Source organism: Amblyomma maculatum, chromosome 7, assembly GCF_055883805.1.
Source record: "Amblyomma maculatum isolate TAMU_Amacu chromosome 7, ASM5588380v1, whole genome shotgun sequence".
In the NCBI taxonomy this organism is placed as follows: Eukaryota; Metazoa; Arthropoda; class Arachnida; order Ixodida; family Ixodidae; genus Amblyomma; species Amblyomma maculatum.
Window position 1 is genome coordinate 52,455,107 of NC_139350.1, and position 72,089 is coordinate 52,527,195.

The 72,089-nt window shown below is 45.9% G+C and overlaps 1 long non-coding RNA gene across 7 annotated transcripts; it reads left to right on the forward strand.

The window, feature by feature from the left end:
- Positions 1 to 13,077: 13,077 nt before the first annotated feature.
- Positions 13,078 to 53,468, forward strand: LOC146183192 (uncharacterized). Of its 7 annotated transcripts, XR_014708752.1 has the most exons (5): positions 13,078 to 13,175; positions 13,527 to 13,632; positions 15,509 to 15,620; positions 51,674 to 51,876; positions 53,130 to 53,468. It is a non-coding gene; the product is annotated as an uncharacterized LOC146183192 (long non-coding RNA). The 7 variants fall into 7 exon arrangements; XR_014708753.1 differs by lacking the exon at positions 13,527 to 13,632 and having other exon boundaries at positions 13,141 to 13,175; XR_014708750.1 differs by lacking the exons at positions 13,078 to 13,175; positions 13,527 to 13,632; positions 15,509 to 15,620 and adding an exon at positions 44,116 to 44,600.
- Positions 53,469 to 72,089: the final 18,621 nt, after the last annotated feature.

Consider the following 72,089-nt stretch of genomic DNA (forward strand, 5'->3'; position numbering starts at 1 on the left):
CTAGTCACCATGCAGCCACCACACGACACACTATTTGAAGGTTAGCAAAAGTAAGGAACTTCCCTTTATCTTGCGCGCGACAATATGCACAAAAGGCCAGAAGGGCTATGTAATATATGCAAAAGACTAGCTCATTCCTACCAAATGCCTATACCTGAATTGAGCAACACTTTACATAACCAACTACTGTTCTGAAGCACCCGGGTTCGAACCAAAGAAACATAATGCAACTTGTAGCGTAGACAAGACAGCAATGCAGCAATTGACTACTCTCCAGCCATTCTGTATTTCACTTCCTAGTTTTCTTGTGTACACATGTGCAACAACACCGTCTCCATCACATTTCCACCGCACTTAAAAAAAACAAAAACCTTGCTGGCAAATGGCTAAATATCCTCTAATACATCACAGCCTTTTAAACCTTGCGGGAAGCTTCTTTTCACATTTACTTCTGCGGGGAGAAGGAAGAGGAGTAGTATTTGCTGCTGTTGAGGCACACTTTGGTTGAGGGGTGTCTGTCGGTTCTGTGTCGGGCAAAGCCAGGAATGAGGAAGTTCCCGGGCTAACATCTGCGTTATTGGGGTTATGCGAGGTTGGACTCTGGTCTGCGTTTCTGGTAGTGGACTGGTCGACACTCCGGTGCAGTCAGTGGGCAACAAAATGTTAGCGGGGAGAGCCATCAGAGCTGAGGGCGGAAGTTGGCGCTGAACAACTGCTTTTCTAACAGCTCATAATTTGGACGAGTGCCACACTCGCCCATCATCCAGCAGGTGTGAGACTGGTCCAATTCGCTCAACAACTCTTCGAGGCTCTGAAACCGAGCAGCCAGCTTGCCTCACACAATCGGCTTGCAAACTCACACATAGTCGCCAATCTGAAAGTCATAGTGCTTGGTTCCACTTCGCTGGTCTGCATAAAGCTTATATTTGGCTTGCTTCTGCTCTAGCCACTGGCAATAGAGCTTCAGCGCTCTTGTACGATCAGTCGAGAAGCACTGATCCGGGCAGGCACACAACGTTGTCTTATGCGAGGCATCTGGCCATGAACTAGGATGGCTAGTGCGATTCCTGTCGTGGAATGTGGCGCACAGTTGTAGACACAGTTATAATAGCGGTACGTAGGTCACGTCGCTCGCAAAGAGCCATCTGAGCATATGCCCTGAAAACCCTATTAAACTGTCCTACAAGTCCATTGGCTTAAGGGTCATAAACTGAGGAGTAGCAGTTACGTATACTCCGAGGATGAAAATTGTGGTCCGTGATCCGACACTATTTCTTCAGGGTAATCCTCGTGAACAAATTTACCTAGAAGCAATTCTTGAACTGTGGCAGTTGTGAAAGAAGCCTCCGGCCATTTACTGTAATAGTCAATGAGTGTTATTGCAAAGCGACAGTTACTAGGAGCTTGGTCGAAACGGCCCACGATGTCAATAGCAGGCTTATCCCAAAGCTTGCCTGGCAAAGCAACAGGTTGCAGAGGAACAGTAGAGACCTGAACAATAGCAGCACTGCTGGAAGAATCATCTTCGACTTTCTGCACTTCACTAGAACGATCAGACGACTTGCAGACAGATTCCAAATAGCCCACTTGGCCGCACCGACGACACTTTCGTTTGCGAGCTTGCCATGTGGAGTCGTTCGCCAAGTGGGCAGGAGTGGGCATGATAGACGGCCAGCAGTCCACGCCGAGGTCCTGGTTTAAGCTAACATCCTCGTCGCCAAAATATGTAGTATCTTACACGAGACAGGAACGCAGCAATTGACTTGTTCTCGCTGCGCGCGTGCAACACTTCGCCTTTACCGCACAACTCGCAACACAAAATAGCTCATGCGTACCAATAGCAATAATTAACACCGCCGCAACAAAATTAACACCTTTAAAGCTATGACGAGCAAATATCACACAGATGAAACGCTACTCGGCTGAACACTTGCAGAGCGCCATTTTAAACGGAAGCGCGCATCCACTGACGTCATCATGCGCGGGTCACGTGAGTGTGACGTATTTCCGTGCGTGGCAGCAGGAGAAACGTGTGTGGTGTCGGCTGCTGCCACGGGCGTGTCTCCAGCCTCGGCCTTCCAATAAGTGGCCGAGAGAGGCCGTTAGAAACAAGTTAAAATATTATTAAAAATGTGACACGTTTTTTTCTTACGCAAGAAACAAAAACTGCATTCATTCTTGAGCGAGAATATTATGTTTACTTTCTAGTTCTTTGGAGTTCTGGCAGATCTTATTTTCTGTGCGCCAGTAATTTGCCTCACAGTTCGCAGGAGCCCTCATCATCGAGTTGATGCCGCTGGCAGTAGGCAGCTGCACGCGTTTTCTTCCAAGTTGCGCGACCAGTTGTACATTGACCTTGTCCGAGATCCCCAGATGTGGTTGTAGCAACAACACGGTAGCCATATGTAGCCAAATCGAAGTTGGTATGAGGTGTACGTGCGAGGTGCAGGAAGTATGTACTACTGCATGCGAGAAATGTGAAATAGTACAGTGGAAAGAATAGTGCCTAGAATGGGTGATATACTACTTGATGGCATGATGATAGGTTTACGTGAGTTGGACCGCGGCAGGGTCGCAAGCACGACCAGCGCAAGCGCATGTAATCGCGGTGTTGACAGCCAGCCCGCGGCCCGCACGTCCGCTCATTTGGTCCTCGTTATCATGTGGATTAACGTCTACGACGGTCGTTATGTAGTTATGTAGTTTTGATTCTTCAAAGTTTCCTCACTTCTGTCTGTGATGAGATGCGTCACGTAACGCATCGCTTTCTGCTCGCATTGAGGTTTGGTGCTGCAAGTTCTACGTAGTCGCTAAAAAAGCTGGGTGCCGCCGGCGTGTCTCTAGCCCAAGCATCGCGTCATTCGTGTTTGTTGGAGGTGTGGTTTGTGCTTACCGTGAGATGCTGTGATGTACGGATTGCGTCCTACTAGAGTGCTGTGTGAGACTACGAAGAGTGCTGTGATGAGTGCGCCGATGTCCGGACGGACATCAGTGTGACCGTTTATGATCGGCGATGTTGCACGTGCATGTCAGTGTTTATTAGGTGCAATGATAATTTATTTACACGCGCTGTGCAACAATCAGACGAAAATAAGTCATCGGCAATTTGTTAGCCTGCACTACAGAGCTCAAAACTCGGAAAATGGGAATGCACATGATGCAGTTTTCGCATGTTGGAGCTAGTGGACCGAAAAATAAGTGCCCAGCCCACACCGCCGGGATGCGCATTACTACAGGTGAAATGGTTCAGGTTTCTGTAAAATAGCTGCCTGGCACAGCACCTTCCTAAATGTTCAGGCTTTGTACTATTGTTGAAGGCCACTTTATCATTAATAAAAGAACGAATATGCTTTATGTGTTAATAGCTAGTGCTTTTTCAACATATGTTCATTTTTTTTTCGTTTTTTCTTAGTTTCCTTTGTTTTTCATGCTAGAAAAACACAAATAGTACACTTTTGAACTTGTCAGTCCAAAGCTGAACATGAATATCTGCCATGCATGTGACAGCTTTAATGCTAGAAAGGTTGACGTGTATAGCATGTACGTAGACGCTGCGACATCTCAGTGGCACGTTCGGCTACTTGCCCCAAGGTCGTGATGTTTAATGCCAGTGATGGCAGTCGCACTTTGGTGCAGGCGAAATGCAAATGCTTCTGTTTTCTGCAAGATGTCAACGCAAAGTACAAAGCCCGGGCAGTCAAATTAGTCTGGAGCTCTCCACTACTGTATTTTTCATAGCTACATAGGTCACTTTATAATGTGAAACCCTACATGCCACAGGTAGGCTGCATTGTTTTTTAGATTTTGTAACCTCTCATCTATGTTTTGCAACATTTGGCTAATTTTAGTTCTCAAACAGTTGTTAAAGATGAAACCAAAGCAGTTCTTGGCATGGTTTCCTGCTTGGATTAATTTGCTAATTGCAGTTCTTTGAAACTTGCATCAATGCTGGACAGTTCAAATAGCAGGCAGTTGAATTACAGAAATGATGTGGATCGTGCATATCAGTTCGGACAAATGGAAAGTAATGGTCCCCTCCTTGCATGCATAGGTGCCCTTAGACAAATACATACTCGGGTGTGTGATTGTGACGCATATCAAGGGTCAACAGAAGGCCATGTGGAGCCAGTGTGATATTCTTCATGAAGGCTAAAGTAGAATTGTACAACAGCTGCTGTACCATGCAGAAAAAAATTGATCGTTTAGTGTATGATTAACTGACCATGAATAGCATCTTACTCAGAGTATGATGTGATATATATCTGGTTTAGCATCCCAAAATAACTACGGCTATGAGGAACACGATAGTTGAGGGCTCCGGTATAATTTCGACCACCTGGGGTTCATTTACATGCACTGACACCGCACGGTGCATGACGGCCTATTGTTTCGCCTCTATTGAAATGCTCCTGCTCTGGCTGGAACCAAATCTGCATCTTTGGGTTCAGCAGCCAAGCACTAACTACTGAGCCAGCACAACGGGGCCAAGTATCAAAATGCATGCCATTACATTTCCTTCTAGCCTGTGGTTTTCTTCACAGAACTAATGTATGCAAGGAAAAGTAAATAGCAAGAAAACACTAGTTTTATTGCACATTATATTCACATTTCAGCAAACACTCTCGAGGAAAAAAATTCTCGTAATGTTTGCATGAAAACCATGAACATCTTACAAAAACAAAACAATGCACTTACTCCACTCCAATTATTAATGGGCAAGGTTGCATCTATGCTACTACACTGCACTTATCACAAAACCACAAGCCCCATCTGCTTTGGCCAATCACTTGATGAAACTAACGGAGACAGATGTCGCACACCACAGACTGGTCGTCTCGCAACATATCTCTGCATATGTTGCATTTCAATTTCATGCCTTTCCACTTGGCTTCAACTGTTGCCAGCATTACTAGTCACCCATCTTTTCTGAAATTCCTTTTTACGCTGTTGGGATCAGCATCCTTGTTAGCGATGGTCTCTGGAATTTTCGATGCTATCATTTTCACATCTTCCTCATCTGGAAGAATGAAGGAAAGACAAGCTTTGAGCAGAAAAAAAAATTAGGGAGACTCCTAATCTCCACCTGTAAAGGGTATGGTGTGCCAGCGTTAATGGTTCTTGTCTGCAGATCCCACTGTGGATTCCTGTTAATTTACATGCCCTTTGCTACAAACATAATTACTAATTCCTTAATTCATGTCTCTGTTATCTCAGATATACTCATTAGCATACGGTCGTAGGCTGCCCTGTTAGGTGATAGACAACCTGGCATAGACCTCTGTAAGCCTCAACCTTTCTTAATTGGAGCTGAAACGTCCCAGAACATATTTCAAATACAACTTTGTAAGGTTGACTTAACAGCTCCTGCCATGTCGTGTGGCCTCGTGACATTTGGCTCGTGGCACTTTTGGCTTGTGCACAGGGGTCATCTGTTAAATACTGGTTAACATTCATGAAAAATACATTTTCACAGAAACTGGTGGTAAATGGTCAAGTGGTGCACTGCAGATTCTGAAATGTATACCTATATGCATGCAAGGATTGCATCATCACATAACATGATCAAGAGTTCTATCAGTACCTGTAGTTACATAGCATTTCAATGCCCATTAAAGGACCACCTCAGACAATGGTTGTTGTTACCACAAGACCTGTTCTAACAGCGTACTGACACCATTCCACTGAGCGATGGACATGTATATGCATACCCTAGATAGCTCATGATTGTGGATCTCATTTATTTCTATGACTTCCAAGGAGTTCCTGTCGTCAGAAACCCTACACTTATTGAAATCGGGACAGTTGTCTTGAAAGGTGATGAAAAGAAATAACCAGGTTACCTTGACGCAATGCTAAATTACAGAGGGTGAATATGCTGCATGAAGATACCAAGAAGCTTGTACAAAGAAAAGTGAGAGTGAAATGGCAGGATTTTTGAAACATTGAAATAAACTACAAACTATTCTTGTCAAACCTGTCATTAAGGAATGGAAACCATGCAGTAATCAAAAACACAACATGGAGGCCATTTTAGGTCATCTTCACAAAACACATACCCACACCTCACACACAGCTTCATACTCATGAAATAGGACAAACCAATATGCAAGGAGTGTGGAGATGAACTAACAATGAACCATATCTTACACTTGCGCCAGAGTTGAGAAAATAAGAGGAAACATTTTGTACAATTTTGCAACAGATCCCTTTCCATCCCAGCATGATCCTAGGAGAGACGTGCAAATTTCCTGCATTTTTGGTTTCCTAAAATGTTCCTGAACAAGCTACATCCTAAAGAACATTTTAGTCATTACACACAAAATAAATACATTAAACCTTGTTCTTGGTGCATGGCAGCATTAGTCGCTTATGCACCATAAAAAAATCAACACAATGCTGTAAGGTATACCTTGGTTAGCTATGCTATATGAGACAAGCTTTCGGTCTGGTGTGGTCCTTATTCACGTGAAAGCGCTATCATGAGGGTCTATGTCCCAGCGATCGGAAAGTGGCCTATTCCAATAATTTTACAAACTGAAGGCGATTCTACAGATTTCTAAAGGCTGGAGTGCTCAACTGTTTTATCAATGTCCGCCTGCTTTGACAGCCTGGAGTGAAACTGTTGAAGAGAATACATTTTTGAACATTTAACGCATTTCTGAAGGCGTTGCTTTCAATTACGGGGCCCACAAAAAGCAGCTGAATGTCAAACGCCGCCTAGGTAGGCTTTCTAGCAAGACAGCGGTGTAGCGTGGAAAATCGCTCCGTCGGTCCATCGCTGGCGCCGCTGACTTGACAGGCGAACTGTTCAAACTTATAGCTACTGACCACACCTGAAACACTGAATTGCGCATGATCAAGGCAGAATTTCTCTAACACTGAGCACTGGTAACTATCGATTTCGCGCCCAATATTGTGAAAATCTGTCATCTCTTCGATCGTTGATACGTCCACGGTTGAATATTTATGCGCCTCGGGGTAGGCCAGCCGTTGGAACATGGATGCGTGGTTGTAGCAGCGATCACTTGCATGGCGCACTCTGCAAAATTCCAAGAGTCAGCTTCTGCAACGAAATGTGCAGCGCACATTTTCTACCGCGTACCTAAGTCCGGCGATGCATGCATATCGATCCCGATCGTTTCAAAGCTGCGCGGCCGTTCAGTCGGATCACGCTAACCTCGAGCATGCGGGGGTTTAAACTACATGTACGCAAAATTAAACGTCAAGAAAAAGATGCAGGCTAAGCACTTTAGTCTAGTCTTCCCCTAAATACCAAAGAACATTGCTGTTCACAGGGAATTCGGATCATTCGCGCTTCCGGCTTTCCGGTTGTGCACTCTAGCTCTAGCGGTGCGGTGCAGTCGGTCTTTGCCTCGACGAGTCGATGTGCAGCTCGCCGCAGTAGCAGTGGTAGCAGCGCAGGCCTCTAGTAGATTCGGCATGTCTTCTGCCACGGCTTTGAGGTAGAACTTAAACGAAGAATTTAGCTAGAAACATCCTGTTTCCTCGGTCTGCATGTGAGGAACGAGCATAATGCCATTTCACATACATACTTTGGACTGCCGAATGTTCTGCACGGGGAGGTGTGTGTGCGTGTTGTGCCGGCGCTAGAACTTCGGAGGTCGATGCAGGACCTAAGACAGCGTAAATGCTAGGAATAGCTCGCTCGCATTACGGGCAGATCGAGGTGATAGTTTAGTGCGAAGCGAAAGCTGCTCGTGAATGTGCGTATCTCGATGCCAGCTGGTGGAGCTGGCGCAGTACGTAGCATCGCCTGCAGCTATGTGCGTGACAGCGATGCTTGCCGTACACAACCCTAAGTGAAGACCGTGATCTATGTTAGAACGGATGCATTCTTCGTAGCACCTCATCGAGAGTCGCGGCTAGCTGATATCATAGAGGATCATTCACGCGTAGCAAGCGGAATGTGGCCGCGTTCGACGTCCATATAGCCATGAGCCTGTATATCGACGTCCGCCGTATCTTTACGAGAATCGAATGGATACGTCAGACGTACCTAAAACACTTCGAATAAAAAAAGCGAAAGGTGCATTTAGTTTTCTGAAATCGTTCATTGGACCATACAAAGGAGACAAGCTATACTATCAGACAAGCTGACAAAGCACGCAGGTATGGAATGCGTTGAGAAATAACGCCATATGCGCAGCCTCCGCAGGCCAAACTCGATCTTCTGACGCTGCGGCGTCTTCTCTCTTTCGGGCGTCTTTTTCGCACTGAATCTTGGTGTTTTTAGCCGCTATGTATGTTGCGGTAGAAAGTCTGTCGAAGTGGTCTCCTGAGAGTCCTCGTCTGTTCGTAACACTTCAATTTATTAGATTGCAGATGCTACGTAATATAATCAAAGTTATAAGCACAATGGAGAGAGTGCAGGCAACAATTTCATCTGCGGATCCGTATTCGAACCAATGTTAATTGTATGGCTGGAAAACTGGCTGTGATAAATTTTCAGTTCTGCATTTGCTAAATTAAACAAATTATTTTCGTCTAAAACAATACGTGCGCAGGATATACTCAATGGAACGAAAGCCCGGGCGGTACTATATTCTTCCGTGCATGCAATCTTTGCACCACGGCAGGTAAATTTATGGCGCAGTTGAGAGGCGACAGGTTGGTGATAGGTGTCTCGATACGGAGGAGGTTGAGCAGCAACGTCAGCCCCCCTCGAAAAAAATTTCTGGGTATACGCTACTGGTATACACCGCACAAACAAAACCAAACTTTAATTAGACAAGTACTGCTGAAATACGTGTAATAACTGCTGCTTTTATGAAACTAATGCACGGGCCAATGATGAAATTTACCATGATAAGATTTTTTTATATCCCCGCTTGCTTGGGCTGCGTACTGTGCGTTATAATTCCGGTGCAGTTTCCAGTCACCTTCGCCCGAGCGCAGGTGAACGCCGCTGAGCGCCTGATGCGGCCTTCAAGCAGCGTAATAGTCTTTTGAAGCCAGGACGTTTACAGGAGATAAAATTATATATTATCAATTGCCGCGGGGATTACACGCGCGACGTCCATATTGAGCAGTAAGTATTGTGCACAATGTTAAATGAACATTCATAATGCGTCTCAGCCAGCATAGAATATGCGTTCGCCCTTTGCTCAAGAAAATTATTAAAAAAAAAAATAAGTTTGAGGGAATAATCAGTTTGTAATCTATTCAGTTTTACAGAAAGTCACGTTTTCCACAAAGAGCACTAGAGTCTAGTGATATAAAAAAAAAAAAAAAAAAAAAAAAAAAAAAAAACAGAGTCGACGGCTGATGGGTTTGTAGAAACGTTCTAGCCAATGCAGACATTTAGGAGGACGCAATAAATGAACTACGTGGTTAAATTAAACATTTTTTAGCACCTACACATACTATAGGCATTCACATGAAGTTTATTGCCTGTCTACAAGCTCGTTGTACCCAGCGAAAGCTGGTACGCCGCACCGTGCAGCCCAGTTGCACGGTGCAGCGTAACATCTTTCGCTGGGGACAACGAGCTTGTAGACAGGCAATGAACTTCATAAAACGTTGACTTCATAGCGCCGCCGCTACAGTGAACTACCGCCGCTACTCGCAGACGGCGCGAGATGGTCGCCCAGGGTAAAACCCCTTGATACTTTGAAAATTACGCCAACGATTGAACTTTGCCGCCGCCGCGCTACCTCCTCGCCTCCTCCTCGCCCCTTGCGCGCCCCTTCACTGAAGGCCGGCTCTCCGCCCGATTTCCTGAGCGACGATTGGTCTCCCTGCCGTTGCCCTTGGAAACCGACGCGCGTCCGGCGTTTTCCTTGTGTTTTCTTTTTTCTTCGGGCCATTTTGCTCCTTTCCTCGGCGAGCGAATATTGTACGCTGTGCTTTTATTGCAGCGTGCAAGCTCTATGCCGTGCTGTTGCGCGTACAACTGCAGCAAGCGGCCTGAAGATGGTTATGCGGTATGCATGATACCTCAAGGCAAGCGTGACGGCTTGCGCACGAGTCAATTGATTCACAGGATTAGTCGAAAGACGTTTATTCCTAGAAAGAACAGAGTTGTTTGCGACGAAAGGTGCCTTTCTCACTCCCCGTAATAACACGTCACCTGACGCTGCGTTTTTTATTCCTGCTTGCTCCTCAATATTTTTGCGCCGGCAACACGTTCATTGTATAAAAATAAAATTGTCCTCTGCAGCATGCTGAATATTCTATGTTCTAGCTACATTTCACTGAAGACCAGTTTGAGCCGCCAATATTACACGAACTCGAAAAAAAACAGGCCCAACGCAGTTCCATCAATTTTCTCTCACCGACCTGTCCTGAAGTAAAGGAAGCCTCCTCGACAGAGACATGAACCTCGCGCTGATAGTAGTCAGTTATTTCTATGGCTTGCTCTTTTCCCACCTCCATTTATCCTCCTGAGACCGGGAATGCATTGGGTGCACAGATTTTTCTTTAACTTTCAGAATAAGTCAGTATGGTTATGAAGGTGAAAAGTGTTAAACGTTTTTTGAATAGCCCTGATAGTATCGGCTCAGTGCGATGTCCAATATATTGGACACTAGGATTCTACCCGTTCTTTTTTCACCAAACGCGTATGTATTTACATGCCGCTGGTAATGCTCTCAAACTCGTGTGCAATTTTTTTTATTAACTTCTAAGGTAAAATGGTGAAAAAGAACGTAAAAGCGAGCCTTCGTCTGCTCAAAAAAAAAAAAAAAAAAAAAACTTTCGCTTGCTTCTTCACTTTTTGTGGGCAATTTCAAAACATCTTCTGTCCTTTGTGATGCAGAAGAAGAGCGGGCATTTGGTGCAAAAGAACATTGTTTTATATTACAAAATTATAAAATTTTAAATTTATAATTTATGATGCTATAATTTATAAATGTTAATTAAAATTATAAAATTATAAACTTGCGTCAGCTGTCTCATCAGACATGCGAGGCCGGTCTGCTACACAACACATAGAGGTTATTTTGTCCGCAAGCCGCTAAATAGCAACAATACTCGTCTGCTATTCATAACAAGGCCGTGGCAAAAGCGCGGTCAAAATGACCGGGTTGAGTCCCAGTGTCCAACACAGTGGACACGCGAAATCAAAGGACGCATGAATAACAGTAAGCGCTTGAACAGTTTAAATTTCTTATTCTGCACATTCGCTGCTGTATTACCTTTAATATAAAATCAAATATATGCTTTGAAAGCAGGTAGAAATACGAGAAAAAGGACTTACTTCGCCGACAGGTGCCATCAAACGCCGCGCCGCTGAATGTCGCCCTTTTGAAAAGTTTTGGCGGGAATTTGAACAATGCGTTTTCATCTATGTTGCATAGATGGCGCTAGCAGGTGTCCAATATATTGGACTGCAGGGTTTTATGAGGATGAATGCCTTGGCATAGGAGTACTGTCTGATTACTTGGTGTCCAATATATTGGACAAATCCCCATAGCCGGGTCTCAGGAGGTTATGAGAAAATAAGAATTAAAAGTCAATGTATAGTTGTCTCGTCAGATATTATAATAGAGATATGACAGACAACGTAAGTCAATGAATATGAATGGCGGGAGGTTCGTTTGCATCGCATTGTTTCAGATCGACCGGACTGAAATGGATTCTGGGCCATGGGACGGCATCAGATTAAATAGTGATGGTTATAGTTATAGGTAATGATGGTGACTGTTACGGATAATAATAGTAAATGATAGTAATAGGCCCGGATAGTGAGGTGTTAGTGTTCGTTGCGGATAGTGACAGTTACGATAGGTCTCTGGCATTAGTAGATGTAGTGATAGATAGGATAGCGATAGTTAATGAATTGGCAGTTATATGCTTTCTCATTTCCGCACGTTGAAGACCTATGTGCACCCTGTAATGTTTTTATTTGATTGTTGCGTTCAATGAAATCCAGCTCTTTTACATAGCGCATGAGGCCACAGCATGCTTGCCCCAGAACTTCAGTGTGTCGGCAATAGGGTCCACCACTTCTCCCAGTGTACCCTGCTGTCTTTTAACCACACGTGAAGTCAGTGAGTGGCCGCGTACTCACTGCCGTGGCAAACCGGTTCCTTGCCTCGAAGCGGCAAGGAACAGCTCAAAATTTGGTTTATACAAAATTAACTAATTAACGCAGATTATCGCGGATCGCTAACTAGCACAGTGCCATTACACTTGGCCTAAGCTTTCCAACGGTATACGGTTCGATGTTCCTGCTAAAATTTAGATTTTAATTGCAATTTACTAAATATCAATTAATTTGGCCCAGTAATTGATCAAAATACATGTACAATTAACCAATAATCCAATCTCATGGTTGATCGCGTGACATATACTATGCTTAGATCGAGAGATAGCTTGACTAGCGAAATAGACTAGGTCCTGCTTTGGCCTTCTCTGATCTTGAAGTTCAAAGCACCAGCCTGGATCGTTTTCCGACGTTTTACCGCGGTGACAGATTTCACGCTCTAAAAAAAACAAACACAAAGTCAGAGGCAGTACTAGATTAGGTGCACAAAGTAAAACCTTAATATGTGACTTAAAAAGTGTCTGTAGCACAGAACTCGCCTGAAAGCTTTGTTTATCAGTATTCCCCATTCAAACAGTTCTAAGAAGAAACCAATCAATTCATGAACTTTACTTTCGGCATTCTGAATGCTTTTCTCGCAATTTTTCAAAAATTGTGTGCACTCCTGGAGCGCTGACCTGGCGCAAAAGCTCGCACTTCACTCACTGCTGCGGCCGGCCGGCGGGCGTCAAGGAGAAAAAGCGTGTCGTGCACAGCGCTCGCCGCCGCCGCGCGAGGAGAATCGAGGAGGAAAGCGCGGCGCGGAGGAGAGTGTCGCTACTTTCAAATTATCAAGGGATTTTTCTTTGGCGTGACGTCACACAGAGGTCACGCGAAAGGTGCACATGCGAGGAGGAATCGTTTGTAATTTGGCGGATGTGCCGTAATACACTGTTCATTTTTGTGTTTTGTTTGCGCTTACTCTTGGACCCAGGAGCTTTTCTTTCGTCGACTCCGAAGCCGCAGGTGCTTTTTTTGTTGTTGTTGTTTTGTTTTGTTTTCAACTTTGGCGCGCATGGCGACGGCGGGAGGTTCGTTTGCATCGCATTGTTTCAGATCGACCGGACTGAAATGGATTCTGCAAAATAGATTTGGTGGCACGCATCCCTGCAGCTTTCTCCAAACTTTCGTGAGTACTGCGAAATACAGCGCAAAGCACATGTTGCATTCCGTACTTGCCTCGCCAACTCATTGCACCGCTGCCCCCTCGTTACAGATTGTTTGGAATTTTTTTTTTCTGCATCGACGCGCTATTGTTCAGCGATATCAATTATTTTTTCGTAATCTTGCTGTGAGTCTATTTGTCAGTGACTTCAAGTGAGGTGTAGAGGAACTAGGGAGCCCTTTTTTGCGCGCTTAAAAGCAGTCCCGGCGGCTCGCACGAAAGGGCTTTCCTTTTGTAGTTCACTTTCGAATACGCCTCCGTTTGGCCCCGGCTAGCCATGTCCCAGCAAGAGCAACCATTTCGGTTTCTTTTCAGTGTGTACCGAAATAATCTTGATGCACGGCTTATTGTGAGATCTTGGCTTCGTCGCAGCTTCTGCTCATGGCCTCTCCCGATGGTATGCCTTGTGCCTCATGAAAAAGTGAGTAGCACTATTACTTGAGTGCACCCGCTTGTAAAAATATGTGCTGGCAAAAACCGGTTGCTCCACAAGGGTGCTGATATATGGAATCAAACTGACTTTATTTATGAAGATAGTCCACAGCATGACTTTGATGTGGCCAGGGCATGAATTTCGATCAGCACCGCCACAGCAAAAGCAATAAAAAGCGGGGGAGAATCGAAATTAATGGTGGCCCAACAGCGCAAAACATACGCAGACCAAGAAAGAAACGAAACGAGACACACGAACAGCGTTGAACTTACAGCTGATTTCTTTATTGGGAAGAATCACATCATATACATGTACAAAGAAACAACCTCAAGTTTTGGTAAAAAGGAAAAAAAGCATTTAAAAGCACGAGTGCATCGGCAGAACTGCTGCCCACTGTGCAGCATATTCATTTCACGAGGAGATAATGTGACAAAAGGCGTACTCATGCACCCTTTACTTTTTCTGATGTGAAAAGCTTTGGCTACTTCTCTAGTGCACTGATAAGAATGAACGAACAAAACATCACTGTCATAAAAAAAATGACGTGCATTCGCATGTGGATCAATGCTTCGCTAGGTTAGTTTCTTTCTTTTTCAGCGGATTAGCGTGCTCCATGAGCCGCACTTTAATGCATTGCACAGTCTGGCCTATGTAGGTAAGGGGCCACAGGACAGAGGGATTTGATATACTATGCCAGTCTTACAAGGAACATATCTATTTTCATGATTTATGTTGCACATATTTCTTCTGCGCCCCTCGTGCATTCTTTGAACCGCGGCTCCCACTCTTTCTAGTTTCTTAGGAGAAGGAAACAGAACTTTTACCCTATGCTTGCTTCCTACTCTTTTAATTCAGTGCAACAGCGTGTGTACATATGGCATGACTACTACCTTTCTTCTTCCTTCCTCCAAACCCCTTTCCCGCCCTCACATGCTTCAAGACGATTTTAACGCGCGGAGGACTTTGTCTGCACTCCAGACGAGAACTGCGTTCAGGAAACCAGCTTCCCTACATTTGTCCGCCTGAGTTAAGAGACTGGACATCATTTTATGATGACAAGATTTCTTCACTGCCATGCCTAAGCATCCTGTAATTCAGAAGGGGCTTTTCACTCCTAGGTGAATACTGCCAACAGACATGGTGGAATTGGAAAGACAATTTTAAATTGAGAAATTGTAAGGCTGTTTCTTGGGGGACTTCATGCGTGAGCCTTAGTCCCGACCCATTACATGCAAAAACATCAAGAACATTTGACACAAATTCAGGATTCACAGAGCTAGCTAGCGCTAGAAAATTTTCCAGGGAACGGAAAATGTGCATGCAACAACTGGCTAAATCATTCTCAACTTTCATATCAACCCTGCTTAGATAAATGTCGCTGAGGATGGGAGCTACCTTGGCACATATGCACACACCAGATTTTTGCGTATAAAGTCGACCATCGCACTCAACAAAGGTGTTACTCAGGTAGTAAGGTAACATTTTCAAAAAGGATTCGGTTAAGATTCCACACTCATTTTAGAACCAGCATTCATCATTGTCCTCTGTAAAACATTGCTGAACATACTGGATGAGTTGAGAGTGTGGAAGAGATCATACAAATCAACCACATCTATGCTAAAACCAGCACTGTATACCAAGCTTTCATTCTGGAGCAAATCAGCAACTGCCTCAGAATTAAGAACGAGAAATGGATCCTTTACGCGAAGTGACGACAAATGTTTGCAAATATAGTAGACACAACCAACTGCCATGAATTGCAGAATTCATACTTTCATTCATTATACTTTCTGTGTTGTAACAAAATCCTTCACGTCTTACCTTTCCCAGGAGTGGGCATTTATTGCATTGTTCTCATTTCCAGGTCCTTCCCTGTCTTTGGTGCGAGTGCTGAAACGGGGATCCTTTGGAGGCAACCTGCAGCTTTCTTCTGTGCTTTTGATTCTGCCTTAGTTTCCATCGGATAGCTGTGACTGGTACGTGTGGGCAAAGGCGTTTCATATTTGCAGACCAGCTTATATATGGTCCAGTGCTTGTCAAGCCAACAATTTTTTTCGTTACAAAGTATGATGCTGCTGCAGTTCCACAAAAAAAAAATGTTTTTACAATTTTTAGACAGCTTACCTTCAAGTTCTTCGATTTTGTGATGGTGTATATATGTTATGCTACCACTGTTTGTTTTTTTTTTCCTGTCATGCTGATGCATCAAGGATAATGCTAGGCTGTTATGGCTAGCATGATCTGCTAAGGTAAAGGTGCCGGTTTCATTCTACACCAACTGATACAGGTTGTGGGCTCGACCATCCTCAATTTCATTTTAAAAAATTATAGCAAATTGTATTACTATGAAGAATATTATCCCAGCTTATTTTTGGCGAAAAAATATTTTCCGCCCGTGACCACCATCTTAAAGGAGTATAGACACCAAATTTTGGTGGCATTTTTGTAAGACATTCCTGTATACGGATCGCCACGTGGTTTTCGCCTACGACCGGTAAATAATTCTCAGTTTAATTTTTTTTTTTCTCTCCAGTTTCGGTTTCAGCAGCTGAGAAATGGCTGTAACATCACAATCAAGTCCAAGCCATGCACGGCATGAAAAAGCTGCAGTATAATCGCCAGCTCTTCACTTGTGATTCCGGTTCTTGAGGCAGGATGGCTTCAGCGTTGTAGTGAATTTAAACATCACAGGATTTCACAATTTTTTTTTCACCCGTCACGTGACCTAGACTTAACTTTGGCGTCACAGCCATCACACGGCTTTTGAAACCGAAACAGGTGAGGAAAGAAATTCAATGATAAATTGTTTAGCGGTCATAGGTGGATATCACCTGGTGCTTTCTGTACAGTAATACCTTGCGCATCATTACAGCTAATAAAACACGAACCCAAAAATTAGGTGTCTATAGGTCTCCCTATCAAAGCAATCAAGGTGGCACGGCAGTCGTCTATGGCCCGAGAGCAGGCGGAAAGCACAGGAGCGGCACTGTGGTGCCACCCCACTGCTGTGGCCATGCTTGCCAAGAGCATTTTATTGTGATATGCAGGCACCTTTTTGGCAGATAAAATACCCTCGCGCTGTGCGAGTACTTCGTGAACCTCGGTAGTGAGTACAAAAGGAATAATTGGAAAAACTTCATGTACACAGCATGCATCGCCTTGTCCTGCACACCGTACCAGACCAAAAGCGGGTTCAAAGTACACAAGCGAAGTTGTTGCTGCCTTGAAAATGAGCAGCGTTGATTGATATCTATTTGCTATTTGCCCAGCACATTAGCCGCAGAATGCATCGAGGATTGCAAAGCTTTGGGTGCGTACAACAACTTTCAGTCTGGTAAGTAGAATGCGATTTTTCTCGCTCGTAAACAGCGCACGCAAACCAGGTAGGAAGTACTCCACTCAAAACATCATTGCATTCTCGGATGATTCTTCATACCGAGCACCAAATGAGCGTTGTTGGTAAGCATGGCAACAGTAGCAAGGGCATTGTGCCTTGGCACCGTACAGGTTTGATTATCCTTGCATTATTCCTTTAAATCACCACGCTGCACGCCTATCTGTTCTGTTCGTGTGAGGTTATTGGTGTCAGCGTTTATAATTTCTTCATGGGTATTCAAGCTTTTAGCTTGCATTACAAGCTGGAGCATCCACATGCTGGTTCCGTAGTTAGGGCTACCCAGTTCAGTCCCGGCCGCCGTGACCACTTTTCTATGTAGGATAAACTCGTAATGCGACAGTGTGCCATGCAGTACGTAGTTGATGTAAAGATTAAAGATCCTCAAAATCTGAAACGGGCCCATATGTCACTCGGGACGCTCAACCCCACAACTCGCATTCAAAATTAGCTGCAGTGAATACCACTCAAACCCCTCGGTATAATAAAATTCAGCTCCAATTGAGCAAATCAGTGGCTGTCAGCGCACGCACATTTCATCACAAAATTTAAAATAATTTTAGGTGAACAAAGCTAATGTTAGCCATACAATATAACCGCGGAGGAGTGCAATGCAGATCGCTTGCGCAGCAGCTCATTATGCACATAATACGTACAATTAGAAAGTGAAAAACAAAAATTTTCTTGAGGAATTGTTTACATTATAAACAGATCTACGCATAAATATACTGGCTGCCTCGTCAACATTTTACGTGCACTCACAAAATACCATTACGCGTCATAAAGAAGGCCAAACTCGAGTTATTTATGACCTTCGAGCCCATAACCGCTCTGGCGTAAAGGTGTCGGTATCCAGCCTTGGCGCCTCGCTGCGATGGCCCACTGTTTACGACGACCGTCGTCCGTACGAAGCTTGTGCAAGCTTATTAAACTTTGCGTTCTTTACCTTCCAGTACATGCCACGGTGATGCAACTAGTCAGCATGGTGCTTTGCTTTTTATTTTTTCGGCTGCAGCAAACCATCGCACAATCACAGTAGGCGAAAGCAACTGAAGCATTGTTTTTCCTACCACGCGAAAGTCTGTAATTACGACAGCGCCACCGCATCTTCATGACGTAGCCAGAGTGAAGGTGGTCTATACTCTTTTAAGTTTGCAAGCGATAGCAAAACCTAGTCACGCAGATAAATTTGTAAAAAAATTAACTTTTTCATGCATCACTATAAACAAAAATTTTCATATTAATAAAATGCATTGTTCTTTTGATGTGCAGGAAATAAACAAACTCGACCTTATATTTGTTCAAATATAAATCGTAAAATATGGTACAAAAAGCTGAAATTTTGAAATGTTTATCAAATTTTATATTCTTATGGTACTAGGCACTAGACTAGAGTTCCAAAGTGCCTGGGTTCGAATCCGACTGCCGGCAGCTGCGTTTCGATGGATGCAAAGCGGAGAGGCATCCATCTGTGCGATGTCAATACATGTTAAAGATCCCCAGGTGGTCAAAATTACTCCGTAGCCCTCCACTATGGGGCCTCTCTTCTTCCACTTTCGCTCCCATCTTCCTTCCCTTGCAGCGCGATTCACGTGTCCACGGAAAAAGTTTTCCTTTCCTGTAAACCAATTATTACTGTGATAGTACTCAATCTATTTCTCCAACTTTTTTAGAAGACAAAAAGCCTATAAAAGAGATCAACCAACTTCAGGTGCACTTGCAAAAACATTATAAAAGAGATCAACCAACTTCAGGTGCACTTGCAAAAACATTATAAAAGAGATCAAACAATGTAAGGTGCACCTGCAAAACTATTCTAAACCCGAGAAAATTACCTTATTGAGGTTTATTTCTCCGTCAGTTATGTGATGAAGTGGCCCTATTAAAAATATGAAAAATACTAGTTTGCACAGAGCCGTTCATTGCCGTTTAATTCTGAACATTTAATCAGGGTGCTTTTAAGTGGGAAAATAATTTCTCAAGTTGAGCCTTTGCTGGCAACCACGGTGTTGCTCTGTGCCCACTTATCGCAGCAGCCCACTTTTTGCTGGCTACGAACTAGCAGTCCACTGCTTGAGTGCAATGGTGCTTTAGGCCTGGGCACTGTCAGCTTTAAATGTGCAAATTTTTTGCAGTTATATATGTATATATATATATATGTATATATTACATGACACAGTACCATTCAATGGCATTTATTTTTTAGAGCTTAATCTAATTTGTGCTTTAGATGAATAAAAAAAAAACATTTCCATTCAGCAATCGCTTTGAACCCTGGCGTTGCTCTGTGCTTGCTCTTCACTGCAATGGATGCCGGAGCTGACGTCAAGGAGACATGTAACAACACCTTGTGGGGGTTCTCACGGGACTCGGGCTCTGTGCTCAGAACCGAACGCCCCGCCGCTAGCTCTGACCACATCCGTGGCAGGGAAGAACGAAACACTGAGGCAGAGCCACCGGGTTGGGATGTTTATTGGGAGTGCCCAATTTTTATCCTTGGTCATAGCAGCATCCGCGCGCTCTGGCATCGCGGCGTCGTCTCCCCCGGATGAGATGCTGTGCATCGATATGAGAGGGTAGGGGGAAGGAGGGGCTGCCCGGCATGCTACGCCAGTTCTCACGCCCCTGCCCTCTCTGCCACTGCTTCAGGGGAAGGAGAGAGATGAGGTATCCCCGTGAGGCAGACAGAGGGGGTGTTCGTCATGTCGTGCAAGCGCGAAGAATCTTAAATTCCCACACCCTCCTCCCCTAATCGTGACCTCCACCTGGGTGCCGTTTTCCCCTTTGGAGTCACACGGCTGGTCTTTCAGCAGGCCCATGTAATACAGGAATCAGGGCAGGGTTCGGGACTTGGGTTGTTGGGCTCTGGTCCTGGTGCTGCTGCCAAAGCAAGGAAGGCCACCCCCTAAGCCGAGCGGGCCCCGCATGCAGCCCGTACATCCGACTCGTTCTGTTGAAATCCTCGTCGCCGCAGTCACGAGGAAACACAAGGGGGCGAATTATCATGGCTCGCCTCCCGGTCATGGGCCGCCAGTACGCCCGTGGTGCACTGCTTTCTCACGGCTGCGCCGACTTCCCGCAGGTCATAAATCAGCATCAGACTCCATCCCGATAGGAGCTCCATACTGTTTTTGTTGAATGCCAGTCTCTGTGCTCGACCTCAAACCGAATATGGCACCTGCATTTGATAGCCCTCCTCGCAGCTGCGAGCAAAGAACAGTCTTCTCTGCAGCTTTTTGATCCACACCTCAAATTACTTTGCGGGGAATTCTGATCCTTGTGCCGTACTAAAGCTTCATTTAAATTTTTTTTTGTGTCCGTGGCCTTCAGCAGATTCCTTTATTGTCGAAGCTGGCAGTGCCCAAGCCTAAAGCAGCATTGTATTGGAGCAGTAGAGTGCTGGTTCTGTGTATATTTGCAGCCGGCAAGAAGTGTCCTGCAGTGAAGAGCATGTAAAGAATTTACGGCGTTGCAGTGGAGCACCAGAACAAGAGTACCAGCGTGGCAGGCTTCTCGAACCGAACAGCCCGTGCCGTGCTTGCTCACTGAGCACACGCTGTTCAACCTTATTTTCTTTTGCTGGCTGTGAACGACGATCTTAGCGCCTCCGCTTTACAGCGGCGCTGTGCGCTACAGGGCTCCCCAACCAAACGGAGCGGCGAAATGTACGAGCTAACAGGGCAGGGATGAGGGTTCCTCAGCGGCAGGCATGTCGACAGATAAGCGAGCAACATCCGAGGGGAGCTCCTGGGGAGGCATTTCCATGTATTTGGGTTTAAGGCGATCCAGGGAGACTACCTCTTCACGACTATCCAGCAGGATAGTCGCCGACTTTGTGGTCTTGTTGAAGACGCGGTACGGGCCATCATAGGGGGGGCTAAGAGGCGCCTTTACAGTGTCTCGCCTTAGAAAAACATGCGTCGAGGAGGCAAGATCTGGGTGCACAAAGGTCTGACGGTCAGGTGATCGAGGTGGGACTGGATTTAGGTGTTGAATGCAGTCCCAAAGGCGTTAAATATACTGGAGGGGCTGGGACGAGGAAGCCGAAGGAACGAACAAGTCTCCGAGATGACTTCGCCCACCGAACAGCCAAGGTCACGACGAACAACGGTGCGTAGGCCAAGAAACACCATAGGAAGGTGACCAGCCCAGTGCTCGCGATCTAGGCGAGCAATGAGGGCAGTCTTGAGCTGACGATGGAGCCGCTCAACCATGCCGTTGGCACAAGGATGGTATGTTGTGGTGCGGCAGTGTTTAGTGCCGAGCAGGCTGGTAAGGGAAGTGAAGAGGATGCATTCAAACTGGCGGCCACGATCCGTGGTAACAGCCAAAGTGGGAAATCCATGCTGAAACGAAGGCTTTGGCAACTGTTTGCGCAGTGATGTCCAGAATGGGCACTGCTTCGAGCCAACAAGTGAAGCGGTCAATCATCATCAGAATGTGCCGGCAGCCATTAGACGGAGGTGGTGGTCCAACCAAGTCAAGGTGAACGTGGTCAAAGCAACAACCAGGTGGCAGGAAAGACTGGGGCGGAGTCTTTGTATAGTGAGTCATTTTGACGGACTGGCAAGCAAGACACGAGCGAGGTAGAGCCGATGACAAATCGCACCAGAGAAATCCGGTCATAAGCGGATGAGGCACGAGCTGCAGACGCAGGGCACGGGGGTGGTCACGCAGGGCTTGAAGCACAGGGTCTTTGTTATGTTGTTAAAAATTAAGAAATTTCATCTTTTTGTACCTTTCTTCTTTGACTTATACATAAAAAAACGCTAAGTTGATTTAATTTACTGCATTCAAAAGTGCAATGTATTTTATATGTAGAAAAAATTTTGATAATTATGCATCAAAAAAATTGTGCTACCTCCTGCGAATTCAAAATGGTGGCCACAGGTGGAAAAATATTTTTTCTCGAAAGCAAGGGATAAAGTTTGTCAGTAGCACAATGTGCTATGATTTATTTAAATTGAAATTGAAATTACACAGCCTGGATCTGTTGACAAGAATGATCTGGGAAGGTATTCAAGTGCAGCAAGCTTTTAAGTGATAGCTTATAAAGCTCGTTTGGTTGAAACGCCATCGGCGTCATGATAGTAGTTGTCGACACCAGGTGTCTGGAAGAACTGGGGCTAGGCAAAAAAAAAATTGTATCATGGTAATTTTGGTTCTGTTGAATGATTGGAGTGTGATAGGCAATCACGAGTTAATGAAATCACTGTATTTAATTGATGATTTTAAGAAATAAGATATGAAAACGTTGAGAAAAGAAGGTTCAAAGGTGTCAAAATGCTCAGTATTAAAAGCAACTGCTTCATGATGCTAATTACAAATATTTAGTGCGTAACTGATCATTATTTATCTGAAATAATTGAAAAAAGGAGTATTAATGCGGCAAAATGCTCATAATAAGTGCCTGTTAATTAATCAATTGACATAACTAAAATGAAAAATTGGAAAAGCGAGATCAAAGGTGTCAAATACTCAAAATGAAAAACTATTGCTTGATGAGGCAAATTAAGTTCAGATTGTAATTCATCAAATAATTGAGAAAATGAGAAATCCACTCAAAGGTGTCAGACTGCTCAGAATGGGAAGTGTATGTGTGCTGACTCTAAGTATTGGTGTATAAAAAAAATAAAAAGCAAGATTTAAAAGTTGAGAAACATTGTCCGTGAGTGTGAAACGTGATCGCACCGTAACCCTTAACTGCAAAGCTGAGGTGTCCCACAAATTTTTTTTTTCCAGCTATGCAGGCCCATAATCAAATTTAAGTTTCATATGTCTCTTTTGAGTGGATCTGATTGGCTGAAATGGCAAAAATGCATGCAGCAGGTAATCCATTTCTGGTGCTTCGGCCAGTCAGGTGTTACCAAAATGGACATTTTCAACAGGGATGCAAGTGAGCATATGATGCTTGGTGCGTCCTTGTCTCATTTAGTATCATGCTACACTGTCATTCGAATATATTTGAACTGATTTGAATATGTAGTTGTGAAATGTGGACTAGTATTGATGCTTGTTGGTTTGAAGTTACAGACAGGCTGTACAACTAAGCTTTGCAAATATATAAAAGCAGCCTTTTCAGATCCACAAAATACGCCTGGAAGCTTTTGAGAAAGACTGGGTACCCAATTTGCATTGCAAAGGCATCAGTAACAGTTTTCTTGCAGTGGCGTATGTTGCATTGGCAGAACACATGAAGCCTGTACATGCAGGTACAGTCGTGCCCGTTAATATGACCCCCGTTAATATGGACGACCCGAATTATGGACAGTTTTTCTGGGGACGAAACCTTTTCAATGTATTTATGCCTCGTTAATATGGAAACTCGCTGTCAGGACAATGGACAGGGGAAGAATGCACACGGCCCACGTGGGCCCATGTATTTTTGTCTCGTTAATATGGACAGTGCTTGAAAAAAGCACAGGAGTACAAAAGCAAGTTAAAGAAGGGCGCGCCGCCTGCAAACCTACGCGACAGCCGATACGGCGGGATGCCTGAACGAGTCCCGTGGGGTTGGAACGAACCGAAGCGGCCGTGTCGACGTTTTAGGAAGGGGGGGGGGCAAGAGCGGAGAGGAACGTACACAGCAAACCGAGGGTCAGCGTAAGAACGACCCCGAAAGGGGGGAACCAGGAGATTTCTGGGTGCAGCGGAAGTGCCGCCGCAGTCGGGAAAACGGCAACATGTGGTTGCAATAAATTCTGCTGAACGTGTACAGAGAGGCCGGTAAAAGTGTAAGAAAGAAATGACAGGAAGAAAGACCAAGTGCCTACAGTGGCGATGGGAACTGAAGTTTTCTTTCCCAAAGCACAGTGTGTGTTCCATGAAGCCGTTAGCACTTTTAGGTGAGAGTTAAGACACTCACAAAATAGAGCAACAAAAGAAAGGCGACGTACGAACATGCAACCGGGATCGGGCGTCCCTTCCTGGACACGCTTCCCTCTCATGCTCCTGGTTTTCGTCCCTGTTGCACTGCCGAACTGCCACAGTTTGCACAACAGGCGGTCTGCATGTCGGCTTCGCTTTGAGTCAACGTTGCGGCATTGACAAGGTTTGAGCTCTTCGTAGTCGGCTAGCCGTCGTTCTAAACTGTACTTCAGCTTGCAGTGTTTGTTTTATAGGAACACATAGAAACGGCGCCAAGAAAATGGGATGTTCGATAGCCCTCTGCATAGCAGCATGCCAACTTGACTCCCTTGCTTCCTTACGGAAACAGTACAAGGCAAAAAAAAAAAGAATCAGAAGAACGGAAAGGCAGAAAGGTTAACTAGGCAAAAAAGTGCAAAGCATCAGGAGCCTGTAACTTTCAACTTGAGTCTGGCTTTGGCATGACTGGAGTTAAACGCAAAAGAACAGAGCTTAATGTAGGCGCGAAGAAATCTGTGAATACAAGCGGCAAATGCCATCTCAGTCAATCCAAGCCGTGAGGGACTAGTATCAACAGCTCAGCTGTTTCCTCGCTTCAGGACAATCTCAAGCAGCTACTTAGCGGCTACTTTGCTCAGTGACGAGACAATTTTGGAAGTGGCGGTGAGTAGAGAATCGGACGCTGATTCATCGGCCAGTGAGGAGTTTGTGCTCGAAAGTTCAACCAACACAAAGTCCACCATCACGCGTGTCTTGGTAAGCGAGTCGCTTCAGACTGCACTACAATTTTTCGAAGACAACAATGACAAGAATAATGCACTCAAAATTGCCGTTGTTCTGTGAAATCTTGAGTCTAGTGAACACCGTTTGTACAAAGGCAGTCAATAATTTCAATTCTTTTTTCTCAATAAAATCCTTTTTGTTTTTATTCATGACTCGTTATTATGGATGACTCGCTTTATGGACAGTTTTGGTTGGAAACCAAAGTGTCCATATTAGCGAGGCACGACTGTATTTGCAAATGACCCTAAAAGGGCAACTAGGGCAATGTGAAGTTGGCCTGTATCGATAGACTGCAACACCCTAATCACAAAGAGCGCACTGTTATTAACCCTTTCACTGCCAAGTTTTTTTGTTTCTTTTGTGACTGCTCCTCACTTCCTTCCAGGTTCTTTTTTCATCTGTGTTACTTTCATCCGATTCAGAATTCGGTTTGGTTTGGTCAGGAATTCAAGAAATGTTGATTCTCTATTCATCAACATTTTCTGAATTCTTTCATCTATCATAGCATGGATGAACCTGGCACACTGACTCGCCATTACTCGCTGCAGAAGCAACAAAGCGACATGGTGATTATAATGATGCAGATCTAAAAATACCTAATCCATTTGTAGTTTAATATGAAGGCCCCGCCTTCTAAAGAATGGGTCCGCGAGTCAGGGCCTCGCCCGACTACTAGTCACAAATTCACATGAATTCCATTCTGCTCCAAAATACCAATTGGTGAAATATGAGAGATGCCTTTACCCTGCAGTGGGTATAGTCTGGCTGATGATGATGATAAAAACGCTAGTTTATTTCCGGGTCAGCAGAGAAGCACTTTGCAAAGATACAACACTGCACGCCGCTGCAATGCGAAGCATGTGGTCGAGGCTCATGACAGGACTATCCTTTGCTACAGAAGTAAGGGGCCAGTGCTTTTACATGGCAAGACAAAACATAGTGGGGTGTAAAGATGGCCTATGTGACATGGCAAAAGGGGCTCCAAGCAGTACGAAATACATTGCTCCTCGCGTGGCTGCAACTCAAGCAAAAAACCCAGCTCAGGAGGCATCGCTTCCATCTTCATCCTGGTATTGCTCTGCTCCACAGTCCATTACATCAGGATGCTTCGTGCTGCTTGCCAACAGCTAACAACGTGATCGCTCCCCAAGCAGGGCTGCCGCCAGACTCCCGCGATTCTTCCATTCTGTCCCTTTATCTACACTTTCTGCCGCTTCAAGCAAAAATCGCGCGCCGCGATAACCTTTGCACCATGCACAGTTCAGCTGCCCCTCCACGTGGTCAGACAGAGAGAAAAGAGCACGTGCAGTTTAATTAAAAGACTAATTGAGGCGTTGGAGCCACACATATATTTACGCTAAATGTTTTATGAATTTGTGAAGCCTCTTCGTAGACAATACGACATGTCAGCAATATTTCTTTTTAGTGGCAGGGAGTTACGAGTATACTCAAGAGGAGAGATGAAATGCTGGTATCACCGTTGGCGACAGATTTCTCAAGTGAAATGTACATGTCAGCATTGATTTTGCAAGTGCAGATCCCAAAAGTTATGCTGCACGGCCATTAATTTCAGAGTGGCGGCAAACTGGCCATTTTAATGGGGTCATTGTAAGTTTGGTTGCACTGGTGGGAAGATTTTTTTTTTAATTCAGTTTTTTCTGTGATAAAGGAGCCCTTTGTTGCCATACGGTTTTTCTTTGTCCATAGCTCATCATCATTATCATCATTAGCTGGACTATACCCACTGCAGAACGAAGGCTTCTCTCATAATCCTTCAGTTAACCCGGTCTTGTGCTAGCTGCACCCACTTGACCCCTGAAAACTTACTAACCTCGTCCACCCACCTGACTTTCTGCCGCCCCCTGCCATGCTTGCCTTCACTTGGAATTCAATTTGTTACTCTTAGCGACCATCGGTTATTCTCTCTTTGCAATACATGTCCTGCTTGTGACCATTTCTTCTTGATTTCGACTAGAATGTCATTATTTAGAGTTGATTTCTTGGACCCACTCTGCATGCTTCCTATCTCTAGACTACACTTACCGTTTTCCATTCCTTAGCTCTATGCATCTACTCCAACTTAAGTATAACCCCTTTAATTAGCCTTCACATTTGAGCCCCATAGATGAGTACTAGTAAGATGCAACTGTTATTTACGTTTCTCCTGAGTTATACCGGTAAGCTGCTAGTCATGACCTGCAAGAACTTGCCAAATGCGCTCCATCCTAGACTTGTTCTACAGGCTTTTCTTCTGAATTTAATCCTAGTGCCAGCGGACATAATCTGAGCGCCAACTGATACAATCTGCACATCGTGTAATTTAATTTTAGTGCCAAGCATTTAATAAAAGAGGCAGTGTATTTAATCCGAACGTCAACTCGAATGATGACAGTGCCAAACAATTTAATCAGAGTGCCAACGCAATTAATACAAGCGCCAGCAGATTTAATTCATGTGGAAAATGAATGCGGTAGAGGGCTCTAAAGCACGAAGCATGAATTCCAGAAATAAACCGAAATTGAGATCACTTCGCAGACCATGCGACGCTTAAGCGTCACATCTGCACTCACTATTTCGCTTTGTTCTTGTATCTTTCAAAAACCAAGAACCACGCGCAGCTGAAAAACTGCAGTTTATGACATGCCTCTTGCAGCTTTTAGTTTAGACGCATGACAAGTGAATAAATATGACTGTCATCTTCTAATTGGCTGGTTCAGCACTGCTTATTATGGGTTGTCATTAGCACTGATGAATCTGCATGCTGATGGCATTTCGGCCTTCACACAACAGCCTGCTGTTTTTACGAAATATCAATCGGTGCAGAAATCTGCGTTTCTAATAATGATTCAACACCACTAACAGAAAAGAAGGATTAGCGTAAAGCAGAGTTGGTTCAGGCAAGAAGACATGGAGCCAGAGAAACGTATCTCATTTTACCGCTTCCTCAATTTTACATGGCCACTACCAGGGAAAGAGAGAGCGCGCGCCGTTGCATTCAGTCTGGCTGTGACATATCAAAGTGGCTGAAACTATGTACAGCAGAGCTTACAACCCAAACAGCAGTGCTTAGTTTGCCTGGGCGGCAATCGTAGCGGCATAGGTGGATAACAAACTACAGGCTTGTAAAAGTACATAAGCGGCTGTCTTTAAAATGCAATTTTATTTTCTGGGAGACATTAGGTTCAAAACACTTACATTAAGGCAATGTTTGTCATAATACTGATGAAGGCTATCCTATACGTTGACGCTTCGCTGATTCGGTGCATTGTCTGAAAGATGATCTCAATTTCGATTTATTTCTGGAATTCATGTTTCGTGCTTTGGAGCCCTCTATTGCATTCATTTTCCACATATGGATTAAATTGGTTGGCACGCGGATTAAATTTGCCGGCGCTTGTATTAATTGCTTTGGCACTCGGATTAAATTAGTTGGCGCTGGCATTATTTGAGCTCGCACTCGAAATAGATATGCTGGCACTTTAATTAAATGCTTGGCACTCGAATTAAATTACATGGCACACAGATTATATCAGTCAGCGCTCAGATTATTTGCACTAGCACTATGATTAAATGCGGGGGAAAACCTGTAGTTATCGCTCTTTCATGGTCCGGATCTGCGGTTGCTACCTGTTTTAAGCAGACACATTCGCCAACAACATTCAGTGCTTTGTTACCTGCAGGGTGGAAGTACTGTTCCATTCACTCCGTTTGCTTTATTCTGCTCCAAACTGCTTTGCCTGCGTATCCTGCCCCAAAACGCAGTATTGTTCCAAAACTCCAAAACTTGATGTTTTGATGCCTTGGTATTTTGCCATAAAATTTAGCGAAACATGATTTTTGCTTAACATTAATTGTATTGGTTCATTAATTGCGCCAGGTACAAGAAATGTGGTTTGATGCAATTTGATTAGGTGACTGTGAGAAGTGCAGCAGGGCAGTGGCATGTTGTGCTATAGACCTTTTCACAAGCCTCGGCGAAACCGATTTGACTGGGCTGTGAGGCGGCTTTGGGAGAGATAATTCTCAACTTTTCCTGTGCTAGCAGCACAGCCCAGTATTCAATATGGCAGCGCCCACGACCACTTTTCGGAAAGCTCTATAGACCAGATCAAGGAGGGTAAATTGAACACTGCCATTTTGAAAGCGTTCTAGCACCATCTATAGGTGCCGCAGCGAAACTATGGCTCTGGATTGTCAAACGAGGCAGCCGTGGGTGTCTAGCTCTTGCGCTTTTATGTTTCTTTGAAGTTTTCACAACTGGTTGCTGATAAAATTGTCAAAAGTTAATTTCTGCCTCACAGCAAGACTATTCTTTACATCTTGCTAGGGCAGAGGCAAGTACAGTGTCCACAAGTGAAGCGAGTGAGTGGTTCCTATAAGCGCATGGTACCGTTGCATGCAGGCTTGCTATGGCTGTGACTTTTCTGATTTTATTTGTACCCCCAAGTAATGTGCCATGTACCAGCTAAACCTTTGCAGTGCGCAATATGTTTTAGCTTTGCATGGTGACTGCAAAAAGTCTGCCGCAGCCCACACCTCACAAAACAGGCCACATGCCGCTACTGCGAGTGAATGCTTCTCATTGGCGATGATTCCCCGGTGTCTCTTGTTTTTTTTTTCTTTCCAGCAGGGTTGAAGAATGAATCAGCAGCACATCAACCAAACAGGAGATATCAAGGTCTTATTTTTGTGACTGGTTGGTGTTGCTTATCATGGCTGTTAAAAAAAAAGGGCACTTCCTTGCTGAAATGAAAACGGAGACATCAGGGAATCGGAGCAAATGAGACATGTTTACTCGCACTTGCGGCATGCCACCTGTTTGCGCGGTGCGGACTGCAACAAATATTTGCAGACACCACGCGAGGGTAAGATATATTGCATACTGCAGAGGTTTTGGTAATATGTGGCATATCATATTGGGCATGCAAATCAAAGTGGAAAAGTCACAACCGTAGTATTTTTCGCATAGAAAGGTACCATGCACTTAACCGAACCAGTCGCTCCACTTGTGGACGCTGTGCTTGCCTCTGCCATTGCGAGATGTGGAGAACAGCCTTGTCATGAGGCAGAAATGCACTTTTGACGATTTTGTGAGCAGCAAGCTGTGAAAACTTCAAAGAAACGTAAAGGCGCAAGCGCTATGAATACCCATGGTCACCTCGTTTGGTAGTGCAGAGCAGTCATTTCGCTGCAGTGGTGGTGGTGGTGAAAAACTTTTGATTCATTTAAAAGGGGTGGATGTACGCATGGGCCGGATCTTTGACTATCAGCCCTTACAGATACTGGGTGGGGTCCCTAGTACGGGACCCCAGTGGCGTCGGCCGCTGCCCGGGCGCGTTCGACCAAGGCCCTTTGGGCCTGCAGGTCATAGCAGCCGAGCAGGGTTGCCTCCCAGTCCTCCCGAGTGGGGTTGGGGTGAGCAGGAATAGCTGGGTTGGATGGGCAGGCCCACACCATGTGGTAGATGTCCGAAGACTTCTCCGCACAGTGCGGACAACTGCCCGCGAAGGAGGGATTAAAATGTTTTAGTGCTGCCGGGCACAGCAGAGTATTGGTATACAGACAGAGTAGAAGCCGCTCCTCCGTCTTAGATAGACCTTTACTCGGGCGAGGGTAAAGGCTATGACAAGATTGATAGTAAAGAACAATGTCTTTAAAAGAATACGCGGGTTCGAATTCGAGATCCTGATCTAGGGGGTCGAGATGGGAAGCCCGGAAAGAGAGCGCGCGGGCAGCGGCGTCGGCTGCCTCATTCCCTTCGAGACCCATATGAGCAGGAGCCCATACTATTTTCCGGTAAGCGGGGTCCCCGGTATAGGTACAATTTTGAAGTAGTCGGTAGGCTAAGTATGGGGCCCAGCCTTGCTCGACGTTCCGACAGGCCCCTCGCGAGTCGGAGATAATTGTTTTAGAATCAGTGTGAGTAGCTGCCAGCGCAATGGCGACCTCCTCCGCGTGGGTTATGTCACGGGCGCGAAATGTAAGCCCGTTAACAGTTTTGGACTGGTGGACCACTGCGGCCGTGTACCATCCCCCATGGTGGGGGCCGGAGGCGTCCACGTAGTAAATGCCGGGTTTCGACCCATAATGGCGGCCCAGGGTTTCCGCCCGCGCCAGGCGCCGACCATTGTGGTCTTCACGTGTCAATGTTTTTAGGAAGAGGGCGTACGTGGAGGGCGCATCTCCACTCGAAAGGGAGGCGTACACGATCTTCCATAAGAGTGGTATGTTGGATGTGTAGCCGGGCAAGGAGGCGGCGACCCGACAGTGTTTTAGAAAGACGTGTGTATTGGTTGGTTAAGTGAGCCTCTCGGATCTCCCGGAACGTATTCACCATGCCCAGGCCAAGTAGACGCTGGTTGGAGGTGTTCACGGGGAGATCGAGGGCTCTCTTAAAAATTTTGCGCAGGACGACTTCGAGTGCATCCTCGTCTTGTTTCCGAAGGTGGAGGTAAGGAGTCGAATACAAGATTCGACTGGTCACAAATGCATGCGCCAGCCGCAAGGCGTCTTTGCACCGCAACCCCCCACGTTTGTTAGAAACCCGGCGGACCATGCGGCCCACCTGGTCCCCCACCTTACGGAGTTTCGCCAAGGTAGTGTCCGACCGTCTATGTTGATGAATGAAGAGCCCCAGTACCCGGACTTCTGTTCGTTCAGGAATTGATCCTGTCTCTAAAAAAAGCTCAATTTTGGCCGTACACTTTGGTGAGGGACGTATGTGTACAAATTCAGATTTTTGAGGGGAGCATTGAAGGCCGCAGCGGCGAGCATAACGGTCAACTATGGTTGCCGCTTGCTGCAGGTTGGCCTCAATATCTCCAAGAGAACCTTGCGTGGCCCACAGGGTGATGTGATCGGCATACAGCGCATGCTGCACACCAGCGACAGCACCCAACTGGGCTGGCAGGTGCATCATAGCCAGATTAAATAAGAGAGGAGACAGCACTGCACCCTGTGGTGTTCCTCTGGTTCCAAGTTGGAACGGGCCATGTTCGGTGTCCTGGATTTTAATGTAGGATTGGCGATCTGTCAAAAATTGCCGAATGTATCTGAACGCGTTGCGTCCGCAACCGGTTTGTGAAAGATGAGTGAGTATTACCTCATGAGTAACGTTGTCAAATGCTCCTTTCAAGTCTAAGGCGAGTATGACCTTGTCGTTGTGAGGGCATTCGACAGGATCAAGAACGTCCCGATTAAGTTGTAGCAAAACATCCTGTGCGGACCTGTACGGGCGAAATCCGAACATGGAGTCTGCGAAGATGTGTTGATTTTCCATGAACTCGGACAACCTGTCACGCACCATCGTCTCCATTAGTTTGCCCGCACACGAAGTTAGAGAGATGGGGCGAAGGTTGTCCGTGTTGATAGCCTTGCCAGCTTTTGGAATGAAAGTGACCAGAGCAGTCTTCCAATCGATGGGGAGTGGCGCGTCCCCAAGCCAAATTGAATTGATGTAATCCAATAAGGACTGGTAGGCCGGGTCGGGTAAGTTAGCTAGTAATTTGACTGTAATTTTGTCCCGACCCGGGGCTGTGCCACGTTTCATTTTCGCCAGGGCCGCCCACAGATCGTGGAGCTGAAACGGCTGATCCAGCTCAGCGTTCTCCGAACCTGCATAAGAGTGCGCCGGTCCGCGGGGGTCTTGGGTAGTGCACAAGTATTGGTCCCGCAACTTGTGCGCTAGCTGAGTTGTGTTGCCCTGAAAGCTGTGTATGGCACGTTGTAGATGTTTCTGAGTTTCTGTGTGTGTCTGCGTTGGGTGGATAACAGCGTGGAAGAGCCGCCATGTGTTCCTGCTGGACATCTCCCGCGCCGCCGTGTTGCAACGATCCACCCAGTTGGCGTCTGCGAGCTGGGCCGCATACTCGGCCGCCTGCTGGGTGAGCTCGGAAATTCGAGCCTTAAGTTTACGGTTATGCTTTTGTCGGCGCCACCGGCGGACAAGGCAATGCCGCGCTTCCCAGAGGTGGAGGAGGTGGTTATCTACGTCTGATACCGCCTCGGAAAGCTGAATTTTGGTTTCGGTGGAGCGAAGGCTAGAAACCAATTGTTCGGACCATGACTGGTAGCCTTGCTCGAATATAGATGTAGTTGTGTTGTAATTTTTCCTAAATTTGGACCAGTCTGGGAGTCGAGCCTGTGTTGTGGGTTTTGCTAATGGTCTGGTCCGAATTGTAGTGTTTAGTATACAGTGGTCGCTACCGAGGGTTTCCTCAGTGTTGACCCAGTCAGCATACTGAATGTTGCGGGTAAAGGTCAAATCCGGACACGTATCCCGAGTCACGGAGTTACCTATATGTGTTGGGTGGACGGGGTCTGTGTGAAGAGTGAGGCCCAACGTAGACGCAAGCTCCGCCAACTTGCGTCCCCGTTTCTCTTCACGGCGGTACCCCCAGACTCGACTGGGGGCGTTAAAATCGCCCACAATCAAGAGGGGGTCCCGACCCGCAGCTTTCAGCGCGTGGCTAAAAAGGTCCGAGAATGATACATTCGGCAATTTGGGTGGGCAGTAGACATTTAGAATGTGCAGTGGTGGGTCCTGCTTGCGGAGGGGGAGGAGAGTCACCATTACATGGGAATAGCCAAGTTGGAGGTTCAAGTCGACCATATTTGCTGTGTAATTTTTATGAACGCATAGACAAGACGAGGGGTCCTGCTGAAACGTCGTATAGTTTGTTAGGGTGGCGCCTCTTCCTGGCTCCTGAAGGGCCACCACGGCGGGCATATGCTCGAAAGTTGAGAGGAAAAGCCGAAGGTCGGCCCGCTTAGGGCGAGACCGCAGCCCTCGGCAGTTCCATTGAGTTACAGTGATGGGGGAGGCCAATTTAGATAAGGGGGAACGCCTATACCGAGGTTGTCCCGCCATGTTCAGGTTTTGGGGTTAGAGGAGGGAAGGTAGAGGCCCCGGAGCCATCAACCCGGGGCTGAAATTCAGCTCCTGGGAGGGGGCAGCTATCTTCCTCATTTTCAATGTCAATTTCTCGACGCGAAAATTTTGAGGGCCGGCTGGATACGTTTTTGAGAGGAGCGGCCCGGCGAGACGTGCGGGGGAGATTCGCGACATGCTGAGCGATCATGGTAGGAAGGGCCTCCATGACTTTGGCAATGATACGCTCCATTGCCGTCCCGATAAGGGTTTCGAATTTGGCGTTAAGGCGGGCCTCAAGAATGGCCACGGAGGAGTCCGAGGTCACCGGCGCCGCCGCATCGCTCTCCATGGCTTCTGCTTGGGGGGCAGGTTGTGGGGGAGGTGCAGTTTTAGTTTCAAGGGCTTCAATTTTGGCAAGTAGCATCTCGTTTTGGACCCGGAGAGAAGCTACCAGGTTACGAAGCTCGGCGTCGGCCGCCGAGCGAGCGTGAGGAGAAGGGGGGTGGGAGGAGGAGGCAACCCTACCCGAGCCGCTCACCTGTTTTCCTTTTTTGACCGCATTTGCCCAGGCACCGCTTTCGCCTTGCTTGAGTTGGGAGTGGGCTTGCTTCCCCGAACCGCCGTGTGGGGGCGGTGGTGGCGCTTGGTCGCCTTTGATGTCACGCCCGCTTGAAGGTGCTTGCTTCTTGGAATTGGTGGCGTCACCGCCGGTGACGTGATCCTGTTGACGTGGCTTCTTGCCCGTTGCGCCAGTTTTGCCGCCCTTTTGGGCAATCGTATTGGTGTTGAGGCGGTACTTGGCGGTACAGTCTCGCTGCAGCACCTCTAGGTAGCCTTACGGCACGCTCAAAATGGCGGCGATCAATTTACCCTTCGTATTCTGGTCTACAAGGGTCGTCATAGTCTAAACGATGGCAGCACACCGGTGGTGGAGGTACAATGCACCTTGGCTGGGCCTAGCTAACACATTATAAAATTTTAATAAACTAGAAAAGCGAGCATAAGAAATATTTTGATCTCAAGTTATTCTAAAACGAGTCACAAACGACTGGGAGGAATTAATTGCGAGAAAATTGTTTTGTGCACATGACAGCAACTTCTCCCAGCCTTTTGAATCGCCGGTGGTGAGAGAAGTGAGGGCAAGGAGCGAAGCAATCGCCACAGACTACCACGAGCTGTTGAGGAAACTTTTCTGGTTACAAAGAAGTACACGAGTTGTTCCAACAGTTCTGCTGTGAAAACGAGTGTGTACTTCACTATAGAATCGTTGTTAACAACAAACCTGTCAAGTCTACATCAGACAAAAACATACTTGAAGCATTATGGGGGTGATGCCAGGACGGTGTCAATTGCAAGAAATGCTTTCAAGAGTGTTGAAGGGCATAGAAAGCCTGTTGCCAAAGTGTAGCCCCAGTATTATTTAAAAGAAAACATGAGTCACTGGGAGACAACCATGAAGTAAAGAAGCTTAAGGAAGAAAAGGCTACCCTTCAGTGCCATCTATCCTTCCTGAAGGTACTACTGAGCAGTGCCCAGGAAGTTATCAGCACAGCTGCGGGATCAAAAAGGATGTGAAGAAGATAGCGAGTGGCGATGTGCAGCTCGTTTATTTTAATTCCAAGGTAGTGGTGGTGCTTGAGCGTAGACATGTCTAAAGCTGTCAAGTCAGAATAGGCAAAAGCTTTTAGTCAGCTGTGTTACTTTAAACATCTTTACATGTTGAGATATGCGTGCATAGGTAGTACAGCATTGAATATTGAATAAAAAGTAATCAAATTGGATTTTTTTGTATATCAGAAAAAAAAATTGCGGTTATTAAAAGTGCTTGACCCTAGAAACATGTTCCAAAGCATAATTTGAGTGTTTGAATACATTCGTTTTATTGCTCCAATGTGGCATTACCACTGCTCAAGCCTGCTTCCACCCGTGTACCTATTAAGGCGAAAGCCTTCAATGGCTCATACTGTTGCTGTTTGTTTGTCCGGTCACACATAGTTGTCAATCCAATGACGTCATCACCCAAAACCGAAAGTAACGTCATCAGGAAAATGAACTTCAGTAGAGTAAGTTGTTGGGCTAGTTGGTATTCTAGATTTAAGGACATAGTTTTCAGCGCAAAAGCACGCGGCCAATGGAATAAAAAGAAAAAAAAAACTATAGGGACCGGGCGCCCGTTGTACGGCGCCACCGTCGCCTCGGCGGAACAGCGCCGCCCGCGGCGGAGTGCCAAAGCAGCGGAGTGCCGAGGCAGCTGAGCGGCGCAGTCGTTTCCGTTCTGCGAGGCGCTTTTGAGCATGTCCCTACTCGTCGTTTTGCGGTGTGGCTTTAAGAGCTTTGATCTGCTTTGAGTAATCGCAAGCAGTATTTTTTAATCGGAGTATCTTGAAAAAGAAAAGAACCGTCCTCGGCAGGTCATGCGTGTTTTTTTTTTTTTTTTTTTAAATCGCCCGGCAGATGGTATTTCTGTTATATACTCGAAAATGCCCCGCGCGATTTGACCATGCGCTAGGATCACCTTCGTTAGGCACTTGTTAAGACGACTTCGAAGACGGGAATTGCGCCTGCACTGCGCGTCCATCTTATATTAGGTCTAGTCGAAACCTGCCTGAAGATCAAATACCGCCGAGCCGTGTAGCCGTGGCGCCGTAGTAGTGGTAGTTGTAATGGTCGGCGTTCATGTAAATTGAAAAGAATGCTGCACGTGTCTTTTTTTTGGTAATAGCTAGGCTCAAACGATTCAGAGTAGAATAATAGAACATGACATTCCAGTTTCAGCCTTGCCACGAGAGCTGTAAAAGGAGAAAAATAAACAAGCAAGACAAAAGTAGGATGCTATTTATGGTTGGAATAGCACAAATACATATACTTCCAGCACTTCCTGCACAATTACGCTGCAACAGCTCACTGAACCCAGCCTTGAGACTATCAGACTTAATCATAATATAAGCCGAATGAGTAATACCACCTCAGCATCATTTTTACATATACGACAATGCTCTTGTTGAACACGTCGTAGCTGCTATATATTATTGACTTAGAAAATATTATACTATACATGCCTTTCTGTCGACATGCTGCGGAGGTTGTGAAAAGAAAAAAATTAAATTTGCTGCTATCAGTGGCCCTATTTTTTCGGACGCCTGTTATGATAGAGAGATCTTGGTAGTAGTTGGCTTTTGCTTATTTAGCCGTTCTCTCAGCGCAGGAAGTTCAATGCGATTGATCACAGCTGCCTTGAACATCTGAAGGCAATAGTCCAATACTGTCAAACTGTTAAATACAATTGAAAAAAAAACACACACACACAGTGTGATGTGTTGTAAGATAGCCACCGACAACAAAGAGAGCGTTCTATTGTTAAATGAATCCCTCTGATGGTTCGCTCGCTAAGGTGTTCTACTTTCTCAGCGTAGCACGAACTTGCGGGGCCGATACCTAGCTGACCTCAATACCTGATGAGTGTGGGGGGCATGACCATGTAGGTAGTTTTCTATTTGCACGTAAAGGAATTCCGATAACTGAAAGCCATTCCTTTTACAACTTTGTCACAGCAGCTTGCCGGACTGCTGCTAAATCTGTTTACATTGGCCATAGAAGCAATTTCTGAGAGAGGTAAAACGGTCTTTTCTCACTAAAACGCCGATGAGAAACACATGTATTTCGGCGGGCCAGGAAATGGGCGCTGCTGAGAAAATACGTACAGCTGTGTCAGGTGCAACGTAAATGCAAAAAAAAAAAGAAAATTTCTAAACGGCCTTCGAAATAAAAAAAAATGCTACGTTTATGCTCGTTTCCACAAATTAAATTGTATTTTTTTTCTAGCAGATAGCAGATTTTGTGACCGTGCGGTATTGATTGAGTTGTGAAATGAGTGATTTTATTAGGTGAAATGGACATGCCACAATCAAATGTTAACAAATTCTAAGAGTATCAACACAGAGCTCTCAGTGCATTTTCATTGATTGACATACGAAATTAGGAAAAATGACAAGATCATGATAATGGAAATTGTTCATGTCTCCTATCTGCTCTTTCTGTTAAGAGAAAAAAAGTAAATTATCTTTGACTATGTCAGCGAAAGTAGCTGCACAAACATTGTCTCTGCCCATCACTGAAGATCGTAACGGAGCCCGAATGACGATGGTGGAGCTGCCGTTTCTTTTTCCATGCTGGGGTTTTCTTGTACACAGGCGGGGAAATGCTAGCGTTGTAACTTATGCTGTTGGGTTACTTCGATTTCCAATTGTCAATACAGTGACTACTGATGAAGGAGTGCGGCTTCGACTCCGAGACTCTCGTGCCGTCACTCCTGGGGAACAGAAGGCACAGAGCATCCGGTAGCAAGCGGAATTTAAAAAGTTCGGCACTTTCCATGACCACACAGTAACCAAATGCGTAGATTCGTGCCTTAGCCTTTCAAAGAACCATGCTTAGGTCACGCCGCCACTCATGCTTCTGTGGAAACCCGTAGAAATGAATCGACTTAAAAGCGTCTGACGAGTTTACGTAGCTGCCAGTGGAGCCAACAATGCACCACGTTTTGCCAGCCTTGTTTGGCCAGACTTCATTTCACTGGACATATTCACGCACATCATCTAAACCTTAGGATTTCCAATTTCCACATAAACCAACGACAAACAGCACGCTCCAATGCGCTGGCAATTCCAGCGATTGAGCGATGCGCCGAGAGGCGGCGCCACCCATTCAGCTGTCCAGTCCCTATAGTCTTCCTTCTTCTTTCCTTTGGCCGCATGCCTTTGCGCTGTAAACTTTGTCCCTAAATCTAGAAAAATGAAAATCCGATCTCCACCGGGAATCGAACCTCCATCCCTCGGATCCCCTGCCAAGTGCTTTAACCTACTGCGCTATGCCCGGAATCGTGAAACACATCATAATTCTTATCTACAGTGAGGACGATAGTAGCGATAACAATATAGCTGCAATTAGTGATGATAATGATGGAATTAGCAATGACGATGCAATTAGTTGGTAATGATAATGAGAGCAAATATGATGCACCTTGTGCACCAACAACACTCAGGCTGTCGCATTTCTGCGGTGTAGATTCCACAGTGCTCTCGGAATTTTTGTAAACTGCTGTTCTTATCCGAGGCTATTGACCAGCACAGCGATAAGGCTGCAAAGGAAAGCTATGCAGCTTTATCAAAAACATTTTGGTTGAAAAAGCTGCATATCTTTTCTTGTAGCAATAGGGCTGCCATCGGGTGGATGGCAATGAGTAATCACTTTTTATTGCAAGTCTGCTTAACCTTGGATGGTTTCCCTAAGGCATATGAAATGGGCACTCGGACAATTCAGAAAATGTCATGTAGGCATCACAAATTTCTCCAGGAGAACCCCCTTAATCCTTACGAGATGCAGCTCATGCTGCAAAACACAGTTATCATCATTCAATAGTGAACGGCTGTGTAGTCGTGCATTGGAGGTCTGCCTGAGTAAACATTAAGTAACGTCACCGCGGTTTACGTATTAAATCGGCCATTGGTGGCTGAGCTGTACTTTAGTTTCCATACTTTTGTAATCTATAAAACTTCTACCATAGAAAAAGCCTGTGTTTCATTATTGGAACACAGTAATTTATTGGTATAGACCATGTTCATTTTGCCCTCACTATTCCCTTAAATTGTTGTTATTTGGATGTGGATAGGTCAAGAAAGCTGTGCATACAGTACAGGAAGATGATAAGGGGGGAGGGGAAGAAACCGTAATGACATTCATGGTTAGCTTTATCATATTGATCGTATTTATATGCTGTGAGCAAGAATGTTCTGATGCATTCTAGCAATGTGAGGAGGAGAAAGCTGTCTTATTGAAAGGTCAGGACATTGATTGTGGAAAGGTGCTGCTGAGAGGTTTGAGATGACCAGAGCCTGTTTAATTCATCAGCAAGCCTCAATGCACCATAATTACGATATGACATGAACGGCCAACACTGTTAAGTCGCGCTGACATATTCATGCGTTGTAAGCATGCACAATGTGCGTCATTTTTGGTTGCTGAATGGGCCTACACACATTTTTGATTTGATACCCAAAATTTGAGGCTTTTTGCCTTCTCTCGTGCAGATGTCCGTGCTTAGGATACACATGACCACCTCTCTTGCATATGCTCTGGTCGACGGCTGGCAGTGATGCCCGTTTAGGTAACTTTTGGGTCGTCGAACATCGGACCTTCACATTTGGATGAATCCACCGTCAACTGGTTACAGGAGAATGATTCTGTCCTTGCTCCTCCAGGAGAGAAACCTAGCACATCTAATCTGACCCCTTTCCTGGCACCTACACGGCCTTTTTTTTTGTTGACCAAAGGTGTGGCCGTATATATGAAATAAATAATTGAAGCAACAAATAAATCTCGGCAATCTGCAAAATATGCTTGCACATTTAATGCCATTACATTTAACCTAGCGAACATTCGTGACATTCTGTGAATTGTAATGCATGTCTGCTAATTATTGCGATTGCTGTATGTGCTGTACCAGTGTACCTGGGCAGCTGTTTTCCCTCTTTGTGGTGAAGTTGCCAGTCTTCTGTTGGAGCAAAGATTGTGTTACCTCAGAATATATGCATCAGTGCATACTTTGCTTGAATGCTTCAGTGCACCCTTTTAAAGGGACACTGAGGACAGCTTCATTGAGTCATTGGTCTCAGTAAAAATTTGATTATTTCTCTCATTATGGCTGTGTTGTCTGGCAGCAATTATGGCATATAGTATTTATTGATGAGAAAATTTAAATTGGAAGCTTTCCCATGAGTCGATTCATGATAACCTTCAGAAGAACGGAAATCTGAGCTAGTTGGTGCATTGCAAGATCAAAAAACAGCGCGGCTACTTGGGACAAAGAGAGGAGAATAACGGACAAGCGCTGACTAACAACTGAAGTTTATTCGAAAAAAGCACAGGTAATATACACTTTTTTTCTCAAGAACCAGGACTCATGCGCTCCCAAACAAGCATCAGTCTAATCATGGGAATCCAAATATACAATCTCAGTGTCATGCAGAAGCACCGATGGCGTGCTCACGCAGCTATCCCCTTTTCTATGGATGTGATAGGCTTCCGATAACTCCCTGGTTAGTTGATCCTTATGCCTGTAGATTACATTGGTGTTGTTAAAAAGAGGTGTGCATAGTTTTTTATCAGGATATCTCGGATCATTATTTAAAGGGCAGTCCCTGTAGTGCAGGGCAAGGTTCGAAGATGGGGCATTTTTCAAAGATGCCTTATGTTGGCGTAGACGGGTGTTGATACATTTACCTGTTTGGCCTATATACCTCTTTCCGCAAGAAAATTCAATGTCATACACCACGCCTTCAGCACATGGTACGAACTTAACCTGGTGATTTATTTTACACGACCTCCTCTCGCTTTTTTGTTGATTCTTCATTCTTCTGTCCACTATGGCACATATCTTGGCAAGTTTTTTGGGGGCTGAAAATACTACATCAACACCATATCTTGATCCTATGTTCCTTAACCTATGCGACAACCGGTGTACGTACGGGATGACTGCGTACTTCTTTCTACTGCCCTGCTCCTGTGGCTGCGAGCTATGTACCGACTTTAGTTTTCTTAAAATTTTTTACAGGCAAGCGAGATTACCTGATCCGGATATGCCGCCAATCTTAATCTGTCAATCTGCTGTCCAAAACTACTAATCATTTCATGCTCACACGATTTTGAAAGGGCAGACCCCAAGCACGCGACAGCTATACCACATTTTACCAATTTTGAGTGGGCTGATTTGTAACTGATTTGTAAGCGAGAGGAGGTCGTGTAAAATAAATCACCAGGTTAAGTTCGTACCATGTGCTGAAAGCGTGGTGTATGACATTGAATTTTCTTGCGGAAAGAGGTATATAGGCCAAACAGGTAAATGTATCAACACCCGTCTACACCAACATAAGGCATCTTTGAAAAATGCCCCATCTTCGAACCTTGCCCTGCACTACAGGGACTGCCCTTTAAATAATGATCCGAGATATCCTGATGAAAAACTATGCACACCTCTTTTTAACAACACCAATGTAATCTACAGGCATAAGGATCAACTAACCAGGGAGTTATCGGAAGCCTATCACATCCATAGAAAAGGGGATAGTTGCGTGAGCACGCCATCGGTGCCTCTGCATGACACTGAGATTGTATATTTGGATTCCCATAATTAGACTGATGCTTGTTTGGGAGCGCATGCATCCTGGTTCTTGAGAAAAAAAGTGTATATTACCTGTGCTTTTTTCGAATAAACTTCAGTTGTTAGTCAGCGCTTGTCCGTTATTCTCCTCTCTGTTTGTCCCAAGTAGCCGCGCTGTTTTTTGATCTTATGATAACCTTGCTGAGAAGGACGTGTCACTGCCACATTAGGGTGGCTCACGACACAATATATCTTGCAGTAATCTGCACCAAAACTTGTGTGGAAGCATGCATTTTACTTGCGAAATTGGCCAGTAATGGCAGCATCTTTGTTCTGTTTCTTGGTCTTTCCATCCTTTTAAAACCTCTGCTTTCATTTTGAGTGGTCTCTTTAATGGTTTGTGGGGTTTAACGTCCCAAAGCAACTCGTGTGGTCTCTTTAAGATTTGGACACTCTATCTTAGCGATACAGGAAAACTGCTTTCCATCCTTAGTGTCCCTTTAAAGGAATCCGACAATAAAACACAATTCACAGTAAGTATTTCAATATGTATTGCCATTTGCCTACTTTGTGCCTGTGGCTACTTGCAGCTTGTTTTACTTCACAAAACGAGCTTTGTTTAACACAATAAATAAAGTGTAAATTTCACTGGATGACTAATTATTCATATTAATTAATAACTCCCTCTTGTGTAAACTCACTGAACATCTCAAATGTGTTTTATCAGCGCTTCATTACTTCTGGGCTGCCATGAATGGCAGCTATGGCATGTAGTTTTTATGGTAGGCAACCACCTTGGCAGGAATGTTGCTTTGTGAGCTTTGTCGATTGGTGTCTGCCCAAGACTTGGACATCACTTCGGAATATACACGGTCAGCAGTGGGACGGTGTACATCGGACCTGTGTTGGCAGTCACTTTTTCAGAATTATGGTGTTGGAACCAAGGACCATATGTCATTACCTTTAACTGCATGTTTGATGACACAACAAAAACAGGACATAGCTCCGCCTAACTGACAGGATTAAAATCTCCAAGCAGGCCTTGTGCTCAACACATCACTAAAGGCGACAAGCACTGTTCGCCATGTCAGTCGCAGCAATGGTTCTATCAAAACTGCTTTCACTGTATATTGCAAATTTACGCAGTTTTGTTACTCTTGCAATGAGATTTATGTCCGTATACCTTTTTTATCTCAGAGCTGCAGTTGGCTATCATGACATATGGAGTATATTGTGACCACACGAAGGTATTGAATGCCCTGAAATCAAGATGCATGTGTGTATTTTGACACTACACAACCAATATGCAGTCCGCAATAAATGTTCCGTCTTGTGCTGGCAAGCAGACTGCTCAAATCTTTGAAAATGCAACACATTAGCATGATTGTGTGAAATAATATGAAGGGATATCAGTTTATATCTTTGCAGCTTTCACAGCTGGCCTGTTTTCCCTAAGGCAGAGGAAATAATTACTTGGCAAACTGTTTTTGGTGCATGCTGCAACTAGTCGCAAGGGCAATGACTGGACAAAGATGGAATCAGGAACGCAGCACTGTTTGTTTATTGTTTTGACACTAGTCTACATGCTTGTCTACAATGATAAGCACAACAGGGCAAGTAGAAATAACATCGATCGAATAGGATGCGGTGAGATGTTTTCTGAAAAAAAAAAAAAAAAACGAAAGGAATTCGACACAAGGAAATAAACTGTCTAGAGCTAGAGCAGCTGGAAGATAAATGCTGTGCAAAAATACCAGTAATTTCACAGCTTGCGCTTCGAGCCTTCAACTTTAGGAGCAAAACTAGAGGCAGGACTGCGTCGGGAGAAGTGGAGAGCATTTTTTCTTTGCGCGGGCGTTGTATCTTCCGGCACTCTTAAGTACGAAGTTTACTTGAATATATACCTGGGTTCCACGGTTGCAGACTAGTCCAGTAGGCCGGCAGCAAATCGCTTGAGAGCTGTGATGAATAGCTGGCCTTCCCGGTTGAGGTTCTATTTCCCGGTTAGTCCCGGGATGGCTACCGCACCGGAGCTTCATAATAGATTAGCTGTGCCAAGCTGCCTGTATCAATTGGACACCAAACGCCTGTTTGTACATCCGATAAAGGCAACGAAAATGGCAAAAAAATTGCCCTCTAACCGACCTCTTCGAAGTCCAGGATAGAGCAATTTTTACGAACAACTACAGGCTCCTTTTTACACTGGTATTTCCAGGTGGTTAAAGCTTACCACTGCTACTAAACAGTGATGTCGAAGTCGAGGACCACGATAAAAATAACAGCGAGATTCCACTCAACTACGCACTCAATCGGAGACGAGTTTTTCTCATCCCGTGTGTTGCGGTGCTTGCATGGTAGAATTGTGCTTGCGCTGTGCACCTCGGTCCGATGGTACATACTACGTATACTTCCGGATGATCCAAAGGCAGTGACTCATACAAATTTCGGGAAATGCAAGTAGTACATGGAATGCTGACCACACCAGTTACTTGCAACATACTGCAGGCATGTTGCAGAACAGCGTCGAAGAGTCCACAGGTCGGAGACGGTGCTATCTGTAACCAAGTAAACGTATGGGAATATCACAGCATACCGCTTGACGAACAGCAGTACGCGAGGCCTAAGCTCAAGGAGTATTATAACAAGTGGAAAAGGAACACGTCCACACACGGCCAAGAAACCCGTTTCGCCACCATCGCCACTGCCAAGTCCGGCCTGCGAGCGATTACGGAGCCGGCGACACTGGCGACACTGGCGACCATCGGCCTATCTCTAGAAACGGCAACGAGAAGCGGCAGGCATTTTACAAACAAGCAGTGGTGGTGGTAGTGGTTATTTATTGTATATACAAAAGGAAAGGAAAGATGTTTGCCAACCCCGGTACAGTGCGTAATGGCGATTTGTCACGTGAATTTTGACTTCGTTTTTTGTGGTTTTGTTTCTGCTGGCATTGCTTGCAGGCGTGCGGTTTCAACATTTATTCTCTTGATATTTGCGCTCAATGTGCTGGGAATGTGGTGGTATGCTTGGCTTCTAACTACGGCAACTCAACTAGAACGCGATAAAAGATGTTCCGAGTGCCGTCGAGTTGTGAACGGCGAAAACTAGTTTGCTGTTGCGATCCGCTGGCTGACAGTAGTCGGTTGCACATGGAACACGAGGCTTTATTTCGAGTATTTTGTCAATGGCAAGTGTTGGATAGCGCTGTGAAAGCTAGAAAATTTTGTGAAGCAGGTTGTTTACTCTCGTTCAAAAGCACCAAGTTCTCTCTCGGGTATATCTCGGGCGACTTTGGCTATGCGCTGTTTTCGCACGATGACGGTAGCAGTGAGCGGTCGTTCCACGACTGAAAAGGTTCGCAAATTGTGTTGTTTGGCCTCCGTCAGCACAGCGTGATATGATATAATAAGTACTGATCAATTTTATCCCCTACTAGTTCTGCTAAATTAAAGTTTCTAGAACCACGGCGAGTACTTGCCAATCAGCTGTCGGTGGTTGGTCTCGTTGCCTGACTAGGCCAGCGTACGTGTCACCATTAGCAGTTGTAATGGTTGTAATGGTTGTAAGGCTTACTTATACATTGGTGTATGTACATATATTGTTGTGTGTACATTGTTGTGTAAGCAATTATTTGCTGATTTCACTCCATAACATGGGCTTTCACCAGCGAAGCAATCAGCGTGAGCACGCAGAAATGGCAGAGAAATACAAGCAAGGTTGATAAAGTTTCCTGCTTGTGCTGTGGTGTTTATTCTTATCTTATGTAGAAAGAGAGACAGTTAAAGACAGTTGCAGGGATAAAATTTAATAGCATTTTTCTATACTCTGGGTCAGAGTCATGAAATCTTTATTTAAAAGGTACATTGTCCAACTATTTTTCATCTTTCATAGCATAGAAAAGCTGATAGCTGAGATGCATAGTATACACCAAGTTTTGCTGTTAACTTGGGCATGAGAAAATATAATGAATGCAACTATATAAGCTTCTTGTGATGCATATAGGTGCTGCATGGATGAAGTTTGTGTTATTTTCATTCGCTGCGTGGCCTTCAGATGGAAAACAAGGTGCTAGTGGCTATTTCCTATCTAATGAAGTGCAAAATTCTGCAAGGTAGGCAGAGGCTGGCCTAGCTAGCAGTTTTTATGTCTAAGGGTAAGAAGTACACGAATCTTGCCGAGGCAAGGCTTCTGTGCTATGCATTTTCTTACAGCTTGCAATTACTCGCCCACGTCTATTGAAGCTCATTTCTACAGCCTGTACTAGGCATTTTGTCACAATTTACTATTCCTCACTCCCAGCCTTGCTTGGAGGTCATTAATCACATGCTGTAAAAAAATGTGTACGCTGCATAAGTTCTGCTGGACAAAGTAATATGAGGTGTAATTACAGTATGAGAACGGTTTCCCATTTCCAAGAACATTTGCTTTTTCATGGATATATAATAAAGACTAGTCACTTTTACCTTTGAGGCCTATTTTCTTGTGCCTGACTGTTTCTCTTTGTGCCCGTAGCAAAGAAGCGTTGATACGTCTTTCAGTTGATGTCTTAATTATGAAGAACCACAAGACAAGTTGACTTTATGCCCGGCTTTTTGTATTTTTTTTTCTGATTTATTTATAGGAAGGGAAAGGCGCGGTAACTGTCTCACTTGTTTTCTGTGGACACCGCTGACATCGCACAGCACACGGACGCCTCTTCGTTTCGCCTCCATCGAAACGCAGCCGCCGAGGTCTGGTTCAAACCCGGGTACTCCGGCACAGTAGTCGGGCGTCTTACCACTGCACCACCCCGGAGGTGCTTATTTGACTCCTTTACCTTGAACAGAAAAAGAAGAGGGAGAGAAAGACGCGCGCCGCAACAGCCGTCGTCCACCACCGAAGCGGTGGCGGGTGGAATGACTGCCTACAACAGATGAAATTCGGCGGCAGGCTAGCCCCCGCCGTAACCGGCGGTGACCTACCTATCCTAGCCTCATCAGGGTCAGGACCAGCCACCGTTCACCACTTCAACTCTGCAGATCACAAGAATTCGGCAAGTGAGGATGAAGGAATATGGGGCGTGTCGTCGCATGAACGAATCAGTATGCGCCACGCTGCGGATCACTATAGGATACGGCAAGTGAGGATGAGAGAATATGGGGCGTGTCGTCGCATGAACGAATCAGTAAGCGGCACGCTGCGGATCACTAGGATACGGCAAGTGAGGATGAGAGAATATGGGGCGTGCCGTCGCATGAACGAACCAGTAAGCGCCACGAATAGAACAACAAAATATAAGTAAAATTGCATAGCTATATAAATACTGCTCTCCCTGCTATATGCGTCTCTTCGCAGTCTGGCTTTGTTGTTCGGTAAGTAACTGAGTTGTTCTCAGTTGGCAGATTGTTTTTGTACAATACACTGCTATATCGGTCGCCACTTTTGTGGACTTTACCTCTTGGACCGTTCTCTTTTCGTTTGGCACGCAGTGCGGCTGTGCTGCTGTGTTACCTCTGAAACTTGTGTCGCGGACTGTACAGCTTTCGAAATCGGTATCCAGTTTGAGTGCTAGCAGAATGCTTACTGCCCGTGTGAGCAGTCACGAATGGTTCGCGGTATGCACTTCGTGGGGCCTAATGTGAGAGGGCTCGACGCAAATGGCTGTCGGCGGTAGGTTTTGCAGCGCCGCCAGTGCAACGGAGGTTTCTTTCAGCCATAATTACTTTTAAGAGGAAAGCCTTTAATGTCTCATACTGTCGTGGACAAAGTGTGTCTTGCTTTTGTGGTGGCGGTCGCGTGGCGTTCCTTGGCGTGCGTTGTCTAGTTCAAGTATGAGATTGCAGATGGCAGGAACGAAAAGATGAGACTTCTGGAGGAAAGGCGCAGTATCTGTCACACTTTCTCACACAAGTGTGCGTTTGGAATTAGCACCCATGTGGACGTTTCCTCTGCCGACGTGGGAGCGCACGGCAAGGCTCATGACGGGCCGGTCCTTTGTGTGATAGTCGCGACGCCATTTTGAATTCAGGGTTAGCGTGTGTTTGTTTTAGGGTTAGCGTGTGGTATTAGCGTTTCATTTTTGTTTTTGGTTATGTTTGTTTTTTAGTGTCGGGCGGAATTGTTTTAATTTTTTTTTTGTGCATGTTGTACAAATATGTGAAGGTTGTCGCCGCGATTAGTCTTTGCGACCGGCCTGCTGACGCGGATTAGTATTTGCGCTCGCGCAGTTCTGCCAAGGTCAATGGTTCTGCTTCTTTCGGTCAACCAGAGTTGAGTGAGGCCCGTTTCACATGCTGCGACTGGACCGCAAATAATCTGTCTAGTCTGTGACGCCGCAGTGCGAGTTTCGCTCAGTGCGCGTTTGGAATTAGCACCCATGTGAATGACTTCTCTGCCGACGTGGGAGCGCACAGCAAGGCTCAGGACGGGCTGGTCCTTTGCTTGATAGGTGCGACGCCATTTTGAATTTAGGGTTAGCGTGTGTTTAGGGTTAGCGTGTGGTATAGTGGTGTGGTGGTGTTTGTACACTGTTTTAATTTTGTTTTGGGTTATGTGTGTGTTTTTTAGTGTCGGGCGGAATTGTGTTTTAATTTTTTTTGTGCATGTTGTATAAAGACGTGGAAAGTTGTCGCCGCGATTAGTCTTTGCGACCGGCCTGCTGACGCGGATTAGTATTTGCGCTCACACAGTTCTGCTTCTTTCGGTTAACCACAGTTTGAGTGAGGCCCGTTTTATATGCTGCGACTGGACCGCCAATAATCGGGGCGGAGCCCGCCGCTCGCCGGACCGGCGGCACCTTGGAGCAAAACCCCACGGCGCCGGCCACCCGATTTCGGGGAGTACTGGCACAACTCCCCTTCTCGGGCGAGCGCCGGCGCGACGGAGGCGACGGAGGAGAGAAAAACCGGCTGTGAGAATGAGAGGCGCAGATGTAATGACGGTAGGCACTATAGCTGCTATAGCTCCGCTATTCCTCGCGCTCTTGACCCCTACGCATTCGAACAGTGGCGTCGAGCTGGGCTTTGTTACAAAATTCTCTTGTAGATAGCGCCAGCTGTGCCATCAACGCATCCTCCGCAGTCTGAGCAGCAGCCAGCCGCGATCGAACCCCGCCGTCCTCCTCACCCTCTTATAAACAAGGAGCACACGACTCCGATTCCCCGACGTCCCCACTTGAACTGCTACGCAGCAGACCCAGCCATGTATTCCACCTAATCAGACCTATGTAGCCCATAAATAAATGTTCAATAGTCCCAATCTAAAAGAAATCCTCAGTTAATTGAGTCATCCTAGATTAGACAGGCACGAAACAGGCTCGATGGTACGCCATCGCTCCTGTCGCGTGGCGTTCCTTGGTGCGCGCTCAAGTGTGGGTTGCAGATAGCAGGAATGCTAGACAAGATGAGACTTCTGGAGGAAAGGCGCAGTATATGTCGCACTTTCTCCGACAAGTGTGCGTTTGGATGGTACGCCATCCCTCCTGTCGCGTGGCGCTTCTTGGCGCGGGTTCGAGTGTGGGATTGCAAATAGCAGGAACGCTGGGCAAGATGAGACTTCTCAGGCTTTCGCCTTTCATTACTTTAGTCGCTAAAGTCCCTCGTAATTTTTTTTACACTTGCGTATTCGCAGGCGCCTCTGACAAGTGCATTTGTTCACAGAAGATTCTGCGCCTTCATTTCCAATAATAAACTTGAAAAAAAAATAAAATAAAGGCATTCGCATATAGAAACAAAAATATTGCAGCCGATTTGCATAGTTAATCAAATGCGAAGTAGATGCGTAGCACTGCTTATCCCTGCTATATTTTTCATGCATTTTGCACTTTGTTATGCTTCGTTTTGCATCATCACGTATGGCACGCTTCCTCATTTTTTGTGCTTCTATGTTCTTGCGCCGTGTAGCTGCAATATCAGTAGAGTCGCGTTCCCGCTGTCTTCGTAACCTTTGTACTTCAGCACGTCGAAGGACTGGCTTCATCCATTGCGATGCGAAGCAAACGCGCCGCGCCCTCAGCTTTCCTTACGCCATGTTTAGTGGTTCTTATTACAAATGAGCGAAAATAGGCACGACGTATTGCATCCCTCTGTGGAATGCACTGCTCCGCCTGAAAGGTCTGGGGTGGGACCATAGGAGGAGAGAGAGAGATTTGAGAAGAATGTAGGGAATGAGCGATACAGATGCTCCAGTTTTGTTATGAACACATTCCGAACAGTGAAAGATGTTCTTCAGGGCGAAGAAAGGTAATTCAAGAGCAGGGAAACGCGCTTGAAGGCGAGCGCCAGTTAAGGCGAGGAGGTAAGAACAAGCTGCTTCTCTACATGGCGAGCGGCTCAGAGCCCGGGTCCTGGGAGCACCGCTCGTGCTCTCTGCTGTCTGTGAAGGCTGAGGAGTGGCTGCGAGCGACGCATCGCATGACTGCTCAGTCCGCTCCAGAGTAGCTTGTATTGCTTGCGAAGGCCGCAATGGGGACGCCCTACTCTCTCACTGGTTGGACATATGCGGTCGCTCCGCCCCCTCACTGTTAAGTCGCGTAATGCGGGTGTCACCACTTTCTTTCCTTCAAGTTCACGGCGAGACAGAGAGAGAGGGAGCGGCTTGTGTTGCAGCTGCGCGACCGCTCCGCCGCCTCAATGCCGAGCCGCGCGATGCGCGGCCAAGTTCACGAAAAGAGTGAGCTGCTTCGGACAGACATCAACGAAATCCGTGATTGCGTTTAGTAGTGCTACATACTAAAATATAAAAGTAATAGCGGAATTAAAAGGCAATATTAAAGGTGTTTGGCGTCTTATACCCTTAGGGTCCCACTAATATTGTTTAGCACAAGTGGAAAGGGTAGAACTGCTGCTCCAGGAGGCTATGCCTGCAGTCTTCGTATTCCAAAGAGGAGGTCTTGCTCAATTTAAATGTGTTAAGGTACGAGAACCAGGGACGAGTGAAGGCCCTTAAACCAAATGCAGACAGAATGTAAAGGCCGCAGTACGGTTGCTTTTTGACGTGATCCGTCGTCCGCACGTGCTGATTCGCAAGGTGACCGGATTGCAGGCAATGTCTCCGGCTGCTCTCCTCGATCACGCCGCCGCCGGGGCAATATGGTCGCCAGCGGTGCGAAGCAAAGTGTGGTTGTTGCTTTGCCGCAAAAACCAATAATACTTAGCGCGCATGGCTAATACTGGTGTTCCTATCGACTGTGAACATTTCCCCTAAGTTGGATCATTTGCGCTGAGCTGAAGAGTGATCTTCCAACCAATGAAATGTACATACTTTTACTGCTGTTACTGGCCCTACTTGAATGTTTTCAAAATCAAGGATTTTGCATTCATTCATTCATTCATTCATCATAGCATTGCTTCTTTGTTCATCGTCTGCTTGGTCTTTTTTTTTTTAAAGCCCAGCGTGGTTTAAGTTTTTTGCCGCCGCCGGGGCAATATGGTCGCCAGCGGTGCGAAGCAAAGTGTGGTTGTTGCTTTGCCGCAAAAACCAATAATACTTAGCGCGCATGGCTAATACTGGTGTTCCTATCGACTGTGAACATTTCCCCTAAGTTGGATCATTTGCGCTGAGCTGAAGAGTGATCTTCCAACCAATGAAATGTACATACTTTTACTGCTGTTACTGGCCCTACTTGAATGTTTTCAAAATCAAGGATTTTGCATTCATTCATTCATTCATTCATCATAGCATTGCTTCTTTGTTCATCGTCTGCTTGGTCTTTTTTTTTTTAAAGCCCAGCGTGGTTTAAGTTTTTTTCTCCATCGTTCAGTGTATCCGGGCTACAGATGCAAAATTTATGAGAGTGTCGACGTGAAATGCGTTCCCAGCTGCCTCCAAAATGTTGTCGACATGTTTCCTGGGCACGTGCAAAACGAATGGGAAGGAGAAGGGAGACGAATCGTTTGAGGCCTTCACTTTCCTTTAGTCTGCAGCGCGAGCTTGCCGAGCTGCACGAGACCATATCGAGCGCAGTCCATTGTTCTTCTAGGAGGCACTGGCCCACCAAACTTCCAAGCCACCCGGGCCTGCCCCTTGGCCAGCTCCCTCGATGCGACTTCTGGCTCCAGTTCGTTGTGCAAGTGCAAAACCCCATCCCATAGCTCCCTCGGCTCGCCGCACTATGGGAAGCGAACCTGGTGACTACCGCCGCAGAGATGTCTGCCATACGGCGTACTCCCAGCGAAGTGCAAGGTGAGTTTGCTCCCAGATCACTTCTGTTGACTTCGTTTGGTGCAGTGACCGATTCCTTCTGTAGGTTGCCTGTCTGAAATCTTTATTCGAGGCTCTCGATCAGTACGCCTATTCAGATGTATTCAGCTGCAGCTGCAGTTTACACCAGCTCGGAGAATTGAGATGGTAGTCTGAATTGGTGGTATAATGTATACGTGTATATATTTACTATTCACGCCTTCTGCTCGGAACTAGATCTCTGTTCTAGTTCGTCGGCATGCAAATGAAAAAAAATCTGCTGCTGGAGCACGCGCGGAAGGCTGCTGGAGCACGCGCGCGGCCGTGTGGTGTCTGCGCTCGCTGGCGCTTGTCGGTGCTCGCCAGCCGAGGGTAACGGCTAACGTAACTTCACCCCCTCCCTCTCGCTCTCTGGGTGAGCCCGTATGGTGTGCGGGCTTCGTTGTCACGTGTGCGAAGCCCGGTTGAGCCCGGCGAGGGCACTCGGTTAGCGGATAATGGATATAGCGGTGATATCTTTGTTTCAGGTGAATTCCACATCCTTTCAGTTACAAGGCTGTTTATTATGGGATATAGTGAACGGAGTAAATGGCATTTCTCGAAACAGTGTATGAATTAGCATGCCATCTGCCATTTCTGTGGAGATAGTTCCCCATCAGGAGTAAAATTTTGTCCGCAATTTCGAATGCAATATGTTCCTTGGAAATAGAAGTTATGGTCGTGATTATTCGGGGGTTCACTTGATAAGTAGTTGCATTTCGATGTTAATTTTTTCATTCATACGATTTAAAAAAAACAATTGCACAAAACTTCCTGCTAACATGTTTATTATTTTGAGGTGAAAAAAGCATCGCATGGTTGTCCTTAAGGGCTGCATAACCAATTCATGCGGGATATTATTTATTTCTGATGGAAACACCAATTCGCTTCTGAGACACTTAGCACAGGGGAGCGCAGTGATCTGTGGAATGGAAATTGATAGACAGGTTGAGAAAAGCAAGAAATAGTGGGCTAGGTAACAAGCATGAATTCAACGTACCTTCACTGAGGTCAAGAAGAAATTCTCACAAGGGTAGGGAATTTAATGTGGAAAGCAATAATTCGATGGCCTCAGAAATAAACGCAATTGGATGTGTCAGACTTGGGTGGAGGATACATCTCTGTGTGGTGTGCAAAGACTACTCCAATGCAGTGGACAAGCCTGAGCTCAGCAAAGTTTACGCAGCCCATTTTCGTGCCGACCTCTCCTTTTACAGAGCCACTCCATGGACAATCTTGGCGACTTCCTAGTGCGCCTTCCTCATCAGGCACTGGAGTGCCGGCTACGAACCTTCATGTGCGACGATGGATTCTTCTGGACTGAGAAGACATCCACAGCATTGCTCGACATCATTGTGGAAGTGAATAACTCGACGAAGGCTCAAGGAGTTTCGCGCTGAAAATTACGCCTCAACTCTGGACTCGCTTCCTTGAATTCGACGTACCGCCCCAGCAGATGTATTATCAGCATTCTCTGGCATTATGGTGGATTATAGTATTATGATGGATGTATATCAGCATTCTCTTAAGGATATAAAAGAGAACTGTATTGTGTACATATTGTTTTGTGCCTCTTCCCAGTTTTATAACATATCTCAGCTTACTCCTTGATACTTGAGGCGAATGTTATCTGTGTATGGGAGGAATTGTACTACAGAGATACCTAAGCGCCGCCGAAGGGTTGACGCGATGGTGTGCATGTTTTTCTGACATGCCTGGAGACTGTTGGCGCGATGCCAGGTCACGGTAACAGCGGCCTTTCCATGGAAGTAACTGTGCATTTAGGACTGTTAGACATGGTTTGGCATTGCTTTTCTGGGCAGTCTGTAACACAGTTTGCCAAAGTGTTAAACATATTTAGTTAGTTTGGTCTTCTTCAATATAATGTCTTCCCGCGGTACAATTTTTCAGCACCTATTTTCAGATCTGGCTTCCCTTTGTTATTGAAAAGGTAATCGCACATATGTTATCCGTGGCATGATACTGACCTCATGCTGGATTCGTACTGCGTGAAACAGGAGCAAGCTACTGCTTGTAAATCTCATAATTAAAAAATGACAGCATAAATGGACATTAAACAAAATGAGAATAAGAACGCCTTGCAAGACCTTGCACACCCATGCCACACAGGTACATTCGTATGACTCTGTGGAAGCGGGGCTTTAATGCAGGGTTCTCTTTATTTATAGTGATTAAGCAAGTAGCAAAGTACATGTACACAGACAAGGATCCGCAAGCAGACTCTGTCAGGAGACATGAACCTTACTGCTTATACCTTTAAAGGCCGAGCTAAAAGGTCTCAAAATTTTTTATTTGATTTTAAAGATGCGGGATGGCACAGTAGAGGAATAAAGTAATTTCCACCGCCTGCGGCTTTTTAACGTGCACTTGCATCGACTGAAGCATTATATTTCGCCTGCATCCGCCCTAAAAACTAATTTACAGAGCGGGACGGTCATCACTTCTAATTGTGATGCAACTGCGAAATATTACAAGAAACTGTTATGGACAAATTGAAAGCACTGGTCTAATAGTCGGACAGCAAAGCAAGGGAAGGAAAGCGTAGCAGGGGGTGGCAGAAAGTTAGGTGGGCGGATGAGGTTAAGAAGTTCGCAGGGGTCAAGTGGATGCAGCAAGCACAGAACCGGGTTAATTGGAGAAATGTGGGAGAGGCCTTCGCCCTGCAGTGGGTATAGTCAGGCTGATGATGATGATGAATGCGCATCAATGGACATGCACCGGCTTTGTAGAATAGCCGACTGACTGCTTCGGGCGTTTGGTCTGGGCACATTCAAATAAAGCTTGGTTGTCAGCGTGGGACAATCAAAATACAACATGCAAACCTCTTCGTAAACTCTTCCAACTCTTTCTCCGTCCTCTGAGCTTGAGTGCACCAAACGTCCTGTTGCGGATGCCAGAATAATTGTCACCCGTTAATAATTAGGGGGTATTATTAACGATGCGCCCTTAACGGTGCGCACACTCCCAGACACCCTTAGAGTGAGTGGGGGTAGCTGTTCTGGTCGCAAAGGAGATGCCCTTGACGTGCGTGGTAAGCTCAGCCGGAATTCAACTACATTGTAGTGACAGAAGGGGTGGTCGTTTGGTGCCCAGCGGTCGCCGGTTCAAACCAGAGTAAGGATCGGAGTCAGAAGTAACAAACAAAACACAATTTATGCACAGCAAGAGACGATACAAAGGAATACACAAGATCACTTGAAATACAACAGACGAGAGGTTCACAGAATACAAACGCTAAGCATGCAACTACAGAATGATTCAATAACACAGGCTTTACAACAGATCAAACACGAGAGTTACATAAACAAACACCAAATTGTTCACTGGGCACTGTTGCAGTCCGACGCCTCAAGAGTCGCGATGTGGCCGCCATACGAGACGAGCACCGCTCCCTTGAAAGTCCGTGGGCTTGCCAGCAGCGGGTGATCGCCGGGAGCGCCTTTAAACACTTTAAAAGCGAAGAGTTGCGCCGGAAGTGCGTCATAGCACTGCGCAGCCAATAGCGCGATAGCGCGCTGTGCCGGCTGCATTTGGCGAAGGCACTCCCCGCGCGTCCAGCCGAAGCACAGGCGAGCACGGCGCAAAACACTGACGAACTGACTGACTGACTCAACAAGCGGCGCAGTCGCTTTAAATAGTGCGCGCCGCGTCTGTTTGTTAGCACGCGTCAAAGCTAGCGCGCACACACACATAGCTTCGCTGGTTATAGCTCCCTCTTTTCCTCCCGTCGAGCCGCGCGTCGTCATTGGCTAGGTCCCATAGAAGACTCCGGAATTTTCTGGCGTATTCCAGTCCGATGAACCACCGTCCTCCCCGGGCAATGGGAAAGAGGGTGACGGCAACGCGTACAAAGCTACGCGCTCTCCCGCGCGGGGAAGGGGGCTTTTCTCTACATGCTTCCCACGCGACGCCGCGCGGGCCTCGCGCCGTGCCGGCTTGATGAAAATGTGCGCCGATTTCGTGACACCGTCTCACACTCCGGAGACCCTGGTTCGATTCCCACCCAGCCCATCTTGGAAGTTGCTTTTTATTTATGAAGTGCATGCCAGGATTTATCGCTCACAGCCAACGCCACTGACGACACCAGCTTTTCTGCGACACGAGCTCCAAAACAGTAAATAAATGAACAGTGCTGCGTTCGTGATTCCATCTTTCCAGTCATTGCCCTTGCGACTAGTTTGCAAGAGATATTGTGTCCTGAGCCACTCTATGTGGCAGTGACATTCTTTTCAGCAAGGTGATCACGAATTTGAATCGACTCATGGGAAGGCTTCCCATTTAAATTTTCTCACCAATACTATATGCCTCAATTGTTGCCAGACAACACAATCATAATGAGAGAAATAATCAAATTTTTACTGAGTCCAGTGACTGAATGGAGTTGCACTCAGTGTCCCTTTAAAAGGGGCACTGAAGCATTCAAGCAAAGTATATGCACTGATGCATGAGAGAAAATATTCTGGAATAACACAATCTTTGCTCCAACAAAAAACTGGCAACTTCACCACAAAGAGGGAAAACAGCTACTAAGAACACTGGTGCTGCACATACAGCAGTCGCAAAAATTGGCAGAAATGCATTGCAATTCACAGAATGTCACAAAATGTAGTCGCTAGGCTAAGTGTAATTGCATTAAATGTGCAAGCATATTTCGCAGATTGCAGAGATTTATTTGTTGCTTCAAATATTTATTTCATATATACGGCCACACCTTTGGTCAACAAAAAAAAAAAAGGGTGCGCATGTGCCAGGGAAAGGGGTCTGATTAGATGTGCTAGGTTTCTCTTCTGGAGGAGCAAGGAGAGAATTGTTCTCCTGTCTGGTTGATGGTGGATTCATCCAAATGTGAAGGTCCGATGTTCGACGACCCAAAAGTTACCTAAACTAGCACCTCAGCCAGCCGTCGACCAGAGCATATGCGAGAGAGGTGGTCATGTGTAGCCTAAGCATGTACACCTGCACGAGAGAAGGCAAAAAAAACTCAAATTTTGGGTATCAAATCAAAAATGTGTGTAAGCCCACTCAGCAACCAAAAATGGCAGACATTGTGCATGCATACTACGCATGAATATGTCTGCACAACTTAACAGTGTTGGCAGTTCATGTCACATCCGGTTTCACAAGCGGGTGCTTCCTTTAGTCCTTGAATGCCTGCTGAAAATGGCCAATCCTCCCCTACCTTTTCCTGCTCTCCCCGTTGATTAGCCTTCACACCTGTCCTGCTTCTGTGGAGAAAAGTATACCGTATGAGTAGTGCCTAATGATGAAAAGCTGACAAAATCACTTTTTGTAACATTTCCTTTTTCTTCGTGAGGTGGCATTCTGCATCACTCGTGTATCAAACTGCCTGCCAGATGATGTCGTAGAGAGCACCATTCGTGGTGCTGCTCATCGCGGCGCTGCTACAGGTGCTGGTCTTAAATAAAGCCATAAAGATTTGGAGGCAGAGGCGTTGGCATCGCTGCGAAAGGCTGTGGTGGCTTGTTCGAATCACGTACGTCTTTTATCTACAATTCAATCATGTTTAGAAAGGAAATTGGGAAAGAAGGCATGGTAAGTCTTTCTGATAGGGAAATTTTGAAACAACTAGGTAGCTTTCAAGTTGGAGTTTTACTCTTGCCAGGATAACCTGCGACTGTTACAATGATATCATATAAATATTTTTTGCTTGTGGCAGCCAACAATTATAATTGTTTTAACAAGTGCACGGACAGCAGCTGCTGCCAAAGCATTTCCTGGCTGCCAAGTTAATTGCTTGGCTATTAGTTTTGTAACTGTTGCGCTTACGGTACTGAGTTGATGTGGTCTAGTTAAGCTAGTTGGCTCATAACAGACACAAATAAAGAAATTTGCGAGCGAGGTGCAGAGGAAGAATAGGTATAGAAGTACACAAATGCAGAATGCAATGCACCATCAAGATGCTTATGTGTGCATCTGTGTTTGCATAGGTCTTTGCCGCTTCTTCATTCGTGTCTTGCTTGCGCAGTTTTTTCTTTGCTGACTACAACCAAGCACTAATGATGCGAACTAAAAAGAAAAAAGAACGCTTGAATAGTAAAATTAGGCAGACAAAACCGAAGTCAGGTTCGCTTCAGCCCGTGTTCAGATGCAGCCACTGAACGCCTCAGCACACCTCTGCAAATGGTGAGGAAATCTGTCGCTCCGGCCACCTCGTGCTTGCTATGGAGGAGGAGGACAAAACATTTATTTTCGCAAGGGTATTCGGGGCGCGATGGGTCCCCGCACGACCCCACTGCATTCATACGTTCATGTTCAATCTGTCAATGACGTCGGCAGCCTGGCGAACTGCGATCTTTTGCTTCGCCGTGTCTTTGGAGCGTAGTGTGGTCTCCCAGTCTTCCCAAGTCCGGAGTGGCACCGATCTGCCAAGGGGGGAGACGCCGGGCAGGTTAGTAGGATATCGGTCAGTGTCGCTTTAGGGACTTGGCAGAGGGGGCAGGTTGGCGGGATTGGTTGATAGTGAGATAATAGGGCGAGAGTGGGCAGGGTCCTCGTTTGCATTCATCGCCAGAGATGCTGTTCCCTGGTGGTAAGGGAGGAGTGTGGTGGTGGATATTGTTCCCGTTCGGCAGAGAAGTGTGCGGTGAGCTCAGCGAAGGTATGCATGCGCTCCTTCAAGAAATCACCCCCCCCCCCCCCTAGTTCCGCCTGTGCCCAGTTTCTTGGCCCTCGGGCTAAGGAGTCGGCAGCCTCGTTGCCGGGATTTCCAGAGTGCGCAGGCACCCAGATGAGCTCAATGCGTCAGGGGTAGTGGGGGGTTGTTGTGGCTAGCAGACATTTGACAGAGAGGTGTACCCTTCCTCTAGCATGATTTAAGACTGCGGTTTTGGAGTCGCTGATGATGTAGTTGGCGCTAGTGTCTGTCAGGGCAATGGCGATGGCGGTCTCTTCAGCCTCTTCTGCTGTGTTGCCTAGTGGCAGTTCGAAACTGAGGAGGTTGGTATACTACAGCCGTAGGTCCCCGGTCGTCTACAGCTGCATCTACCCAGATCGCATCTGGGGCGCCACCGTACCACTTGTGCAGTGCTTTCACCCGTGCAGACCTGCGGCCTTGATCCCGCAAAGGGTGCATGTTCCGAGGTAGTAGTGTGATGTAGAGAGATTTTCTGATGTGGGATGGAAGCGTGCTTAGTTTTGGATCGTTGGCAGGGATACTGATGTTGAGTTTGTGCAACATTTCTCTACCTGTGGGATGAGGCGAGAGCTACACAAAAAGGGATAGAAAGCTAGAATCTGATAGACCCATGGTATAGGAGCAAAAAAGAGAGATCGTCATAATACCAGCACCACTTACTCCATATAGGCAAGCATGATGCAAGCAGTCCTACTATCTATCTGGGTAGCGCCACATTGCGGCAGCTATGAAGTGAGGCATACTGGTGGCTCCCAGTGCAAAGCAGGTGATGCAGGTGGCAATGTAGAAATAGAGGAGACACTGCACAAGCAAACCTTGCAACATCCCAGATTGTTTCCTGAGGCAGCTCCCTGATGCAAGATTACACAGCTGTTCTTTACGAAATGGTGGTGAATGTGTGTTTTGGTCATGGCAGCACAGATGCCAATCAAGCAAAAGGGAAATGCTATGTTTAGATAGTTTTCTCAGCAATAACTGCATCTCGTTGCTGCTGAAAAAAAAAAAAATACTCAGAAGAAGCCACAAACATTTTTTTTTGCACGAACAAGACTTGGGCAGAGTTGTCCCCCCCCCCCCCCCTTGTTCCCTTTTACCGCTACGTTTTATTCAAATCATTCTCTTTGAACAGTAATGTGACCTGGTTCATTCTGAACTGCAAGAAGTCAGCTATCTGTGAGGCCAAGGCACACAAGGATTTTTATTCTTGTTGTCAACATAAATGTTGGAAAGGCGCAGTCAATGGGAACGCCACTGTTGGAAAGGCGTAGTCAATGGGAACGCCGCTCCCGAGTGATGCATCTGACACCGTAGCCCGGCCAAAAGTATGACGGTTTATTTCCAGATCAAGGGGTATTATATAGTCAGAGGGGTGAGGGGAAAGAAGGAAAGAAAGAATGAAAAGGTTGGTGCCGTTGCCGGTTCATAGATGGCGATAGCATCCCTTCCTTTTAATAACCATAGCGATCCACAGGTTTCTTGACCCGGGTAGACCTGCGCAGCTGTGTCTCTTGGGGAGCAGGGTCTGCGGGCTCTGACGTGGATGCGTTGTTCTGAATAGCCAGCGGGTGGTCCACTGGTTCTGCTGCTGGACTGTCTGTACCCGTGAGTGTGGATGCCTCGACGTTGCGCATGCGGATTTGATCAGCATGATGACGGACCACCACATTATCCTCCGTCTTGACGGTGACTAGTCGAGCTCCTGTTGTTGACTTCACCTTTCCAGGTGTCCACTTGTTACCAACACCATAGTTACGGACTAGTACAGGGTCCCCCGGAGCTAAACTCCCGCTGGCGTCGTCCGACTCTGGTGTAACTGCTCTGCTCTGGACAGGTTTGTTCCTGAGAGGAAAACACATTGTAGGACGCTGCCTAGCTGACAGATGGTGTTGGAGGTATTCTAGATGCTGCCATTTGCGAAACTATCAGGACGAGCAGCAAAACACGGGGCCAAGATGAGAAGGCCCAGACAATCCGATTAGACACCAACAGCATGACAGACTACACTAGTAGGACCAGACCAGTAGGGAAAGGGGGGTTAATTGGTGGTTATTACTTTAACGCATATTACAACCCCGCAAAGGACAAAGAAGAAAACAAACGGGACGGAGCACGTGAGTAGGTATGTGCCATCAACTTAGAGAATAACGACAACTGCAATATTCAATTTCCGCGCCCCGTGCTGTCCGATTTCTTTCTGTCCCTTGTCCTTCCGCGGTTGCAATATCCGTTCAAGGCCACAAAGACGAAACCAACGAACGACTATATGAACTCATAAAGTGCAACTAGGTCGGGACTCGCATTGAGGCATGTTATCGTCATTTTTAAATCGAAACGGAACAAATAATTACGCCCAGAAGAACCTGGCAGAGGAAGAAAATCCCGAACCATCATAGCGCATTTAAACAAATCGAGAAGTAAAAACCAGAGTGCACTTTCAAAATACTAACCTAATTTCCAACGAACGCCGCGGCACTTTTCCGAATCTGCCCACGGTTTCGCCAAAATGCAAACAAAAAAATCAGTTCAGTTCAATCGTTCAGTCATGTCCAACTCTTGGTGACCCTATGGATCATATCATGCCACGCTATCTGGTCTCTCTTCCTAACATCACATAACTTCATCTGCAGCGCCTCGAGGATGCAACTCTTTGTGACCCTATGGATCATATCATGCCACGCTATCTGGTCTCTCACTATCTTCCTAACATCACATAACTTCATCTGCAGCGCCTCGAGGATGCCATCTAACCATCGCGTTTGCTGCCTACCCCTTCTTCGGTGACCCTCAACCTTTCCCAATATCAAACCTTTCTCCAGCGACTCCTCTCTTCTCATCAGATGACCAAAGTTGCTGAGCTTTAACTTTAGAATTTGACCCTCCAATGAGCAGTCAGGGTTTATGGTCGACAATATCGACTAATTTGATCTTCTGGCCGTCAAGAGCTCCTTGGAACGCCAGCACCACAATTCAAATGCGTCAAGTCTTCGGCGGTCAGCCTTCTTCACAGTCCAACTCTCGCATCCATACATCACAACTGGAAAGACCATAGCACGAGTTATACGGATCTTGGTTGGCAGTGTAATGTCTCTGCTTTTTACTAGACGGTCAAGGCTAGCCGTGGCTCTCCTTCCCAGAAGGAGGAGTCTCCTAATTTCATGGCTGCAGTCTCCTTCCGGGGTAATCTTGGAGCCCAAGAGAAAATCTGTCACAGCTTCCACTTCTTGTCCCTTGATGCTCCAGGACTTGATAGAGCAAGACGCCATGATCTTTTTCTTTTTAATGTTCAGTTAAAGCCCAACTTCTCACTCTCATCTTGTACGCGCATCAGAAGTATCTTGAGTTCCACTTCACTTTCTGCCATTAAAGTGATATCATCCGCATATCTAAGGTTGTTGATACGTTTCCCAGCAATCTTCACTCCAGCTGAAGACTCGTCCAGACCGGCCTTCCTCATGATGCACTCAGCATATATAGGTTAAATAGGCAGGGCGACAGTATGCAGCCTTGTCTCACTCCTTTCTCAATCGGAAGCCAATCAGTAAGACCATGCCCAGTTTTGACTGTGGCCTCTTGCCCTTCATACAGGTTCCTGAGGAGACAGATGAGGTGAATTGGAACTCCAATCTCTTGGAGAGCTTGCCACAATCTGCTGTGATCTACGCAGTCAAATGCTTTCGCATAATCAATAAAGCAGAAGTAGATGGGTTTCTGGAACTCTCTTGCTTTTTCCATGATCCAGCGAACGTTAGCAATCTGGTCTCTAGTTCCTCTGCCCTTGCGAAACCCAGCTTCCACGTCCGGAAGCTCCCGATCCACATACTGCTGCAGCCTACCTTGGAGGATTTTCAATATCACCTTACTAGCATGCGAAATAAGCGCGATCGTGCGGTAGTTGGAACTATCTTTGGCACTGCCTTTAAACAAAAAAATAACAGGCAAGTATGGAGGAAGGAAAGCAGGCAAGAAAAAAAGCTGCGGTGATGATGATGGCCGGCTCGGAAGGAGGTTGCTACTGGCTAATGATTCAGGGACTCGGTGCGGATTGCGAAAGGGATGCGGTGAGGTCGTGGGTACATACTTTTGCATGACAACGTAACTGCCCAACGTTCTGCGTGTGATAGCGATGCAGTGTCGTCGGGCTGTCGTGTTCTGTCACCTGCAGCAGCAACTGTTGTAGAGCTGTGACATTTGTGTGGGTGCAACAGGCAAGGCTCGGAACTATCGGTCACCTGTGTTTAGGCTGCGATAAAAACGGCAGGTACATGTCCACTTGGCTTCATTAAAAGTAGTGACTAACGCTCTCCCTGAAGGAATGACTGTTCATGTCAGTTCTAAATCCCGGATCCTAAGACTTGTGTATCGTGGAAGCTGGCCACCAGCCGATAATGCTCGATGTAAATACATGTGTTTCTCATCGGCGTTTTAGTGAGAAAAGACCGTTTTACCTCTCTCAGAAATTGTTTCTATGGCCAATGTAAACAGATTTAGCAGCAGTCCGGCAAGCTGCCGTGACAAAGTTGTAAAAGGAATGGCTTTCAGTTATCCGAATTTCTTTACGTGCGAATAGAAAACTACCTACATGGTCATGTCCCCTCACACTCATCAGGTATCGAGGTCAGCTAGGTATCGGCCCCGCAAGTTCGTGCTACGCTGAGAAAGTAGAACACCTTAGCGAGCGAACCATCAGAGAGATTCATTTAACGATAGAACGCTCTCTTTGTTGTCGGTGGCTATCTTACAACACATCACACTGTGTGTGTGTGTTTTTTTTTCGATTGTATTTAACAGTTTGACAGTATTGGACTATTGCCTTCAGATGTTCAAGGCAGCTGTGGTCAATCGCATTGAACTTCCTGCGCTGAGAGAACGGCTAAATAAGCAAAAGCCAACTACTACCAAGATCTCTCTATCATAACAGGCGTCCGAAAAAATAGGGCCACTGATAGCAGGAAATTCAATTTTTTTCTTTTCACAACCTCCGCAGCATGTCGACAGAAAGGTATGTATAGTATAATATTTTCTAAGTCAATTATATATAGCAGCTACGACGTGTTCAATAAGAGCATTGTCGTATATGTAAAAATGATGCTGAGGTGGTATTACTAATTTGGCTTATATTATGATAAGTTTGATAGTCTCAAGGCCGGGTTCAGTGAGCTGTTGTAGCGTAATTGTGCAGGAAGTGCTGGAAATATATGTGTTTGCGCTATTCCAACCATAAATAGCATCCTACTTTTGTCTTGCTTGTTTATTTTTCTCCTTTTACAGCTCTCGTGGCAAGGTTGAAACTGGAATATCATGTTCTATTATTCTACTCTGAATCGTTTGAGCCTAGCTATTACCAAAAAAAAGACGTGCAGCATTCTTTTCATTTTACATGAACGCCGACCATTACAACCACTACTACGGCGCCACGGTACACGGCTCGGCGGTATTTGATTTTCAGGCAGGTTTCGACTAGACCTAATACAAGATGAACGCGCAGTGCAGGCGCAATTCCCGTCTTCGAAGTCGTCTTAACAAGTGCCTAACGAAGGTGCTCCTAGTGCATGGTGAAATCACGCGGGGCATTTTCGAGTATATAACAGAAATACCATGTGCCGGGCGGTTTAAAAAACAAACAAACAAACAAAAACACGCATGATCTGCCGAGGACAGCCCTTTTCTTTTTCAAAATTTTCCGGTCAAAAAATACTCCTTGCGATTACTCAAAGCAGATCAAAGCTCTCAAAGCCACACCACAAAATGACGAGTAGGGACATGCTCAAAAATGCCTTGCAGAACGGAAACAACTCCGCTGCTTTGGCACTCCGCCGCGGGCGGCGCTGTTCCGCCGAGGCGACGGTGGTGCCATACAACAGGCGCCCGGTCCCTATAGTTTTTTTTTCTTTTTATTCCATTGGCCGCGTGCTTTTGCGCTGAAAACTATGTCCTTAAATCTAGAATACCAACTAGCCCAACAACTTACTCTACTGAAGTTCATTTTCCTGATGACGTTACTTTCGGTTTTGGGTGATGACGTCATTGGATTGACAACTATGTGTGACCAGACAAACAAACAGCAACAGTATGAGCCATTGAAGGCTTTCGCCTTAATAGGTACACGGGTGGAAGCAGGCTTGAGCAGTGGTAATGCCACATTAGAGCAATAAAACGAATGTATTCAAGCACTCAAATTATGCTTTGGAACATGTTTCTAGGGTCAAGCACTTTTAATAACCGCAATTTTTTTTTCTGATATACAAAAAAATCCAATTTGATTACTTTTTATTCAATATTCAATGCTGTACTACCTATGCACACATATCTCAACATGTAAAGATGTTTAAAGTAACACAGCTGACTAAAAGCTTTTGCCAATTCTGACTTGATTGACAGCTTTAGACATGTCCACGCTCAAGCACCACCACTACCTTGGAATTAAAATAAACGAGCTGCACATCGCCACTCGCTATCTTCTTCACATCCTTTTTGATCCCGCAGCTGTGCTGATAAATTCCTGGGCACTGCTCAGTAGTACCTTCAGGAAGGATAGATGGCACTGAAGGGCAGCCTTTTCTTCCTTAAGCTTCTTTACTTCATGGTTGTCTCCCAGTGACTCATGTTTTCTTTTAAATAATACTGGGGCTACACTTTGGCAACAGGCTTTCAATGCCCTTCCAACACTGTTGATAGCATTTCTTGCAATTGACACCGTCCTGGCATCACCCCCATAATGCTTCAAGTATGCTTTTGTCTGATGTAGACTTGACAGGTTTGTTGTTAACAACGATTCTATAGTGAAGTACACACTCGTTTTCACAGCAGAACTGTTGGAACAACTCATGTACTTCTTTGTAACCAGAAAAGTTTCCTTAACAGCTCGTGGTAGACTGTGGCGAATGCTTCGCTCCTTGCCCTTACTTCTCTCACCACCGGCGATTCAAAATGCTGGGAGAAGTTGCTGTCATGTGCACAAAACAATTTTCGCGCAATTAATACCTCCCAGTCGTTTGTGACTCGTTTTAGAATAACTTGAGATCAAAATATTTCTTATGCTTGCTTGTCTAGTTCATTAAAATTTTATAATATGTTAGCCAGGCCCAGCCAAGGTGCATTGTACCTCCACCACCGGTGTGCTGCCATCGTTTAGACTATGACGACCCTTATAGACCAGAATACGGAGGGTAAATTGATCGCCGCAATTTTGAGCGCGCCGTAACGATACCTAGAGGTGCTGCAGCAAAATGACTGCTCTGCACTACCAAACGAGGTGGCCATGGGTATTCATAGCGCTTACGCCTTTACGTTTCTTTGAAGTTTTCACAACTTGCTGCTCACAAAATCGTCAAAAGTGCATTTCTGCCTCATGGCAAGGCTGTTCTCCACATCTCGCAATGGCAGAAGCAAGCACAGCGTCCACAAGTGGAGCGACTGGTTCGGTTAAGTGCATGGTACCTTTCTATGCGAAAAATACTACGGTTGTGACTTTTCCACTTTGATTTGCATGCCCAATATGATATGCCACATATTACCAAAACCTCTGCAGTATGCAATATATCTTACCCTCGCGTGGTGTCTGCAAATATTTGTTGCAGTCCGCACCGCGCAAACAGGTGGCATGCCGCAAATGCGAGTAAACATGTCTCATTTGCTCCGATTCCCTGATGTCTCCGTTTTCATTTCAGCAAGGAAGTGCCCTTTTTTTTTAACAGCCATGATAAGCAACACCAACCAGTCACAAAAATAAGACCTTGATATCTCCTGTTTGGTTGATGTGCTGCTGATTCATTCTTCAACCCTGCTGGAAAGAAAAAAAAAAAAAAAAAACCAAGAGACACCGGGGTATCATCGCCAATGAGAAGCATTCACTCGCAGTAGCGGCATGTGGTCTGTTTTGTGAGGTGTGGGCTGCGGCAGACTTTTTGCAGTCACCACGCAAAGCTAAAACATATTGCGAACTGCAAAGGTTTTGCTGGTACATGGCACATTACTTGGGGGTACAAATAAAATCAGAAAAGTCACAGCCATAGCAAGCCTGCATGCAACGGTACCATGCGCTTATAGGAACCACTCACTTGCTTGACTTGTGGACACTTTACTTGCCTCTGCCCTTGCAAGATGTAAAGAATAGTCTTGCTGTGAGGCGGAAATTAACTTTTGACAATTTTATCAGCAACCAGTTGTGAAAACTTCAAAGAAACATAAAAGCGCAAGCGCTAGACACCCACGGCTGCCTCGTTTGACAATCCAGAGCCATAGTTTCGCTGCGGCACCTATAGATGGTGCTAAACGCTTTCAAAATGGCAGTGTTTAATTTACCCTCCTTGTTGTGGTCTATAGACCTTTTCGAAAAGTGGTCGTGGGCGCTGCCATATTGAATACTGGGTTGTGCTGCTAGCACAGGAAAAGTTGTGCTGCTAGCACAGCCCAGTCAAATCGGTTTCGCCGAGGCTCGTGAAAAGGTCTATAGCACAACATGCCACTACCCTGCTGCACTTCTCACAGTCACCTAATCAAATTGCATCGAACCACATTTCTTGTACCTGGCGCAATTAATGAACCAATACAGTTAATGTTAAGCAAAAATCATGTTTCGCTAAATTTTATGGCAAAATACCAAGGCATCAAGGCATCATGGCAAAACATCAAGTTTTGGAGTTTTGGAACAATGCTGCGTTTTGGGGCAGGATACGCAGGCAAAGCAGTTTGGAGCAGAATAAAGCAAACGGAGTGAATGGAGCAGTACTTTCACCCTGCAGGTAACAAAGCACTGGATGTTGTTGGCGAATGTGTCTGCTTAGGACAGGTAGCAACCGCAGATCCGGACCATGAAAGGGCGATAACTACAGGTTTCCCCCCGCATTTAATCATAGTGCTAGTGCAAATAATCTGAGCGCTGACTGATATAATCTGTGTGCCATGTAATTTAATTCGAGTGCCAAGCATTTAATTAAAGTGTCAGCATATCTATTTCGAGTGCGAGCTCAAATAATGCCAGCACCAACTAATTTAATCCGAGTGCCAAAGACTAATACAAGCGCCGGCAAATTTAATCCGCGTGCCAACCAATTTAATCCATATGTGGAAAATGAATGCAATAGAGGGCTCCAAAGCAGGAAACATGAATTCCAGAAATAAATCGAAATTGAGATCATCTTTCAGACAATGCACCGAATCAGCGAAGCGTCAACGTATAGGATAGCCTTCATCAGTATTATGACAAACATTGCCTTAATGTAAGTGTTTTAAACCTAATGTCTCCCAGAAAATAAAATTGCATTTTAAAGACGGCCGCTTATGTACTTTTACAAGCCTGTAGTTCGTTATCCACCTATGCCGCTACGATTGCCGCCCAGGCAAATTAAGCACTGCTGTTTGGGTTGTAAGCTCTGCTGTACATAGTTTCAGCCACTTTGATATGTCACAGCCAGACTGAATGCAACGGCGCGCGCTCTCTCTTTCCCTAGTAGTGGCCGTGTAAAATTGAGGAAGTGGTAAAATGAGATACGTTTCTCTGGCTCCATGTCTTCTTGCCTGAACCAACTCTGCTTTACGCTAATCCTTCTTTTCTGTTAGTGGTGTTATATCATTATTAGAAACGCAGATTTCTGCACCGATTGCCATTTCGTAAAAACAGCAGGCTGTTGTGTGAAGGCCGAAATGCCATCAGCATGCAGATTCAGTGCATATGACAACCTATAATAAGCAGTGCTTAACCAGCCAATTAGAAGATGACAGTCATATTTATTCACTTGTCATGCGTCTAAACTAAAAGCTGCAAGAGGCATGTCATAAACTGCAGTTTTCCAGCTGCGCGTGGTTTTTGGTTTTTGCAAGATACAAGAACAAAGCGAAATAGTGCGTGCAGATGTGACGCTTAAGCGTCGCATGGTCTGCGAAGTTATCTCAATTTCGATTTATTTCTGGAATTCATGCTTCGTGCTTTAGAGCCCTCTACCCCATTCATTTTCCACATATGAATTAAATCCGCTGGTGCTTGTATTAATTGCGTTGGCGCTCTGATTAAATTGTTTGGCACTGTCATCATTCGAGTTGGCGTTCGGATTGAGGCGGGGGTCCCACGGTGGCCATCTTGGAATTAGTTCAAATTCTGCCACCAGGCTACGCCACTGATTCAGGACTGAGAAAGTGCCTATCGGCCTTGCCCCCAGTTGGCCGAGGGACCCAACCTTTGCTTTGTAGAGAAGCTTTCTTTTGTTGGAGGGTGGGTTTTCAAAGCCCCATTCTTCTCCCCGCCGTGCGCAGGGGGAAGCGTTCACCTGTTCTTAGCTTGACTACTGCGGATAGTAGGACTGCGGGGTGCTAGCTTGCCTTACCACGGCTGAACTTGAGCGGCGACGCACACCGCCGCCGCTCGATTCGGCCATGACCGAATGTGCGTAACGTAAATGAAAAGTATCACCTCGTTGAAACACACGAGGCTATATAGTGTTGACGGTACGCTAACCGCCCCTGCCCCTCCCCCATTTTTGTTTTTATTTAGAATAGCAGCTTGGGCGTGTTGCTTATGCACCTTGAGGTAACAGCGCGGAACGTGGACGGGAGCACAAGGTCAGAAGACGACACAACGAATAGATTGATGTTTTAGATTGAGCTCCTTGTGCTATATACAGCAACATGAGCAGGTAGGCTGAAGGCGAATGCACCAGCGCTGGTAGTAAGCGTACATTGGTAATGGTACTCCAGCTATAATAACTACTGCGAGCTCTAGTTTCAAGTCAGTCTGCGCTCTTGTTGCGACATTTTTAGCTATAAGGTGCGTTGAGAAAGCGGACTGCCATACTAGCAGCACTCGAGAGCCTGAGTGCAACATGATATTTCTGAAATATATTCAAAATATATGTAATGCCTCCCTGAGGGGTAATGTAAATAAAATAAATAAATAAACATATTCTGAGCAATAAGACGACCAGAAAAGTGAGACATCACGAGCAATTATCTAAATATGCGCCGCTTTGCAACTAGCACATGTGTTTCTTGACAATGATTTCATAATTTGAAATTTACCAGCCCCGGAATTCTTTTTACATGTCTGGGGATCGTACAGTAAGATACCCTTGTTGATTCATCTGCGGTTCCAATGAAGAAGAGGGAGGGGGGGGGGGGGGATCGCCCCATTTAGACAAGTACTGGCGAACCTACACTGTTTGCAAACATTGTCCCCACGAATGTGTGAAGGGTTTGCTTCATCATTGATGGAAAAAAGAAAAACAGCCCGAGGAAACAGTACGGAAAATCGAAGAACTGACAAACATGGCTGTCAATCCTCACATTCCTTCTGTAGGTAAACCCTCGTAACTGCCATAAATAAAGCGGGTACTCTAAAGCACTTTCCATGCGCCGCGACGTCAACGCCGCCGTCACGGCAGGCGTCGCAAACTGGGAATGCACCTGCATGTTCGTGGTGCTGGCTCGCTCACCCTCTCGCGCGGACTGAGAAAATTTGAAAACCGTGAAGAAAACTATTCTGTGAAGAAAAGAAGCAGGGGGAGCTAAGTGGACTTCAGGACGAGAAGAACTGAGTAGGGGACAGCCGCGCGGTCCCAATCCCTCGCTAGTTTTCGACACGTGTAGCACGCGCCAGATATCTGGCAGGGACAGATCACAGCATCAGAGCTCGCGATGCACGCAGGCGCTGCGCGCATGCGCAGACCGGCTTTGGCTGACGCGTGCGACGACGTTAGCGCGACAGTGCATGACGCATGTGTGTTTGGAGTCGGGGCTTATGTATTCCAGTAATTCCCTTCCCCCCACGCCACTTCTACCCCCAACATGACGCAATGGACCATTTGCGGAAAAGCTCCTGCGCATGCGCAACAAAGGAGCAACTAACGCCCTCTGTAGGCGATTTGGTTTTGGTTGGAAAACATGACACGCCAGTGCTGCCTGGCCGTGCATTCTTGCGCTGTTGAGTGGTGGATGATTTGAGTTTCTTGTCTCTTGTGTGTTTCTTGTGTGTGCCCGTGGCTCGGGAAAACGTATGCATTTAAAAAAAAAAAGTCGGACACGTGAAAAAAGGCCGTCTGGATATTTCATGACTGGTCCCCGAGCGCGCTTCGTCTGCTAACGAAGTAGTGTGCTCGGTGTCCTCTAACGCTGCTGGTTTGCGGAGGCGCTTTTGTTCTCCCCCGTTTTTTTTTTTTTTTTTTTCCATTTTTTTTGTCAGTGCCATAACCTATTCTTATGAGTTTTGTTTCCTTCTAAAGCTGCACCATTTACGGAAAAGGGGCCATCTCTGCCTTGAGACAAGGTAGTGTAGAGCTTCCCTTTGACACATAAATTGCTGGAGTGAGTTCTATACCTTCACCAAGAACTATCGACTTGTAGAGTACGCCCGTGCAACAAGAAGCATCCTAGTGCCCTCACAGAAACACTCGTCAGCAGCCGTGCTACATGCTGACAGGTTTCACTGAGCCTTCAATAAGGAGTAAAGAAACGCAGCATTGTTAACTATTGCATACAGTCTAAAGACAGCCATTTGACTGGAATGCCTTCTATCTAAGCTAAGCATGCGCCATGCAACAGCGACACTTGTACATATATATAACGAGGACCACGACGACATAAAAGGCGCGAAAGACGAAGCCGTTGATGGGGTCGGTTGGGCCCATCCGGCCCTTTCCGAAGTAGCTGGGCGTTCTTGCTGTATTTGGCGCTTGCTGCCAAATAAACACATATCGGTTTTATAAGAGTTCTTCCATCGACAGATTCGATGGGAGATGAATTTTATATACTTGTATGAACATCCACCGTAAATCCAACAATACAATAGCAAGATGCGCTATACCTGAACAGCGGAAGCACGGCAGAGTGCAGTCTACGCAGGAAGCGGTCTGTCAGTAAGCGAAGTTCTCGCGTATGAGCGCGAGCGTGGTTGAGATAATACGAGTCGTTTAACAATCAGTAAAGCCTGGACTACATCAGAAGCTGCAGGGACGAAGTCAGCAGGAACTCTTGCCCTAAATATCAGAAAACCCAGACAAACATTTGCGCGTGTTACAAAATAGTGCATCCCATGTCACTGTAACACTCATCTGCGCATTAGCACTCATGCAATACACGTTCATTTTGTGTACCAGCATACTGCACAAGAGAGATACACATGTTTCTAACCAAAATATCTCACACCGCAATGCAATCGCAGTGAGTTCAAACGATGTGGCCCGAATCAACAGCGAACCATGGCATTGTTGCACAAACACTGCGGTTTTCATGGATGCTGCTCACTCTCATCAAAACTTTGGTATGAAGATTCAAGTTCCTGACATGGCCTTCCTCCTTTAAGCATCGGCCGGGATGCGCCTGCAGGCGAACAGTTGAGGACGGAAACTGCACATATTGCTCATACGTGGCTATTATTCTGCTACAACCCGAAAAGTCGGTGCTCTACATCGTTCTCCTTCTATGTCATCCTCTTTCTTCAGCATATGCACGTTTTCAGCAAAAGAGCAACACTAAAACAACGATTTAAACGCACATGAAGCGCCGAACGCTGCCT